This window comes from Uloborus diversus, chromosome 3 (genome assembly GCF_026930045.1).
Source record: "Uloborus diversus isolate 005 chromosome 3, Udiv.v.3.1, whole genome shotgun sequence".
In the NCBI taxonomy this organism is placed as follows: Eukaryota; Metazoa; Arthropoda; class Arachnida; order Araneae; family Uloboridae; genus Uloborus; species Uloborus diversus.
In genome coordinates this window covers 154,622,532-154,694,620 of record NC_072733.1, presented here as the reverse complement: position 1 = coordinate 154,694,620, position 72,089 = coordinate 154,622,532, and the positions used below count along the sequence as shown (strand labels likewise).

The 72,089-nt window shown below is 30.8% G+C and overlaps 1 protein-coding gene across 1 annotated transcript; it reads right to left on the bottom strand.

Annotated features, from left to right (window-relative positions):
- Window positions 1-31,606: 31,606 nt before the first annotated feature.
- LOC129219003 (CUB and sushi domain-containing protein 1-like) lies at window positions 31,607-43,858 on the bottom strand. The gene is made up of 2 exons (XM_054853322.1): window positions 42,356-43,858; window positions 31,607-31,993 (listed from the first exon to the last, which is right to left on the bottom strand). Exons 1-2 carry the CDS (start codon window positions 43,856-43,858, stop codon window positions 31,607-31,609), a joined length of 1,890 nt encoding a protein of 629 aa, XP_054709297.1.
- Between the last annotated feature and the right edge of the window lie 28,231 nt (window positions 43,859-72,089).

The following is a 72,089-nucleotide window of genomic DNA, read 5'->3' as shown; positions in this document are numbered from 1 at the left end:
TTCGTTTTAGTCTTCATCGTGAAATTAGTGGAGCAAAGCTCCATTTCCGGTTACAAGACTCTCAGTTCGATAACTTTTATTGTAAACAATCGAAAAATATTACTGTTTGTAACTACCACTAAGTAATTGACCTGTCATTGAAAAAGTGCTGTAAGATAAAAATGGATACGTATCAGTGTTATAGAAGCAACTCCGTTCACAGTGGAGAGATAAGGTAAAACAATTTGTATCTCACGTATATCCGCTAATCGCAATACATCATTCTTTAAACTTCAAGAAATTAAAATCTCCAGTGAGACTTAAGTTCTGTATCACGATCAATAAGTCAGAAGGGCAGGCAGTTAAGTACTTTAAATGCATGTGAAATTTATCTATTTCCCATATAGATAATTTTATGTTGCATGCTTAAGGTTGGGTTCATTCAAAAATGTATTTCATTTTGCTGCTGGAAGGGGGACTAAGAATTGATTTAGGAGCAAGATTTGAGTCAAATTTAAGAATGAGAAAATTTTGAATAATTTAACTTTTTAGTACTTGGATTACGTTTCTAAACGTGGAAATACATTTCCTTCGTTTTGAAGCTGCGGATATGGGGAACACAATGTGCAACAAGCTTTTGTAAAACATAAACAAAAGAATTGTCTATTATACAGTTGTAAGTAGAAACAAGACGTTTTTTTTCTTTCTTTTAATTTCTTGGCCTGCAAATAATTATATATAAAAAAAAAACTGACGGAATAGTGACCAAAATGTGCACGCCTATTTCTTTTTCTATAAGGCAGTTCAATTGACGGGTTTTATATAGTTCGTTCCATAAGTTCGCGTCCACGTACTCTATTTTAAAGGCTTTATGTATCTTAAAATAATAAGTGTAACTGTTTCTATGGCAACTATTATTCAGTGGAACCATTCCTACCCCTAATGACGACTGTGCATCTGCAAATTTAAATTTCGATATTCTCAGAGGAATACTTTAGAGCAGAAAACTTAAAAAAAGTGCTCTTACTACCTGCATCAGTTTGAGTTATCCTGTACAACATTTACAGCAAGTGTGAGGTTTTAAATATTTGAAATAAAATTTTAATCTAGACAAATTTTGAATCGTTGCAAGACACCAATATTAATATCTAACTGTCATTTTTACTTACGAAAATAGAAATTTGACAAAAATATAGGAAATAAAATGTAGTTGACGTACGTCTTTTTATGCAATTTACACTTATCTAATATTACTCCATGGCATGCTACTAAATCGCCACGGAAAGGGCAAACAGAGACATTTTGTGAAGTTATTTATACTAAGTGAACGTTTTCTACGGAATGTGCTTACATTCCTGAACACTTACAAAAAATTATAAAATGAATCTATCTAACACGTGAAACCTTGAAAGTAAAAACACCGCCAATTATCCGTAAAACGAAATGTTAACGTTATTATTAACAATAATAAACTACATATAACTATAATAATTAATAACAATTATAATTAATTAATTATAATTCATTAATAACAATGACCGATTCCTTATTTTCTGTACGGTGGACTATCTGTTTAGCTTTTGGGCCATTGAGGATGATTTTCATATCTGAAAATATTGTAACGGTGGCATATTTTGCATATATTTGTAACTGATAAAAGCCATTAAATTTATTAACGACTTTTTCTAGGAAAACACTCCAATATTTTTTTTTCGAGAATAAAATGTATGTGAAGAGTACTATAGCATGCTTTAATGTCTTGAGGTATACAAAACCGTCAAAGGCAGCACAACGGTTTTCATATTCGAAGCACCACGCAAAAGGTTGTCCCACAAGATATGCAAGACAATCATTTGTCTCTGCATTAAGACATTGGATGTACCGCCCGTCTGATTCAACCGCAGACAACGTGCCAGTGGACACGGCAGAACCAAAGAATATCGTTGACAGAACCCCGATAACATGTTTCATTGCTTTTTCGTTTTTACTTGATGCTATTTTTCCTGCAAATGCTCAACTTTCTGTGCTATTTACAGTCTTTTGAAAATTTGAGCCTAGAGTGGTGTGAATGCAGTTTTTTACTGTCATTTAGATAGAATTCATCCATTTAATTATCTAAATGATATGTTGCATTGAGAAGCACCCGGGCAACGCCGGGTAATAAGCTAGTTTAAAATATATGAATTGACATACACAACATTTACTTACCTCACTCATTTGATTTTTATTTCAGCTTTTAATTAAATTTAATTATTTGTATTAAAGCATATTGCAAAAATTAGAATTAATCTATATGGTTGAATCTTCGATTGTGTCTTTTGTCAAACTGTACTTTATTCTCAAGTTGCTGTAAGGGCAACTTTGCTGTGTTAAAACCCTTACGCTGTACAACTTGTTAGCTTAAGTGACTCGCCACATACCATAAATTAAAAATAATTTTGGTGATTTGGCGAGGCTAGAAATAATTTCACTTCACTCATCAACAACAAATTTTCTGCTTGAAGCCAAGTATCATCCTTCTAGAAAAAGCTTCAGAAAGCTCGAAAATAAAGGTGAAGCAAGTGGCTGACGAATGTCAAATGTGCAGTTCGGTTTCTGTGATATATGATTGCTTGAGTTTCCTTTAAGAAAACACATTCTCCACTTTTTCCTGTCTTGATTGAACACGAATTGGATGATGTGTAAAAAACGTCAGCCTAAACTACCTCACTAGACTTTATAACAATATTCAGGTCCGAAACTTAAAAGGATTTATACGTTCACTTCCGGGTCTTCGACCATCTACAGAATTTCGATCAAAAACCAAGCTGAAACCCGCTATGACACTGAAGACTCCTCATTTATTAAAAATCAGTTTTCTGTTTTTCATGCATATACTATGTAAATTTCATCTATACAAAATTATTCTTACTGGCAGTTTTTTTTTTTTTTTTTTTTTTTTTTTAATTTTCCGCAGTATACATGTGGACTTCTCAAAATACGCATCCTGAACTTCCAGAGATACTCTAAGTAATTTTTTAAAGTAAAATACAATATTTTCTTTCAAAATTGAAGGAGAGTATGTCGTATAAATAATATGGAGAAGTGTTCATGATCCAATTATCTTCTCTGTAACCTATAATAACAGTGCGTCGTTGGTTTCTAATTTAGATCCAATGTATATCCAGTTCTTCTTGCAGATCCAATATCTGTAGTAGGTTCGCAACGATTTGATCATCCAACTGAGAGAAACGATTTATGGTGCCTCATCTAATAAGCTCATTTCGCTAAATGGAAAACGATCATGTCACCATATATTTGTGTTTTGTTCATCAGTTATGTATTCAGAATTCGCTGCGATTGTGTACTGGTTCAAGGACAAAGAGAGTTGTTTCAAATTTATAGCATAATATTTTACAGAAAAGAGCATCGTTACTGATAAATACTTTAACAAGTAATATTTTCTCAATACAGTCGTACTCGCTTATAGCGAACCCTGTTTTAACGAAAACTCTGATTGAGCGAGGAAAAAAAAAAATGGTTGATACAATGCTAAGTCTATGGGAACAAATTCGCATTTAACGAGAAAACCCCGCTTAAAGCGAGCAATATTTTTGTAATTCATAAAATGTCTGCTGATTTCCTCCTCAGAAAAGATTCTTCTATTTTTGAAAAAAAAATCCGATAACAGTTTGGAATGGAACAACCGAAAGTAAGAGATAATATATAAATCATGAGCACATGTGATGACACGATCTTTTTTTTTTTTGATTTCGTGGAGTGGAGGAGTATTTAAAAACTATATATTTGTTGAAGAGTATGTTATCATTTCTGAGATACATTTCCAAGGATATTGTAGCTAAAAGTCAAGAGAGAGATGGAAAAAATGAAAATGGTTAGCATAACGATAAATGAAGAATTTGAAGTTGAATATCCCTCGGCATGCTTGGCTTCTAAAGTGCTGAAAAACTTGAAACTATTTTGAAGCCACGGTTGCAAATGACGATGTTTTTCGGACCCTACGTTCCTCGAAAACAATAACAAGAAAGAGTCAATAAGACTGTTCAAATCAAAGAAACAACTTCTTTAGTACGGTACGGAAATATAAAAATAGCAAAGTAAGTATATATAAATGTTTATGATTTTTTTCCGTGAACCCGTTTTTTACGAGAACTGTCTTATAACGAGCGAATATCGCGATCCCTTTGCGTTCGTTATAAGCGAGTTCGACTGTACAAAGAAAAGCCTCCAACTAAACACTTTGAACAAATGAATAAAGTTTTGTATCAGATGTATGATTTTACAAATTAACTTAAGCAGTTGGAGGGACATTTTCATAAGAGTATTTTTAGGTATTTTCGGTGCATTATTGCACATAAAATATATTAAATTGCTGATAGACCTAATACCTAATAAAATATCTAAATAATGTGCTGAAAACTAAAAATATATTTAATGCTAATTTTTTATTACTAAGAGGAGAGAAAAGTTGTTACATCCGATCATAAAATGATGGTTCTTTCTAACTTTGCACTGTGAGAAATACATTCTATAAATTATTCACTAAGAAAATACGCACATTAGTTACTTTGGTAGAGTAAATCACATGCCTTTTATCACTTAATAACATAAAGATGGAAAAATCCTTTCAACTAATGTAGATATTATTGGGAAGTTCTTGAAGAATTTTTGTCCTGTACTGTCTTTTTCTCTTCTTTCGCAATTAAGTATTTTAAATATTTTAAGTTTCTATATATATATATATATATATCTTTGAAAAAGCATAATTAAGATATATGCATAATTCTTTTGTTATTTTGATCCTTATCAAGTTTTTTTCACTATTGGTATAAAATTGGCTAATGGAATGTCGGTAGAGTTAACATCGAAAATTGAAAATGGTGTCAATGACAGAAAAAACTCCCAAGGGCGCGAAAAAGTGAGTTTTGAGAGTCAACCTACCAAAACCTTTGATTTCAACACAAATTATCAATATTAATGACAGTTTATATCCATATATGAACTGTTATGACCAAACCCTGCCGCCCCAGAAGATAAATTCTGGCTGAGCTTGTGCCCGGCACGAAGTTGAAATTCGTCTATATCTTCTCAGAACTACGAAAGGTGCACCGTTTTAAGTGAATTAATGTTGTGACAAAAATTGAGATTAGGGTCAAAATAAAAAAAAAGTTATGTTAAATCTGAAGTAGGTTTTTTTTCCCCTTCAATGAGCTTTCTTTATATGCGCAAGATTTTAGTAACACCCTGTACTTCCATCTTTGGTCAAATCTTTTCAGAAATCGAATTTTTGAACTATTTTTTTTCCTTTAATGCTTTAAGCACATTTATATGGGAAGAAACGAATAACTATTCAAAAGGTTGACATTATACTTTTTCCACTTAAAAATATGTCACTCGGACCTACTAAACGTGTCCTAAAACAAATGCTCTAATTCCAGATCTCTGACAGCATTTTTTTCTATGGACTACCTGAAAGACACTATTATTTTCCACGAAATGGCTTTCCATGCATGGGTCAACCAATTTTTCTTTCCTTATGAAAAACAAAAGGTTCGGCAAAAAATTTTCTTCAGTCAAAAAATTTAAAACACCTCAAAATAGCAGTAGTAGTATGTATTTTAAAAATGCTATTTTTATGGATTTATATGCAACTAAATTCAAAAGAAGCAAAAATATGCAATTGCATATACGTATAAGTGGTTGTTTTTAATTACATCCATATCGTTTCCATTAAGTAAGGTATCAGGTCAAATCGCCCAATGCCGTCATGTTTCCGATTTTGTCCATTATTTTTTTTCTACGAACAGATATCTATGAGAAAAGCTCAAATTAATTTTTTTAGATTTTTAAGTAAAAATTATGCTTTGGAGAATTTTTTCAAAAATTCAATTTTTGATCACTTTTCGCAGTCACCATTTTAGCATAAAATTAGAAAATCTCTCTAATTTCGTTATTTTTCAGCCAATTAAACTGAATTTGGTATCAATTTCAAGCTAATACTTTTGTCTCTCAGTGTGAACGACAGAAAGCATTCTGTGAATAGTTGGGTGTTGCCGCTCTTTATCTAAAGTCAGTTTTTATGCTTTTTCATTTGGGAGATTAAATAAGTCATATCTTCAAAGTACATACTATGATCTGCTTCAAATTTTTTTGTAGCATATTTAAATCATTCTCTTGCTATGTAGAAAAAAATTAGAAAAGTGTTTTTTATTTTTTTAAAATAAAAAAATAAAGTTTGTTTTGCAGAAAATACAAGTTTTCTATTACTTCAAATCTCTTTTAAGCTTAAAAAAGCCCAAAAACTTTTAAGAACAATTATTACTGGACTGTCGAAGGATAAAAATTGTTTTATATCAATAGTTAAACGCTAAAAAGTTGTTCACTTTGGAAAAGAATTGTGCAAAAACCTCCGTTTCGGGCTTCACAAAGAAAAGAAAAAAAAAAAGAAAAAAAAAACCTTTTGATTGAAAGTATACGAAATATTAAGAACAATAATTTGAAGAATAGTGTAAAAAAATTAATGACATTTTTCTCCCTTTTTTTGACATTAAAAGATGAAAAAAAAAATGATAATAATTATTACTATTGAAAATTTTTCACAGCATAAACTTCTTTGGATTACGTAACATCTGACAATGCTCATGCAATACGCATCATTTTTCTTTCGCTTTGAAAGTGCATCGACACATAGCTTTCGTCAATTATAAAATGAGAAATAAAAGACATGCTTGTGCGGACTGCGTTTATTTTAACTCATTAACCATTTCTTTTGTATCAAAAGATGAGAAAATCAGAATTTCTATCAATAAGTTTCAAAGGGCTTTTAAAATATACTTCAATCAGCAAAAATAATCCTCTTCAGAGAAATCTAGAGTTGCACTGCAGGAGTAAGTAGGGGAGAAATGGGCATTCACCAACAAGAGGCGGTGGCGGTGGTAACACCTCCTCCCACTCCCCCTCTGACCTTGGGGTTGCGCCTCCTCCTGATAGCCGCCTCCCAGGGCCGCCGCGAGGACTCCTAGAGGGTTACGGGGGTTTTTCCCGCGTTTTTGAATATTTTCGCGCCTTTTTTGGACTTTGTCGTTTTTCTAGTCATAGAAGACTAGGAGGTTTTTCACTTTTTGAATGGCAACGTCAAAGTTTTTGGTTGTTATGACAACCAGAGTTTTTTAGTTTTCAGTTGGCAACACTTGTTGTTATGCTTTAACTTTTGGATGGAACTTTTAAGAACGTTCGTGGCGTCATCTATTGAGAGGTTGATTTTTATTTCCGGACTTTTGAATATTTCTGCGAATTTAATTATTTTTATTTTTACAGAATGTCGCGGCCGGGAATCGAACACCCAAACTTTGAGTTAGCAAAAACGTATGCTAACCACTATGCTATATTTTTCATTACTCTTTCAGTCTTAATGTGAATCTGTACCATGACAACGAATATTACAATTAAATTAATTTTAAAACCATCAGTTAATTAACTCTTTAGTACTAATCATGGCATATCATTAACTGAATTTCAGCTCATAATTGAAACTATCATCATTATTATTATTTTTCATAATAACAAAGTTTTCACTTAAGTAAAGATTTATTTAAATACAACCCATTCGAGATTTTAGATTTATTTCAATGCTTTGTGGACTTGAAATATATTTTAAACTTTGATTTTCTTTTTCATGCATTTCAAACTTTATCATTTTTATTTTTTCTAACTTGTTAAATTTTCTTAACTAATTTCTTTTTTCTTTGTCAAATTTACAAATAATTTTTCTAACTTGTAAAAATTTCGAAGAAATAATTTTCTTAACTAATTTTTTTTTTTACTTTCATACAACAAAATATTTTTTCTTATTTGTTAAATTTTCTAAGAAATAATTAACTTAAATATTCTTTCATACATTTTGAACTTTAAAGTTTTTTTCCTGTCATTTAGCACTTTGATTATTTTTTTTTCACTATTTTAGCGTTTTTCAATTATTTTCAGTCATTAACTATTTTCTTAGCTTTTTAGTCTTTAACTAATTTCAAGCATTTCAGACTTAAATTATTTTTTCATGATTTCGATTTTTTTTTTTTTTTTAGTATATTTTAGAGTTTGATCATTTCCTCGCTTGTTTTTACTTTATCGGTTTTTTTTTCCGATATTTTTAAACTTAGAAATTTTTCGCAATTAGTGACTGGAATTGAAACCTCAAATTTTTCGAAACATTATCAGGTCTACAATTTTCATCCAACTAATTTAATTTAAAAACTTGCAATCAATTTACTCTTAGTAGTAATTAACACTTATCATTAACAAATTTTTACGGATTTTAAAAAATCAACTTAATTAATTTTTTCCAGTAAGCAAATTTCGCACTCAAGATACATTCCATCACTGCATATACGTTTCAAGAGTTTCATTGAATTTATCACATACCATTTAATTAACTCTAATAATTACTTTTTCATTAATACTTAACTTAATCATTTTATCATACATTTATTCCAGTTACAAAATTATGCTTAAAAGTTATTTATTTTTCTTAGCACAAGAGATTTTAACATGTTCCTACTAAAATGCTTTTCACTCTAGTTTGAGTTTACTAAAATAGCAACTCATTTACGATTTAGATTCATTTAATCGTCTTTGATTCTTTTTCATTATTATTATTTTACATTATCACATACGTTATTATTTTTATACATTTATCCATTTAATTTTCCAAAATCTACAATCAATTTACTCTTCGTATTAATTAACACTTATCACTATCAAATATTTTCATGAATTTTAAAAATTATCTTCTTAAATAATTTTTTACTGTAACCAAATTTCCCACTCAAGTTATATTTTATCACTATTACATATGCTTTTCATGAGTTTCATTTAATTTATCGAATTTCATTTAATTAACTCTAATAATTATTTTTTATCATCGATATTTAAGTTAATCATATTTTCCTTTCTTTATTTTTTTTTTCATGCAAACACTCTTGATGGAATAAAACAAAATTTTCAACTTTCATGAATTAAATCCCCTCTGACTATTTCATTTTACTCTACCATACTTTACTATTTTACTTACTGCGTTTTACTATTTATCATTCATTACAGCTTTTCCAAAATATTACTTTACAACCAACTAATTTCATTAACAGAATTTTCATTACAATTTATAAATTTCACTTTTATTTAATTATTTTTACCTACGGTAAAATAAAACACATCACATAAAAAAGTTAAACATCAATGAAGAACCCAAGAAATGTTAAAATTATAAGTCGAGTATCAAAACTTCATGTCAGCAAATTTTAAAAATAGACTTACCGAAAAATAACTTCTACTGAAATTCATTTCAAAACTTGGAATCAATTTACTCTTAGCATTAATAAACACTTATCATTAAGAAATTTTCATGGATTTTAAAAAATCAACTTATTTAATTTTTTTCCAGTAAGCAAATTTCGCACTCAAGTTACATTTTATCACTACATATGCTTTTCAAGAGTTTTATTGAATTTATCACATTTTATTTAATTATTTTTTTGATTAGTATTAAACTTAGTCATTTTATCGCTTAGTATTTAACTTAATCATTTTCTTGCTTGTTTTTACTTTATCGTTTTTTTTCCCCGTTATTTTTAAACTTAGAAATTTTTCACAATTAGTAACAGGAATCGAACCCACAAATTTTTCGAAACATTATCAGGTCTACAATTTTCATCCAACTAATTTAATTTAAAAACTTGCAATCAATTTACTCTTAGTAGTAATTAACACTTATCATTAACAAATTTTCACGATTTTAAAAAAATCAACTTATTTAATTTTTTTCCAGTAAGCAAATTTCGCACTCAAGTTACATTTCATCACTTTATATGCTTTTCAAGAGTTTCATTTAATTTATCACATTTTATTTAATCAACTCTATTAATTATTTTTTGATTAGTATTTAACTTAGTCATTTTATCGCATAGTGTTTTACTTTATTATTATTTTTTTTTCATACAAGCACTCTTGTTAGAATAAAACAAAATTTTCAACCTTCATGAATTAGAATCAATTTGACTATTTCATTTTCCCAATAATATTTTACTTTAACAACTAATTTCTTTAACAAAATCGATATCATTTATTTTAGTCTTTATCCTTTTCGAACGATACATTCAAATGGACAGCTATACGTTAAATTAAGAAACTTAATCTAAAATTTGACAAATTAAGTTATAGCTAAATACTGACTAAAATTAAGTACAAAAGACTAACCTTTTTGGGGTGAAATCCCTCAAGTACCAGCTATCGCGAAGTTATTTAAAAACAGTGAATGAAATTGTAATAAGTGGATTGTTAATTATAACTCAATCTCACAAATTACAACTACACGCATGTTTTATGTGAAATCGCTGCATACGGCTGTTTGCCCATCGTCGATTTGCAGAAGGCATGCCGTGAAATCGCAAATCAACTCGGCTGTTGAAAAAAACTACCGTAATCCTACAGCACTTCGGATCGTCCACACACACCGATGCGAAATGAGTAAATGACTTTATCAATATTTCTATCTACCCTTTACCGATAACAGATAACAAACCTTACGTGCGAGTATGATTCACCCCTTAGCAAGCACATCTTGTAAGTGATGTCACTGTTTCTGACCAATTAAAATTAGTTCATGTTTCTCAAATATCAAGCACATCGAATGCCGATGATGTTTTCGCATCTCATGCAAATTGACATGATCAATTACACGTGATTGACCATGTCATGCGCGAGATGCGAAACCGTCATCGGCATTCGGTGTGATGTGAAAACCTGCTACCATCTTAAAATTACTCGTAGTAGGTCAGGATGAAGTTGGAAGTCAAAGTGTTGGCATTTTCTAAAAATCTGAATACTGTGGAAAACAACTCAATTCTGCTCAAAAGTTCGTGTGATATTCTATGACGTCAGTAGCAAGAGATTTATGTACACTTCTCATTGGTTAAAGTGAATATTCATTGGTTTATAGTGGATGTTTGGAGAATCATTTTCAGAGTGATTCTGAGCTTTGAAAGACGTCGTGAAATTTCATTCTATGTACTTAGGATTTTTCTTCACCCGCTAGTGTTAAAACCTAGTTTGATTTATTTTTTAAGTTCACAGGAAGTTGTTTTAGTATTGTGACTCTTAATCCTATGAGAGTTAAGAATGACTAACGATGGTGAAAATCATTCTGAAACTTTGAAGCCTGAAGATGAACAGATGGGATGCAACGAACATGAAAATGAACACTGAGGCTTCTCCACAGCCTGATGATATGATACACTTGGGTGATTGTATTTTCACTTTAGGTGAATACTTTTCGGAAACGTACACGCGTGCATATTAGAAGATATACGTGTGGGAAAGATGGTATTCTTCGACCAACTAAGGATGGTGTTTCCATAGAACCAGATGTGTGGAGATCACTTATTTCAAGCCTACGTAAAAATATAAATCAAAAATTAATCGAAGACCGTGATTTCGCTTTTGTTATAAAAAAGGAGAGTCGAGTGCGAATGGTAACATCTGTGTTAGTGTGCAAAGATTTTTCAAACTGAAACGAGAAGTGTTCCAGTTGATGCCTGATAGAGTTCTACTTTTGGAAAGCCAGATTGACAAATTGTGCTACGCGTCCCCTTGTATCTCACGTAGTGTCAAAGACAAACTTATGACTTATACTCTAAAAGAGTACATCCTTTCGGAAATTGAGAAAAAATATCCCTGTGATTGTCGATGTGATAAAATCAGCACATATACATCACAAGAAGTTGGTAAACTGGCTGATTCTCTACGTAAGTGACTATTTGATGAGTTCATATGCAACATAAACTACCTTTCTAAAAAAGAATGTGTGGATTGTAAAAATGGATTCATTTTTTACATGAGAGTGCATGAATGTGAATCATTAACAAGGGGTCGAAAGTTCGACACTTTTTTCGAACAGGCTCTTTTTAATGTTAATTGGGAAAACTTGACTCGTGACTTCGTTACTTTGAATGTTGATAGTCCATGTTTAAAATGTCATGTGTCTGATTTATTTGATGCAATCGATGTTTAAAATACGATTGAAAGTTTTGAAGAGTTTTACTTAAAGATGTAAGATTTTTTAATTGTCTTTTACTGTGTGTGTGAATAAATTGTGTTTATCATTTTAAAAGAGACTTGTGTTTTTATTGAGTTGTTGAATATGGTTGATGGATTATACTTTGAAATCACTCTTACATATATTTTTTATATGCACTTTATTGTAAGTAATCTTTATACTATCGGTGTTGTCTTCATGTTATTGTATGGTTTTGTAATTAAGACTGAATGAAAATATAATTTTTGTGATATTTATATAGTTTAATACATGCGAAGGACTTCGACTAATGCTAAGTGGAAAGTCAAAATTAGAACCGTAAAGCTTAAACATGTCAATGGTTTGAAAACAATACACAGTTATATTCACATACACAAACTCGTACGTATGAATACACTTACATTAAAGAGAAATATTAAAGACTTATAAATTCTCATATGAGATAAGGACGCTCTTTCTTAACTTAGTTGGTCACATGATCGATAAAAGATCCTCACCTATTTGTGATTTGTCATGAAATAATATACATCGATAGATATGTTACTAAGTGTGTAATAGTTTTTATTTTTCTTAAATTCAAAGTTAAAACCAATTTGTCAATTGTAGGATTATATTAAGTGCTAAAAATGTGATATTTTCGCTTATAATTTCGGTTGATGAGTAAAGTTTTCTTACAAGTTCCCTCACATGAATGAGCAATAACATGCTAGATGGATATTTGAAAGCTTGAGTGGATGATTTGTAAGTATCTTAAACATTATTATTATTATTTATAATGCATGTGTGTTAATTAATACTTAGAGTGCGAAGAGTAAATGGTTAAGTGCTATTGGTTATTAATACTAAGAGTAAAGTGATATTGAGTTTTAAATTTAATTAAATCATTTCGTTTAAAGATTCAGTTGAAAAAATTTTATTTTGTAAGTTTGAAAATTTTTGAAAAAAAAAATAGTTTTGCGAAAAAAAAAAAAAAGATTGAAAAGAAAAAAAAAATAATATGTTACAAACATATTATTATTATTATTATTTTGATTTGAAAAAAATATTTTTGCGGAAAAATTTATTGTTGTAAGATTAAAAATTTATTTTTATATGATTGAAAAAAAAATTGATTTTTTTTTTAATTAGTGGAAAAATATTACAAGTTTGAGAAATTATTTTTTAAAAACATTTTATATGATTAAAGAAAACAAAAACATTTCATTTTCTAAGTAGAAAAATATTACAAGTTTGAAAAAATACTGTTTTGAATCAAAAATCTGTTTTTGAAAGAAATATTCTTACAAGCTGGAAATTTTTTTTATAAGTTTGAAATGAAAAAGAAATTAATTCGAAACTACGAATTAAAATCTAAAATTTTGTTTGGAAAACCTGACATCAGGCTATTGTCGATCTATGTGCTTGATATTTGAGAAACGTGAACTAATTTTAATTGGTCAGAAACAGTGACATCACTTACAAGACGTGCTTGCTAAGGGGTGAATCATACTCGCACGTGAGGTTTGTTATCTGTTATCGGTAAAGGGTAGATAGAAATATTGATAAAGTCATTTACTCATTTCGCATCGGTGTGTGTGGACGATCCGAAGTGCTGTAGGATTACGGTAGTTTTTTTCAACAGCCGAGTTGATTTGCGATTTCACGGCATGCCTTCTGCAAATCGACGATGGGCAAACAGCCGTATGCAGCGATTTCAAATAAAACATGCGTGTAGTTGTAATTTGTGAGATTGAGTTATAATTAACAATCCACTTATTACAATTTCATTCACTGTTTTTAAATAACTTCGCGATAGCTGGTACTTGAGGGATTTCACCCCAAAAAGGTTAGTCTTTTGTACTTAATTTTAGTCAGTATTTAGCTATAACTTAATTTGTCAAATTTTAGATTAAGTTTTTTAATTTAACGTATAGCTGTCGATTTGAATGTATCGTTCGAAAAGGATAAAGACTAAAATAAATGATATCGATTTTGTTAAAGAAATTAGTTGTTAAAGTAAAATATTATTGGGAAAATGAAATAGTCAAAGTGATTCTAATTCATGAAGGTTGAAAATTTTGTTTTATTCTAACAAGAGTGCTTGTATGAAAAAAAAATAATAATAAAGTAAAACACTATGCGATAAAATGACTAAGTTAAATACTAATCAAAAAATAATTAATAGAGTTGATAAATAAAATGTGATAAATTAAATGAAACTCTTGAAAAGCATATAAAGTGATGAAATGTAACTTGAGTGCGAAATTTGCTTACTGTAAAAAAAATTAAATAAGTTGATTTTTTTAAAATCGTGAAAATTTGTTAATGATAAGTGTTAATTACTACTAAGAGTAAATTGATTGCAAGTTTTTAAATTAAATTAGTTGGATGAAAATTGTAGACCTGATAATGCTTCGAAAAATTTGTGGGTTCGATTCCTGTTACTAATTGTGAAAAATTTCTAAGTTTAAAAATAACGGGAAAAAAAAAAGCGATAAAGTAAAAACAAGCAAGAAAATGATTAAGTTAAATACTAAGCGATAAAATGACTAAGTTTAATACTAATCAAAAAAATAATTAAATAAAATGTGATAAATTCAATAAAACTCTTGAAAAGCATATGTAGTGATAAAATGTAACTTGAGTGCGAAATTTGCTTACTGGAAAAAAATTAAATAAGTTGATTTTTTAAAATCCATGAAAATTTCTTAATGATAAGTGTTTATTAATGCTAAGAGTAAATTGATTCCAAGTTTTGAAATGAATTTCAGTAGAAGTTATTTTTCGGTAAGTCTATTTTTAAAATTTGCTGACATGAAGTTTTGATACTCGACTTATAATTTTAACATTTCTTGGGTTCTTCATTGATGTTTAACTTTTTTATGTGATGTGTTTTATTTTACCGTAGGTAAAAATAATTAAATAAAAGTGAAATTTATAAATTGTAATGAAAATTCTGTTAATGAAATTAGTTGGTTGTAAAGTAATATTTTGGAAAAGCTGTAATGAATGATAAATAGTAAAACGCGGTAAGTAAAATAGTAAAGTATGGTAAAGTAAAATAAAATTGTCAGAGGGGATTTAATTCATGAAAGTTGAAAATTTTGTTTTATTCCATCAAGAGTGTTTGCATGAAAAAAAAATAAAGAAAGGAAAATATGATTAACTTAAATATCGATGATAAAAAATAATTATTAGAGTTAATTAAATGAAATGCGATAAATTAAATGAAACTCATGAAAAGCATATGTAGTGATAAAATATAACTTGAGTGGGAAATTTGGTTACAGTAAAAAATTATTTAAGAAGATGTGATAATGTAAAATAATAATAATGAAAAAGAATCAAAGATGATTAAATGAATTGCTGTTTTAGTAAACTCAAACTAGAGTGAAAAGCATTTTAGTAGGAACATGTTAAAATCTCTTGTGCTAAGAAAAATAAATAACTTTTAAGCATAATTTTGTAACTGGAATAAATGTACTATGATAAAATGATTAAGTTAAGTATTAATGAAAAAGTAATTATTAGAGTTAATTAAATGGTATGTGATAAATTCAATGAAACTCTTGAAACGTATATGCAGTGTTGGAATGTAACTTGAGTGCGAAATTTGCTTACTGGAAAAAATTAAGTTGATTTTTTAAAATCCGTAAAAATTTGTTAATGATAAGTGTTAATTACTACTAAGAGTAAATTGATTGCAAGTTTTTAAATTAAATTAGTTGGATGAAAATTGTAGACCTGATAATGTTTCGAAAAATTTGAGGTTTCAATTCCAGTCACTAATTGCGAAAAATTTCTAAGTTTAAAAATATCGGAAAAAAAACGATAAAGTAAAAACAAGCGAGGAAATGATCAAACTCTAAAATATACTAAAAAAAAAAAAAATCGAAATCACGAAAAAATAATTTAAGTCTGAAATGCTTGAAATTAGTTAAAGACTAAAAAGCTAAGAAAATAGTTAATGACTGAAAATAATTGAAAAACGCTAAAATAGTGAAAAAAAAAATAATCAAAGTGCTAAATGACAGGAAAAAAACTATGAAAGAATATTTAAGTTAATTATTTCTTAGAAAATTTAACAAATAAGAAAAAATATTTTGTTGTATGAAAGTAAAAAAAAAAAAAATTAGTTAAGAAAATTATTTCTTCGAAATTTTTACAAGTTAGAAAAATTATTTGTAAATTTGACAAAGAAAAAAGAAATTAGTTAAGAAAATTTAACAAGTTAGAAAAAATAAAAATGATAAAGTTTGAAATGCATGAAAAAGAAAATCAAAGTTTAAAATATATTTCAAGTCCACAAAGCATTGAAATAAATCTAAAATCTCGAATGGGTTGTATTTAAATAAATCTTTACTTAAGTGAAAACTTTGTTATTATGAAAAATAATAATAATGATGATAGTTTCAATTATGAGCTGAAATTCAGTTAATGATATGCCATGATTAGTACTAAAGAGTTAATTAACTGATGGTTTTAAAATTAATTTAATTGTAATATTCGTTGTCATGGTACAGATTCACATTAAGACTGAAAGAGTAATGAAAAATATAGCATAGTGGTTAGCATACGTTTTTGCTAACTCAAAGTTTGGGTGTTCGATTCCCGGCCGTGACATTCTGTAAAAATAAAAATAATTAAATTCGCAGAAATATTCAAAAGTCCGGAAATAAAAATCAACCTCTCAATAGATGGCGCCACGAACGTTCTTAAAAGTTGCCATCCAAAAGTTAAAGCATAGCAACAAGTGTTGCCAACTGAAAACTAAAAAACTCTGGTTGTCATAACAACCAAAAACTTTGACGTTGCCATTAAAAAAGTGAAAAACCTCCTAGTCTTCTATGACTAGAAAAACGACAAAGTCCAAAAAAGGCGCGAAAATATTCAAAAACGCTGGAAAAACCCCCGTAACCTTCTAGGAGTCCTCGCGGCGGCCCTGGGAGGCGGCTATCAGGAGGAGGCGCAACCCCAAGGTCAGAGGGGGAGTGGGAGGCGGAGGAGGCGCAACCCTAAGGTCAGAGGGGGAGTGGGAGGCGGTGTTACCACCGCCACCGCCTCTTATTGGTGAATGCCCATTTCTCCCCTACTGGAGTATTGTAAATGTAGAAGATTATTGTCAGGTGTTACGTAATCCGAACAAGTTTAAACTATAAAACTTTTCAACAGTAATTCCTTTTTTTTTTCTTTTTCCATATTTTAAATTCGAAAAAACTGCAAAATAATGCCATTAGAAATATTTTTTACACTATTTTTCAAATTATCATTCTTTATATTTAGTACACTTTCAATCAAATGTGTTTTGTTTTCTTTTTTTTTTTTTTTTTTTTGTGAAGTCTGAAACGGAGGTTTTTGCACAATTCCAAAGTGAACAACTTTTTAGCGATTAACATTTGATACAAATCAATTTTATCCTTTGACAGTTCACTATTACTTGCTTTGAAAAGTTTTTGGGCTTTTTTAAGCTTAAAAGGGATTTAAAGTAATAAAAAATTTGTACTGTCCGCAAAACAAACTTTTTTTTATTTCAAAACAACAAAAAACACCCTTCTAATTTTTTCTACATAGCAAGAAAATGATTTAAATATGCTACAAAACATTTTTGATGCAGATCATAGTAGATACTCCTGAGATATGACTTATTTAATCTCCCAATTGAAAAAGCATTAAAACTGACTTTAGATAAAGAGTGGCAACACCCAACTACTCCCAGAATACTTTCTGCCGTTAACACGGAAAGAAAAAGTATTAGCTTAAAATTGATACCAAATTCAGCTTATTTTGTCGAAAAATAAAGAAATTAGAGAGATTTTCTTAATTCATGTCAAAACTGTGACTCCGAAAAATGATCAAAAATCGAATTTTTGAAAAAATTCTCCAAAGCGTAATTTTCGTTCAAAAAAATAATAATAATAATTTGAGCTTATCTCATAGATATCAATTCGTAAAAAAATAATGGATAAAATCGGAGACATAACGGCACAGCCGACTATTCATTTTAAGCGTTTTGACGTGGAATGATCCTTAATGTGATTTTGATCTTTTTTTTTTCTGCCAAGGATGAATAATATTATCATGGTACTAGTTCTCATTTCTCTTAAATGAATTTTTTTTTTTTTGTAATTTTTAACGTAATTAAAATTACGATAATCCTTGAAAGATTATAAACAAAATAAATATGACTAGTATAACTCATGATTTAGCTTTTTCCAATTGGTAATTCGAACCTGAAAAATTGACTTCCCTTGCAGTTACAATAGGCGTCTCCGAAAATCCATTTCTTCGTACACCACTGGTTTCAACAGCCTAAACTTATTTGGAATGTTGCATAAAATGCTAAACATCATTTATAGTAAAGTCAGACCAAACAACGTAAGTAGAAGCACAAATTTGTAAATTACAGCAGACACGTGTTTCGGCGTTACAGGGAACGCCTTTTTCAATGCAAAAAATAATGAGCTTATGGATGAAAAGACGTCTTTTCATCCATAAGCTCATTATTTTTTGCATTGAAAAAGGCGTTCCCTGTAACGCCGAAACACGTGTCTGCTGTAATTTACAAATTTGTGCTTCTACTTACGTTGTTTGGTCTGACTTTACTATTCAGCACAAAGGTATTTATTTATCTTATCATTTATAGGTATTACTAGAAACAACAGATTGCTCAAAACTTTAAAAATACTATTAAATCCACCGATGTCATATCTTTCCTACTTTTCTAAATCCTAAAAATATCTGTACCAGTTATACCAAAGATAGTAAAAATTCTCTTAATTCGTCTTTACGCATCATCGTAACATTGTCGCCACGCAAATTACACTGGGAAATTTCATTTTCAGTTCTGTAATTTCCGCAGAACTGAAATGAATAACCAAGAACATAATTGTCCTCTCGAAAGGGTGAATATGATTTTACATCTCATTAACATGGCTTGCGCACAATAGTTATGAACTTCTATATCCTGTTATGTACTAATTACTATTTTGCAGTTACTTCAGGATAATTTCTATAAACTCATTTATATTTATGAGCTTTTTATTTCTATAATTACTCTCAAAATAATTAAATCCCATTAGTAAGCGCATTATTTCGGCTGTGAATATTTGAAATAAAGACTTTTCAAGTAAAATTAAGCATACTCTTTCCTACCAAGACAAAAGATGGAAATACTCTTCTGGGAGATTCTGAAGCTCCTTCATTACCAAATAAAATTTCTAGGTAATATTTTATGTCATGGTTCCTTTCAATGTAATGTTAAGCAGCTATTGGCATTATGCCCTTCAATGATCTATTTTGAATTAGATTGGAGTTTAGTTGCGAGCAGTTGTGACGTAAAAACATTAATATTTCATTGGACGCACTTCGTGTTGGGTATGCTTAGCTAAATATAAATGCGCAAGATGGTCGAATTTAGTTTCGAGCAAAGTTCTTAATCTTCTAATTTTAAATATTAATAGAAATTCTTGAGAAAAATCTGTGTGAGTCTGTACCTTGACTCCAACATCTGCTAATTTTACATTCTTAATGGTCCTATAATTATTTTATGATTTATTCCACTTCTTTGAAATAAAATATGGACAGCGCAAACATATCGAGGCAAATTATGGATGTTAAATAAACTTAAATCAAGAGAACTAATGTTTAACATTTGAATGTTTATACCAATTTCGATATTCTGAAAACACCGACGTTGAAGTTGAATTCCTTAATAGCACATATTTCACATCGTTGCAAATATTTATATTACTCCTTCAATATATTCTGCATCTGAAATATTTCAGTTTTTGTATTATTCGGTTTTGAAATGAAATATTTATTGCCTTAATGCTGTTATTAATAATTTGTATTCATATCTGAAAGTTTTTATTTTTAATATTAATGCTATTAGATTCTATTGAGGAAGTAAGGGTGTCGTCAAAATGCTTTTATAAAACTTAATGATATTTATCTAGAGTAGAGTCCCAAATCCTCGGCCTAACGCGGACCGAAAAGTGATCGAGTTTGAAAATGTTGGGCTTTAGGAATGGGTAAATAACAGAGGTCAGCTTGCGGGATTTTTTCGCCTTGCCAGGATGGGACTCGACTGAGTTATTGAATGCCGAGTTTTCGTTACTTTACTAATTTTGATTTCTATAGCAAATGTGTTGTTCTGCTGTTACATAAAAATTTGCTCTAATTAAAAAAACAAAGTTTTCAAACGTAACATTTTAACTTGCCCGAAAAAGTCAAAGAAGCCACATTAAACCACAGAATAAGAAAAGATGTAGTCAAAAATAAAATGTTCCAACTCTGCAACTGAACAATTTTTATCTATTAAAGTAGGAGCGCAATAACATGCATTGGCAGAGATATTTCTAACGCCTCTACAGGAGTATTAAAAAACAGAAATGCGCCTCAAAAGTTTCGTTATGAATATTTTTACTCTCTATTTTTAATTAAAATTTAACATCGAGGAAACTGGAAGAAAAAAAAGTAACTGAAATTTTTAAAATGTCGCATTTGATATTTGAATGCTTCGTTATTTTTTAAATACAAAATGTAAAACATTTTCTTTATCAAAAATCAAAATAGTACACATCTTTCTTTCCCTGTCATCTTATATTTCATCTTTGGAAAGTTAGTTTTTTTTAGTGAAGTTGATCAATATTATAGTCTCTTTACTGTTTTCACTCTTGAGAAATAAATTTCACTACTCTGAAGAATGTAAAGGATTATTCTCTCGCCTTTCAAAAAATCTTAGCAAACATCTCTGGGTCAATGTTAGGATTTTTTTCTTCGATGTATAACACTAAGAATAAAGAAAATAATCAAATTTTTTATCCTAAACTGAAGGTCTGCTGTATGATATAGACGTTAATCATGCAGTATGGCAATATTTATTAGATACAACTCAAAGGTTGGAAAATGTACAATCCGTCTTTGGGGAGGCAGTTCAGTTTGAAAGAAATATATTCATTCAAGCAAAAATGGCTTTAAAAAATTTGCACTAAAAAATTGCGACATTTAGGGAGGAGGATGAAAAATTAAAATAAACTGTGTAGTTCTGATGCTTCAATAACGTTAATTTCATCATTAATTTTTACTACACTACTAAAGTTTTTTTTTTTTTTATATTTCGCATAGAGTAAAGCAGCTGCTCGTAATTAGTTTATGCGGGAAAGCTTGCATTTGAATAAATGTGCTCGGCACTGCTAATTCGTGCTTTTATTGATTCGTGAAATTAAGACACTAAAGAGAATTAATAAATAATTAAGACGAATAAAGCTTTAATTTGTCGGATTTGTTTTAAAGACTTAACTTAATTTCTCATGAAATGGTTATTACTATTTCGTGCAACTACGTATTCTCGAATCGACATACGCTTCTGAACATTCTACTTAAACAGATCCATACCGAAATGAAACTCAACTTCGCGTGAAATGTTTGATAATGTGCTGATTTTTAGTTAAAGAAATGGGAAGGGAAATTTGTGCACACTTGTGTGCGATTAATTTTCACAATTTTATAGTTCAAGACTGCCAAAACTCATCCGGAATTTGTTCATGAGGCTATTTTTAAATAATAATAATAATAAAAAAATAAATAAATAAATAAAAGGAAGACTTAATGGTGGACTGCCATGGGAGGGTAAAGCGCGGTATCTGCAAAATTTTAATTTTTTTGTTTTATTTATTTATTTTGCATTTTTGCCATCTATTGTACTTTTTGCTTTATTTAACAAACCTGCTTATTTGTTTTTCGCTAAAAATAAAGCATGAAGAAAACACTTGACTCCAACATTTCCTTACTGCTAGTATGGAGTTCAGATTACCAGTACCGGAAGTACCAACCCCTAGACCGACTTAGGCGCTGGCCATCTACGCCTGTGAATCCGTCTTCTGACCTGGGGTGGCCAGTCGGTGGATTTTCGAGATGCTGAAAATCAAAGCCCATGTCGTATAATTATGCGGCATGTAAAAGATCCCAAGGATATTCGTTTGGCTTAGAATTCCCTAGGTAAAATTAAAATTCCTAGTGCAATTTCACATCAAAGAGAGCACAGGTGCCTCCATTTAGTTGAAACTGGGCGTCAAAAAAAGAAAAAAAAATTCTTTGTCATGCGTCAGCACCTTAATGGTGACACATGAAATACTGATGCAGTGTAAGGAAGCGCACTAGGTTTGGTTATGGCCCACACTTCAGGTAAGCCTCTTATACAGCCTCATTGAAAAAAAAAAGATATAGAGTCCAAAATGCGTTTCTTCAAAATATCGCTAAAACTCATTTCTGCCGTTGCTGCACTTCCTACGGCAGTATAGATTTGCAACCGGTTTTATGTACTAAATTTCTACTGCAGTCCTTGATCGCGCTAATAAAGTAACATTCTGGCTAAAAAAAAACATTTAAGGTTAATTTGTTTAAAATAAAAATAAATTAGAATAATAGAACTAAAATTAAATGGGTTAATTTGAAAATGTTGCTGAAATGTGATAATTTTATAAAACCCAAACTAGTGGACAGCGGACTAGTTTTTTGTAAACAAAAAATATTTGTGTCAATTTCGAAACTTTGTTTTTTATTTTATAAAACAGATTCTGAATTCAAAAAGGAAAATATAAAATAGGTTAGAAAATAATACATTACTTGTTTATATTAAAATCATAGCTCGTTAAATGCACTGTAAATTATTCTCCAAAAAAATATGATTTTATGTAATATATTTGCCTTGATAAAACTTAAGTAGCTGGTGAGACAAAAGATGCAAACAGTAAAGTTTCATTTTTTTAATATACTTAAACTACAAATATACAGTAACATAACAAAACATACTACAATAAAAACATGCAATAAATTGGGCATGATTTAAATGCATAATTAAACTGTACAACTTCAAACGAACAGTAAATACGTGAGATACACTTTGATTCGAGTATTTTGGCTTTCAGGGAAAAACAAAACAAATATGAGAATATCTGGGCAGTACGAAAAAGGTTGATTAAATGAGTAGAAATAGAAACAGTAGCAATGGACGGTGGCGTAAAGTGCACAAGGGTGACCAAAACATTGCGAGAGAATGTTATGAGCATCGTTTAAATAAAAGCGGATTTAGTTTCTAGTTGAATGTTAATGAAAAGGGAAAAAAAAGTTATACAAAACTGTCAAGTGCTCCTTTTGTAGGTAACATGAAATGAAACATATTTATTATTTAGCATATTTTGCTTCGTTCATGATGTATTTCTGCAGCATTTTACTTACAATGAATAAAGTGTTTGGTCAATGTAATTTTAACCACAAAGATGCTATGGTTAGCAACAGTTTTAAAATCATATTGTCAGAGACTGATAAAAATTGTAAAAATCTTGGGCGACAAGAAAACGTTTTAATTGTCATACAAATTATTTCTCAGAGTAAATAGAAAAATTCAGTGCAAATATGGCTTCTGATAAATTCATGTTTAGAAAGGAATTTGTCGTCAAGGTATATTTTTAGTCACCCGGGCGGCTTGACACTTGGGATTAATTAAAGTCATTTATCGAAAATGAGGTTTATAAAGAAGAAGGAAAAATAAATTACCAGATATCAAAGTGTCAGATACTCTCAGGTAGAAGTAAGCTGAATATTAAACACAGTAAGTAGCATGTGCGAAATTCTTTGGACATTTCTTCGATTATCGAGGAAAGTTTGGCTACAACAGTTACAAAAATCGCAAAGCATTATGAATTATAAGTATATAAGATATCATTAACTTTACTTTAGGAAATGTTATAATAATTTATTTTTGAAAAAAAAGAGAAATTTTTGGAAGAGAAAGATTTTAAATAAAAAAGAAGTGCTAAAAATAAAAGTACATTTCAGTTTCACAAATTAGTTCAAATGATTGTCAATTCAGTTTCTGGTTCTGTGAAAAATTTGTAGTTGCTGTAGCCAAACATATAAATTATATACAGCTCTGATAACACGTTTGAATAAACATGTGTGTCTTGATGCGAATAATAATAAAAAAGATGTGCATTTGGAAAAAATATATGCTTCTTTATATTTGTGTCTGTAAAAGAATGTCAAGTTTCACAATAGGTATCAACAAATACATCAACATTTGAAATAGAAACGGTTTTTTTTTTACAGTAAATGGCAAAATTGTTATGAAAAGATAACATCATAAAATGGCTGAAAGTCTTTAGACAATGCTTCACTTAGTAACACTTCCGAATATTTACAATTATCCCCATAATGTTTTTAATTCGTTAAATTTTCACTTTCAACATAACTCAATGGTCGTCTGTTACTTCTACTTAAAGGAAATAATTTTTATTTTGTTTCACTTATTATTATCATTATTATTTTTGTTTATTCACTTATTTTAAACTTATATGTCATAATAAGATCGTTTGAGAAGAACTAGCCCTTTATTATTGACTTTTTTATGTTTTCAGATAAATTGTACTATACCTCATAATTTCCTCTATGGTACATTACCCTTGCAGTAAGGTGTAAGAGGGGATCGAAATATGTGCTATGTAGAGAATAGGAAACACCTAAAGGCAATTAAAAGTTGATTTATAAACTCTTTACAAAAAAAATATACATTTAGAAGATGTTACTGTATATGGCGACTGTTTTTATTTTTTTCCTTAAGTCTTTCAAAACAGTTTTTTTATTATTATTATTATTATTATTAAAGTTGAGGAATAGATTTGTCGGACTATTGACTTATTCAGTTATTTGCTTGGTTTGTCTTTATGATTGATGATATTTACACGTAGGAAGATGATAAGCGTTAGGCTTTCAACCAAACGGCACAGGAATCGAGTCCCTATTCGGGCGGCCTACCTTCATAGCATTGTTAAATAAAGCATTTTTCGTATAAGGCCTAAGACATTAAAAGTAATGCAGCCTTCAATGTTCTTCGCTTTTATAAATCAAGCCCTTTGTGTTACACTAAGTGTGCATGTTGCACACACAGTGTCACATGCATGTTCCTTTGTGTTACATGTTGTGGGCCACTTGATGCGTAAACGTAATGCAGTAATATTGCTTTCCTCTCAGGAAAAAAAAAATATTAGTGCAAAAAGAGAAGCGTTTAATAAATTCACCTTTAAAAAGTCAGAGTTAAAGAGGCTCTTCCAATAGAATTTCTTCAAATGTGTTCCCTTAATGTTCAGTATAAATAAAAGTTTTATGCTATTTTAAATATAAATAATGTCTTGACCTAACAAACGCGTAAGTGTGTAGTAAAACTAAAGACGGCGTAAAAATTTATAAAATGATGATTATATAACGAATTTTTTTCTAATATTATCGAGTTTCACAATTTGGTCTTTATAATCGTTATTCCCCGGAAGATACCCATACGCAACCAATTTCTATTTTGACTCCTTGACGCAGGCTACAGTTTTTGTTCAGTTGAATTGACTATTAATATTACTTTTTATAAAACGTTTTGGCAGAACTTCCCGCAAGGCCGGATAGCTCAGTCGGTACAGGGTTAGGCTTTTAACCTAACGGTTCAGGGTTTGAGTACCTGCTCGCGCGGTCTACTTGTATAACATGCTTAATGCAAGCATTTTGAGTGCATCACCTTAGGCGTTCAAATTAATGCAGCAGGAATGCTCCCTGCTAAAGAAAACTAAGTGTAATGTAAGCATAAAAAAGACTATCGCTTGTAAAAATTCAGACTTTAAGGGAATCCTCTATGTATTGGGAAATGATTTTCCTTTGGGATCTGCGATGCAGATTTTCGTCATATTTGTGTGTTTGACCTTTATTAGAAAATAAATAGTACTACTCCAAATAGAAAGTATGTTTCTTACCCAGTATATCTATGAGTATTTATTAAAAACATAATGAAAACATTATGACTACCTTATAATAAACGCACATTTTTGAAATAAACATGGCTCTCAGAATCTCTTTTTTTTTCGCAAAAATTATCGGTATAGATATGCAAACAAATTTTCTTTGACCTATATCCTACAGTTGTTATTGTGTTTAAAACACTGATAATTAAGAAGCATTTCTTTCATTAATTAGATTGCTTTAATGTTTTGAATCGAGCTTGAAGGTGCCCGGAAAGCTCAGTCGGTAGAGTGTTAAGTTTTTAACCTAACAGTCCTGGGTTTCATTCCATATTTGGGTGCAATGCTTTCGGAAAATTTATAAATATATGCGTTTCTTTTAAGATTAATACCTTAAAAATGCACAGTTAGTACGCAGATCTACTATCCTCTCATGAAAACCACTTTTGATGCTAGAATAATAGGAAGCATTTGTATTATTTATCTTTGTAAGTTTATAATTAAAGAGTACAACTTGGTATCAGCTTTCTTAATTATTGTGTGCCTTACATTTAGTGTACATTAAAAATTTAACAATCTAAATCAAGTTTTCCAATGTGTGCTTTAGCGTAAATAAAAGCACAGGATAAGATAATTTATAACAAATTATTTTTCAGCGTGAAGTTGGATAACAACATCGACTGTCAGAACATGCTTTTTGCAATTCAATTGTCCCAAGGAATCATATAAAGTATTTCTCGAGAGTTTTAATGGGTACGCCATAACTTGCTTAATACTGTGCAGTTTTCAATTTAAATAGAAACTGTTAATATGATAATTCACTCACTAAACTTTAAAACTCTCAGAGTACTTTTTTTGTATTCTGGACTACTTACCACATTTACATTAATGACGCATTTTTTCCAAGTACACACAGCGTATTTGGCGTAAATGTGCTTGGAGTGCGTCAAGCGAGAATGCTTCGCACGGGTCAGCTAGTGTTGCATAAAAGTAATGTTGAAAAATAACATTGAACAATTTATGCAACCGAACATCAAACACAGATCTAGGACGCGAATACAAGAACATAACGTGAGATTCATATCACGAAAGTCTTAAATGTAAAGGCGCATTAAGTTAGGCTCATTTAAAAATAAAAATTACACATAAGTAATTAATGCAGAGGGAAGTTAAAAAGGCTAAATTATGTCACTATAAAACAAAACTCACGATATACAAATTTCTTAAATGCTGAGACAAGTAAGTAAATGAAATTAATTATAATTAAATGATGCATTGCACAGACTTAGTATGCAGATCAGCCATTAGAAGGCAACATTATCAATTAAATATCAACTACAAAATGTTATGCTGGACAAAAGAATTGTTTCTCGTAAAAAATGCTTGATTGATAATGCACGACGTTTCATAAAAATATAAGTTCTTGTTAATGTTTCATATATTTCACATAATTTTAGAAATACAAAAAGGATGTAACTAACGATAGATACAAGTTTTATAGCAACAAGGATGAAAAATTTTTTAGAGTAAATGTACATTGTATAGTAGTATACGATGGCAAAATTTAAGCAAAAACGTCAACAACATTAAGCAGCAATAAACATACATGAGAAAGAAACATATAAAACCATGTCTTATTGCAATAGAGTTGTATAAAGTGAATTTACAATTTAAAATAAGGATGAATTGTAAAGTAAATAATGTGTAGTGATAAATTAAGACAATAATAAAATTTTAAGTAGAATATATACAAAAGTTATAATGTTCTTTAACATTGCATCCAATCGATGACGAAAAAATAAAAAATAAATAAGAGCTTACGTTAAGTTGAAAAAATTAACTAAAATAACGTCTATTTAAAATTATTAATTTGAAAATAATTAAAAACAAAGACATTTGGTGGATTAAAAACCACTATCAAGCATTAAATAAAACAGAGAACATTTTTTTTAAATGTTACCAGGAACAATTTAAGATACGTAAAATCCTTTTATCACAATAATATCGATTAATAAAAAATCACAAACAAACACTGTTTAAAAAGAAAATAGCATAAAACATTTCTAAAAACTTATTGAACATTTTTGAAGGACATGAAATAACTCTGGACGAAATATTTTCATAAACAAAACTTATGTGTCTTCGAAGGAAGCATAAAAATGCATTTTAAGCAGTCGAAAAAATAACAAGCTCTAGCAATATTAGCGGTTTTATTATTAACCCTTAGGTAGAAAAAATATGTGAAAACGAAGTGAGTGTGGTTATTGTACGTATTGCATTTCATATCAAAGATAAAACAATATGTATAATAATTTGATTTCAACCTTTGATGATATTATATGTGTATAAGCAACGGGATATAAGATAATACCTTTCGAATTTTGTCACATAAATTCCTTTTCAAAACGACCAACTAGTAATAAGTGAGTAAATATTAAAGCAATGATATATATTTAATATAAAATCAAAACTGTGCAACATGGAGACATATATATATTTCAGACTGGTTATGACATACTTGGAGAAAATGAAAAAAAAAAAAAATCTAGAAACAATTTTTGACCTGTCTAGAAATTAGTTTTTTATTGAACAGTTATGGAGACAGTCACGTCAAAGTAACTTCTTATTCAAAACGGTCTTAATAGTTTTTTATGGCATTTCTAAATGATAACTTGACTTTCTGAATGCTAATTGAAGGACTTTTGAAAGTAAAATATATTTTGTGAAAATTGTTCACTGAAAATAATTTTTACAGTCAAAATTTTACAGTTGCAAATACAAAAATAAAGGAAATTCGTTTTGCTATAAAACCTTGGACCCGTGAAAATTATAAAATAAATTTTTGTATTTGACACTCCAAAATTTCAAAATTAATTACCGTATGAGAAAAAAAGAAAACATTTCTTTAGTGTTTAAATGACAGTATATGAATAAGACTAGAAAACGAAAAGATTTTAAATTAAGTACATATTTCATCTCATAAAATAACAACAGGACAGAAATGTTAAGAATGAATTATGCTGCATTCGATAAAAAATTATATTTGGTTAGTAAAAATAAATTCGACTTTAGAACAACGTTCAAAAATGAATATCAACGCCCAACTGGGCGACACTTGGAACATATTTTCTTCAGTCAATATCAATGGCAGGACGTTACATGTAATTGGTGAATGAGATTTTGCATCCGTATTACACACACAAATCGGTATCGAAAAACACTTTTGGCAACTTTTTTTGTCAATAGACGTATGTACATTGCAATAATGTATAAAATAGTTCAAAACATACACGCGAAAATATTTGTTCACGCATTTACACACACATTAAAATACTGATAATCACATTGATGTTACATTTGACCGATTATAAAATAAATTTTTGTGAGCTGTAAAGAATTATGAAATATGTGCTTATGATATTGTTTGATACTTTGCAGCTAAAATCACAATTAATGTTCATCAAAAAGTAATACTGAAAGCTGCTTTAAAGCGCAAGCAGTGATGTACAATTGAGCATGAATTAAGCTGCAATCATTTTCAAAGTTATTGTGGAAGTATTCAAAACGAGGTTCATTGTGTTATCTTTCACTGAAAAAAGTTGTATTTTTCCTGGTTTTTGAAGTATTTGAAATCTTGTTCAGATCTTTCGGACGTTTCAAAAATTATTGATCATCTCCGTACAGTACTTGGATGTAACTGTTTCAGTACAAATTATCCTCTTACAAAACACGTGTAGTTTAAAAATCAGTGCTTAAAATATGAGATGTCAACTAAATAAATACAGTGGCTCCCAAAAGTGTTCGTACACTTTGAAATTTTTTAGTAAAGCCAAAATAACTCGAAACTGAATTCGAATATGAAGTTCAATATTTTTTCACATCATTCCTATGTCATTCTAAATACAACCCATTGGTTTTTTCAAAATATTGACGGATCTTTTTTTCGAAATGGGTCAGAAAACGAAGAGACAGAGAAATAACACGCCACAAAAGTCATCGTACACTCAAATATTTTCGAATAAATTCATGATTAAAGTTATCATATGTCGCTTTATTAATATTTTTGCTCTGTGTTGACCCTTATAAGTCATTTGGCTTTAATTTTTTGTTTATTTATTCCTTAATATTGTGCTTATTACTGTAAAAAAGCTGGTATTCGTAAAAAACAGCAAACACCATTCAAAGTTTCAATTTTTTTCCCACAGTGGTGGTAAATTGGTTTCAAATGTCTCTAAATTAGTTAATTTATTTGGTTGTATAGTAAAGTGCTCGATAAAATGCTTTAAAGAAAGGAATCGGACCGAAAACAAGGTAAGAAGAGGTCAACCGGCAAAGTTGACAAAACGTGGTCGGAGATTTAAAGTTAAAAAAATTATGAAAAATACACATTTGAGTGTTGTAAAAGTTTCTGCAGAGTTAAATGAAACATTTTACATTTAATTTTCACCTAAAATTGTTCGCCAAGTTCTCTGATTAGCTGGAATAAATGGGACCTCTTCCCGCAGAAATTTTCTTGGTCGTGCGTAAAACAGAAAGCTTACGCTTTTCGTCGCAAAATCAATGATAAATAAGCTAAAATCATTTTAGAATCATGTCTTACTTACAGATAAACATTAATTTAACATTTTTGGTTAAATTGTTGTATAATTGTAAGTAGAAGAAAAAATTAGGAACTTAATCTTAAGAACTTATTTGGATCAGTTTATCAGGACGGTGGAGGTGTTATAGCGTGAGGGTGCATATCAGCATCAGGACTTGGTAGTTTGTAATTTTTTGATGAAATAATGAATCATGCTGTTCCTTTAAATATTTTAAAAACCAATTTTGAACTCTTAGCCAAAAATTTGGTTATTGGAAACAACTTCGATTTTTATCAAGATAACGATAAGAAGCACACGGTTTTCAACGTTTGCGTCTAGTGCCTCGAAAATTGTCCTTAAGTTTAGAAAATACTCTCTTAATCTCCAGATTTTAACTTAATGTAACGTATTTAGAGATATCTGGAGGCTAGATTACGAAAATAGGGCTTTAAGACAAAAATAGAGTTAGAAACTGAGATTTGAAGTGTGGTTGAACACTTACTCAGAAATTACGCAAAAAAAAAGAAAGAAAAAGAATGAAATCTATTCCCAGACGTTTAAAAGGTGTTATGAATACTGTATGATATTCTACTAATTAATAACTTAATCAAAAGTTAGATTGTTCAATAATATATAGACATTTTATAAAGTGTACGAAAACTTTTATGAGATAAAATTTCCGGCACTTTTTGGTTTTTGATTTTAAAAAAATTAAGTTTTAATATTTTCTAAAAACTTTTCATGTAGTTTTGTTAAAAATTGATCATAGATTTTATAATTAAATACCTATTCCGAAATATTAATTCTAACCAATGGATTGGGGCCTATTTCGTTGAAAGTCGTAGGTGTACGAAGACTTTTGGGAGCCACTGTATATGAATTTAAAAATATAATTTAAGTAAATGACATAATGTAAAATTAACAATGATTTAATTTTTGAGTTAAACGATAAATTGAACACTGTACATGTCAAACATTATAAAAACAAAACAAGAAAAACAGCTTTCATAGACAATTAAAAACAAACACAAATTTCTTTTTACACGATTTTGGCATTTTCAAACTGAAACCAGTTTCAGATGGGGGAAAATCTAGCTTCTTATGTAAGCTTGGTGCGTTGTCATAAAAGTGCATATAAACATGCAATTAAAAATCAGTCTTTGTTATGAAACTGATATCTTTTTTCACAACATGAATCAAACATTTTATTTTGTTAATCTTTTAAGTTCTCGTGGATGGTGTGCATCTTTGGAGACGTACATGGGATTTTCAAAAGTAGAAAACTTTCGTCCAAATCTCATTCTAACTGGATATTTTTTACGGTATATGACAATAACAACCACTACAATAACGATAATTATCAGCGGAATGCCTACGCCAGCAATAATGTATATCATCAATAAGCTTATCTTAAAACCAGCAATGTCTATCTCTTGTGTATATCCAGTATCGAGGGCTGGTAATAGTTCTCGTGTTTTGTTTACGTTAAGAGACTTCGGTACTACTGCAGGATTAGATATTTCTTTTTCAACAGATTTTTCCACATTTTCCTTCGGAGGTATCACTTGCAGAAGATGAGGCTCGGACTTTGGCTGTAAAATTAAAGTTTACTGTTAGTTGAAATAGTTACAAAGTATAAAAATAGAAAGTGAACTGAGGTAGTGAAAAGCAACGGATGCAAGTAGACTTTTTAAAGTTTTGGGTAAAAAGGGTGCTAAGTTCAAACCCTAGGTAGGTTTTCATTCAAACATTTTTCTAAATCAAGCTGTATATCAGCACCCTGCCAAGAGCTACTAGAATCATCTTTTGTCTCAAAACAGAGAAGAGTTTCTTTTACCATATGTACTGGTAATCTCCAAATTTTAGAATTTTGCCCTTACGCTCCATTGCTGCATGTAGACTTTTTAAAGTTTGGTGTAAAATAGGTGCTAAGTTCAAACCCTAGGTACGTTTTCATTCAAACATTTTTCTAAATCAAGCTGTGTATCAGCACCCTACCAAGAGCTACTAGAACTATCTTTTGTCTAAAACGGAGAAGAGTTTCTCCCACCATTTGTACTGGTTATCTCCAAATTCTTAATTTTTCCTCTTATGCTTTTTTGCTGCTAGGTGTTTAAATTGTAAGCAAATACATTTGACATACGTATTATGCATTGTATTTTTGCATTTTATTACTTTTTTCTTTATTTATTAAGATTTTAATTTTAATGCTTCAATATTTTAATTTAATTTTTAAATTGTTCTTTCGCTAATAATGAACAATATAAATTATAAGTTAGAGAATTATATGGATTGTATGTAAGGTATTGACTTCATTAACTACAGTAAATTCCCGATTAAAATCCGCAAGCGGATTATCCGCGAGTCAATCAACAATCAAGAACATGTTTTTTAGCAATAAAAAGCAAATACCAATGGCTTTTTTTTTTTTTCAAAAAAAAAAAAAAAAAGTAACTATAAATTTTTATTTATTTATTTTGTGTGCTTTCTTCATCGTACACACAGGTCTTTATTGATGTTAAGTTATGTTGTGCAAAAATACAAAACATTTTTACTGTACTGAATATATTTTCACTGCTTGAATAAAATATTATGCAGCAATACAGCTAAGTTTTTGAGAAAGGACAATTTTTTCCTTATTTGTCCCTAATTTTAGCCTTTTTGCGGTTTATCCGCGATTTTTATTATCCGCGGCACTTGTACCACCCAATTCCGCGGATAATCGGAAGTATTCTGTAGATCATTTTCAAAGACATAGTCACCATAGTTTTGAAGCTTTTATTTCATTTTATAATTCATGTCTTTTTTTTTTTTTTTTTTTTCATCCACAACTCTCGAAAGTCATTGTGCGCGAAATAATTCAGACGCCAAGTCTTACGAAAAAAACATGAATAACAATTGAATTTGTTTCCCTAAGCCAGTGAATTTATATACTTTTATGTGTAGGGTAGACCGGGGCACGTTTACGCGGATTTTTTTCAATAAATTTCTTAAATTTTATGTTTTAACTTAGGAAATTTTAGACATTGCGGTTTTATGAAGCAGTAAAAGGAGTGAAAATTGGTATATTCGGTTGTTGCTCAGTTTGTGTTTTTAACCGTTAAAAAAATTATTATTGAGTCCAAGTCGGTTGCGTAAACGTGCCCCGGACACGAGGCACGTTTACGCATATTTATTTTGACACCTAGTGTGGTTTTGTTAGTATTTTGAACCTAATGTCTTATCATCGTTAAAATAAAGCAAATTTATTACAGACTGAATAGTGTATAAAGTAAAAGCTGAACGGGCATGAAGACTTCACTACATGATTGTAAGCTATAAGATACGAATTTGCAACTCAATTAATAATTAAATGGTGATTTTCAAAACTAAATAGCCTGACTAAAGTTTTGAGACAGTTCGGAGCAAAAAAAGCGTCAGGACACGTTTAGAAGTAAGACACAGTAAGAACGTGCGTCAAGTTGCTCAGACGTCAACGCGTAAACTTGCCGCGTCTCGAAGTTTGGATTTACTTTTAACGTGCAAAAATATTTAATAACATTTCAGTTCATACAAATACAATTCTTACAAAAGGATAAAATTCTGCTATTTTTTATATATTTGTTCTTTCTTAACTGAGTATTATTTACTCACAATAAGCTTCAAAACATTCAACTCGAAATTTACTCGACTTGGTAGAAAGCAGATTATTCTTTCTGCATGCTAGACTGAAGCTCGACTGATTATGAAAAACTTGTGGGGATATTTGCTAGGGAGCAGCATCCATCTGTTATGACTGTTAGCTCTCTAGTTATAATTCATTTTGAAAAAAGGGCACTGCGTAAACGTGCCCCGGTCTTCCTTACTATTCGTGTTACACATAATGCTCGGTACATAAATGAAAGAAATTAGAAATGATCACTTAATCTTAGTCACGATAATTTCGATAATGAAGGAAACGTTTTACACAAAATCTTCCACAAAAAAAGCCCCCTTCACATTGATTACAAATAATTCATAAAAATACCTTAAAAAAGTAAATTGCCAAAAATGTTAATAGCCCTAGACGTTTTTAAGATTTATATATAGCAATATTAATAAAAAAGATGGTCTCCTTTCTGTTAATTTATTCATTAAATATTAAGTGCTGAATTGTAACGGTTGAAAAAGTTGCAATAACTGCTGGCAGTTTAAAATAATTCTCATTTTATTTACCCTTCCTTCTCTATTCCGCGTGATATAAATGAATATTACAACATGTTCTAAAGTTTGAAGCCTTTTTTACCTTACGAGCCCATTACGTTCAGCCTATTTTATTTACACACGAAAAGTAAAAACCTGCATCAAAAAGCAAAATATAAAACCAACTAAATAAATGTTTTTAGTAAATGAATAACAACAAAGAAAAAACGGATATAACTAAAATACTTTTTGTATTACAATGAAATCAGTGTATAACAATAATGTCTTTCAGAAAAAACTTGTAAAACGCTATTTTCTCTGGTCCTGGCGAAATCGTTATTTATTCAATAAATTTTCAACCTGCCTATAATGATAATCACATTTTTTATGCCTCTGTCTAAAACTATAATTTGGTTTCTAAAAAGATTTGGTTTAGCTATTTATCACACCTTTTTCTATTTTTAAAAACTACTTCTCGAATAGGAGATAACAAGAGATTGAAGCACAATGCTAAGAAAATTCGAGAAAATTAGCTGTGCGAGCATCCAGTGATCAAGAATTAAAAAGAAAAAAAAATGATGCCGAAAAAAAACTCCCACTCCATAAAAATAAAAAAATTAAAATTTTTTTAAAAAAGCAACAACGTTGGAAATGCAGCTGGAAGCAGTGAAGTGAACACGAAAAAAAACAACTAAAAGGTGATACTAATGACGATATTAAGCAAATTTGTTTTGTTCAGATATGTTCGTAATAATGAAAGTAACGAAAATGTCCTTACCTAGTTTGCATACAAGTTTTCAATTTTTATTTTCATTAATTATAAAAGCTTTACATTGCAAAATGATTTAAGTACTTATAAAATTATTGTTATCTAGGGGAATGTGGGGCAAAGTGAAATAGTGAGGTAAAGTAAAATGGTGAAATATTTACTTTGCTTTTAGCACCACCAATCCGGTAATATTTTAACTATGTAGTAACACATGTAGTCTATATCAGGCAGGGGAAAAATTGCATCTGACGATCAAAGCATATGATAATACAATTAGTTGATTGATGCTCAAGTTGTAATACTTTGTTGTAAGTCAAAAATTATTTTTTTATTATCAAATTATAAAGTTCTTGTTATTAACATTTGAAATATTAAGACCTACTAACATTCGGTGAAGTATTCATTTAGTTAATATTAAGCTTATTTGAACTTTAAATTCCTTGCTCAAGTAGTCAAGTGCATGCGGAGCAAAGTGAAATAGTTCCTTTCGTATATTCATTCCATCATTTACTAAACCACTTACGTATTAATTTATTAAATTGTTTATTTACATTCCTTCATTTAATAATTCATTTATTTATTCATGTATTCACTTTTTTTTCTTATTCATTGCTACTTTATTCACTCACTTAGTTTTCTTCATAAATTATTTATCAGTTTATTTCTTTATTATTTTCTTTTATTCATTCATCCTTTTATTTACTCCTTCATTTGGTCAAAAATATTTTCCACAATCTAATAGAAAATATCTCATTTTTCACTTTGCTCTAAAAAAAAGAAGTGAACATTTTCCGAACATTCTCCACCTTTTTTGAAGGCACAAATTTAGTGCCAAAAATAAAAAATATCGTTTGAATGAAAGTTTCATTATAAAATGCATTGTTCTTTCTTTATGTACTGCAATTTTTAAAACAAATTTCCGATTTGTTCGTTTAGAAAAAGGTAAGTCATGTTAACTATTTTACTTTGCCCCACATTCCTCTACTTTTATTTTTTATATAACTTTTCAATTACTTGGATCTAGTTGCTTTTTTTTAAATAAAACTCAATAGATTATATGAACTGGGTATGTAGGGGAGAAATGTTTGCATAAATAATCAAGTTGTCTATAACGATAACCAAACTATAACAATTTTTTTTATGCTCCCAACAGTATCGATATAGACAAGTTTTATTGTATAATCATATTTCTAGTATATTTAAATTTTTTAATGTTTTATGTAAAAGCTTAAGGTTTACTCTGACAATACATAGCTAAAGCGTAAGAATTAAGACTTTCCGCAATGTCGTGACATTAAAAATACACCCACGACTTCTTTTATCCTCTGACAATCGAAGAAACGATCGAAACTGTCAGAATTCTATTTTCAACCACTTTACGGACAAGAGATTATTTTCCATTGTGAGACTATGACGTAGAATAACCAGTATGTTATGGTTCAATCCTGAAAATAATTTGATTTTCAAAAATATTTTACTTACTCGAAGGTTTCTTTTTTTTTCTTTTGACCATGATAATAATGTTTCTGTTGTATTGGTTCAAAATATTTCCTTTTCAGAGATACGTATCATAATACATGGAAAAACGAAACTAAAACCGGTGAAAAAAAATCAAAGTTTTCTCGTGAATTGGGAAGGAAACAGAAACGCTGAACTCAGAATACGTAACTAAGTGACCTCAAATCTTGTATCAAACATAAAAGGAAAAGTAAAGAAAAGCGAAAAGACGATTACGCAAGAAGAAAACGTTGCTTTTGGCTAGCTTGCGATACGTGTGGAAAGATGTTCTAATGAGCTGAGAAGAAAAAAAAAAGTTGCCTGCAGCTAGAACTCGTAGCAGCAGGTGTGAGAATCATAGTAAAAACGACTGTGGCACGGAATATTCAGAAACTCGAACTTGGATACATTTTGCGTGCTTGTTACGGTGATGATTAAAATATCATCCATCCTATTGAATATCCAAAAAACTACTAAATACGGATCATTTCTGCCTTGTGATACCGTTTTTGAACATTAATAAAAAATTCATTTCAGTATAGTCATGCATACCAACTTTGAACATGCCGGTTAAATCTGCAACACTACAGTTTTTTTTTATATATATATAGAAAATTTGACTTAAAACAAAACAAAAACACACACACGCACATGCGTAGGCACAAAATAATAATAATAATAATAATAATAATTTGAATTTTGTCATCTTGAATTCAAATTATGTTTTTCGCAATCACGAGTGTGTGTGTATATGTAAGCGTGTGTGTTTGTGTGTGGGGGGTATGTGTATGTGTGTGTAGGCATATGTGTTTGTGTCTGTGCAGGCATGAGTGTGTGGGTAGTTGTGTGTATGTGAGTGTGTGTGTGTGTGTGTTTGTGTATGTGTGTAGGTGTATATATGTATATGTGTGTAGGTGCGTGTATGTGTGCGTGTAAGTGTAGGATATTGACGAAACCTAGAGACAGTTTTCGCTAGAGGTGCAGCATCGTGAGGACCCGGTCGACGGTGATGCTGCGGAGGGTGGCGGTGGGAAAAATGATAGGAACGTCAAAAACAGCCAAATGAAAGCAATAAGCAATCGTGATTGCTCAAAAAAAAGAAAGAAAAAGAAAAGGAAAAAAAGAAAGAAAAGAAAAAACTGACAATATTGCACACACCTCATTGCACCATTCATCAATTCTGAAGTTACTGTTTGGAAGCTATTTCTGACGTTGCTGAAATTGCTCTCCTTAAATTGTAGCACTTTATGCCATATCATAAATGATAAAAAAACATATGAAGTTGTAAACTACGAAGTTGAAGTTTTTGAACATTAAGAAATTTTATTTTGCACATTAAAGTTGCACTACTTTTATAAAATAACTTATTTTGAATCCCATTTCTGACGTAGCTCAAGGTTACCTTAAATGGCAGGGTGCTTTGAACCAAGCAAATAACTCATTTAAATGAACTTAGTCATTATTTCTTCCTTTTTGATAACTATACAATAGTTTATGATTGCCTCTTTCGTTTTATACCAAGGACACAATAAAATTATTAAAGTATGAGTGAGACAGTTTAAAGTAAAGATATTGTCACTCAAAATTACCCAGAGCACATTAAAAGTTTTCAAAAATACTACAATTTAACGTATTCTTTCGTTTGCACATTGAACCGTAGTTTTTGAACGACATGCTTCTTGGAATTATTCATCATTCATTGAACATTTATGTACTGCTGCTCCAACTGGCTTGTTCTAAGAGGTGTTTCATTAAAACTATAAGTTTTAATTTCAAAAAATATATTTTTTATGGACCTTAAAAATGTGCATGCAATTAAAACTCACGGCTTAAAACAAAGATGACTTTAATACTGTTACGGAACTAGAATAAAATTCCGCGCGTTATTCACAAAGTAAAAATAAATTGTATTTACACAACAAAAATCATAATCTTTGTTTTTTTATGATTATTAACTTTAAATTCTTTTCAAACATCATGCAATCAATGAGAGTGGTCATTTATAAAACACACTTGATGCAACAGAAAACTTAGTTACATGGAGTCTTTTAGTAACCTAGCCATCCTCCAAATAACAGGGATCGTAAATCATACAGAAAAAGTAGTAGAAAGACTGGAAACTTTCAGTGGTAAACGAAGTGTTTTGAAGAGAAGAAAAAAAGATTCCGATTTCAAATCATACCATTTTGAAGTGCAATCTCCATAATTCTAAGAAAAAAAAAATGATTTCTTGGAGTGCTGCAGCATTTTTTTATTATTATTTCATACCTAGAATCAATAAACAACGAACTTTTGTGTAGTGGGTAATTCATTTTTGTACTATGAGGTTTAAATACGCAAAATAAATTTTCTCACTCTTTAGACACTTCGTCACACTTCAATCGATTTTTCTTTTGCTCTGAAACGCCAGCCTAATCCTCTAACAAAACAAGTGTTTTTGAAAAATGATATGACACGGTATAGAACAAATAAGAAAAGAAAAGAAAAGAAAAGAAAAACCTCTTGGCAATCAGAGACTCATTTCAAGGCTTGAAGAAGAAGATCCGTAAGCCAAGAGCTCAAGAGCTTTAGGTGGTAAGAACAAAAATAAATGTACTGCGGAAAAAAAGCTTCGCTGAAAAGTTTTCATGAACATTAAAATTACTGTAAGAAATATTACTTATTTTTATATCTTACACTTAATTATATCTTACACAGAACCATTAAAAAAGCTGAGTTTGAATTTAAGTTATATATTTACCTGGAGTTTGAAACATTTTCCAATGTTGTAAGATAATTTTTTACTAAGCGTAAAAAAGCAAGATGACTTTAAACGCGATCCATATTTTTATCATTGAATGCATATTTTTTAAAGTGAAAAATAGTTTTGCAATCCAATATGTAACGGAAGCTGTCCTACAAATTTATTTTGTAATAAAAAACCATAAAACTACTTAAAAACAAATTTTTGTGCTCGATCAGTCTTATTTTTTAAATTAAATGCATTTTTTAAAACACATTTTCTAAAATAGTGCCGCCACTAATTTTGAGCTCTGAGAAATCGCTTGTTATCAAATGAAATTTACTGCAAAAGTTTTTGATTATTATTAAAGACATTTTTTTTCTGTTTCCAATAAGAAATTTAAAAAAAAAAAAAAAAACGAATAATGACAAACGAAAGCTCAGCGATGTCATTCGTTTTCATCTAGATGAGAGATCAATGACAAATGAAAAAACGAGAAAAAGAAAACCCAACCGGTCTGTTTTAATATTCTTTCCACACCTATTAGGAGTAGCAATGTATTCAAATTACGATGCCTCACGTTGATGCTTTAATGAGAAATATCTTGAAACTTCGCTGATACAATGATAGATATCATGCTGGGTAAGGTGCATGAAACGGGGTAAAATCAAGTTTTTTTTTTTTTTTCCAGCGAAGACCCTAAAACCTGACTGCTAAATTTATGTTAATGAAACATTTGCTGTATTTTATACTGCTTGAATTCATATAGATTAAACATAAAGCAGTGTATTTTTATTTTTTTGAGTTTTTATTCAGTGATTTATTTAAAATTGCATGTTTTGATTATGGGATAAAAAAGGGGTAGTTCGAAAATTCATACCCAAAATTCAAAAAGTAATCACGCCACTGTGGAATCAAGATGAGGAAGTTCAAAAAAAAAAAGAAAAAAAAATCGTGCATATTAAATCAAAAATACGTAAATAATTGATTTAAAATAAGAATTCAGTGAAATAAATGTGTGGACTATATTTAAGGATACAGTGAGAAAAAAGATTGTTTACGTATAGGTAAATTAAGGGAATAATTTCAACGATTATACTCGTGGGAGGGAAAATAATGGAAATTTCTAAACAATCTTTTTTTTAGGCTGGAAACGTAGCAAAATGTCTCATTTTCCGACTTCTCGCTTCATTTGGCACTAAAAATGATGTCTACATGGTGACGCCTTGTGAATTTCTCCCCAAGCTCATCGACTCCTATATTTAATTCTGTTAAGCATGAAAAATAACATAAAAGTAAAGCTTCAAAAACAAATAAAAATTAACGGAATAAGCGCCAAATTTTTTAAAAGATTACACCTAATTAAGCGCATAAAAATAACATCTATGTAATAAAATGTATAACAGCATGATACAACATGTAGATAAGCTAAATCAACAACTCAGAAAGCACCCAAATAATAAATAGAAATATTGAATTATTGATTTCTGTACCTCAGAGCCAGACGAACGTAAGTCACAATATCGCAACTCTACAAGAGAGTGGGGAAACGGTCGCTTGGTGCATACAAATGATTGTGCTCGCGCTCTTTTAACACTTAAATTCCAGTCGGATCCCGACTTACGCGAGTGATGCGTTCCAAGACCCCACGCGCAAGTCGAAATTTCGCGTTGTGGAACAACGCATATTTAGATAATTTTTATAAGCATACCCAATTATTTCAAACATGTGTTAACACCCTTCAAATTGTTTCAAACCATTTCTTAACTATATATTATCGTACCTTTTATAAAGAACTGACTTTTTACTGCATTTTAGAAAAAGCGTTACTATTTAATATGATTACTATTATAAAGCACAAAATCTATGATCAATAAGATACATGTACTTAAACAGTAGGGTACTTGCATTAAGTACATTACTGCAGTATAATAGCACTGAACAGTAGATATCGTAATTTTAATTATAATTTTTAAAATTATGAAGATGACGGTTTATGCAGTGTGGAAACACCCCTGTTTCTGGCCTCGCTTCCATTTTCATGATGTTTGTATTTTGCTCAGGGACTCCTCTGCGAACTTCACTATTTAAGATGAAAGTGCTCGTTTGGGAGCCATTCTGTTTCATCAACGCTCATATGTAGAAGGAAAAAAACGTTAAAAGAATTGGAGCGGTTATTTGTATAAAACTAAAGCAAAGCGTTGTTTATACTAATAGTGTGTGAACTTCCGCTTTCCCTTTCAATGATGCTAAATTAATAAAAGTCCATTAACGAATCCAATATATAGTGTCAAAGAACCCCATTCTAACGCTTCGCCGCTCCTTTCAAAAAAAAAAAAAAAAAAAATCATGTTGCAAGCGAGCAATTTGCGTCAGTAATAAAAAATTCATTACTCATGAAAAACTCGCGTTATAGCCATTTCGCGCAAGTCGGATCGCGTTGTAGCGGGATCCGACTGTATTACGAATATATATATATATATATATATATATATATATATATATATATATATATATATATTATATATATATATATATATATATATATATATATATATATATATATTATATATATATATATATATATTATATATATATATATATATATATATATATATATATATATATATATATATATATAAAGTATTACGTTCATATGGCTTGATGCGGAATAGGATTCTTTATGTAATGCACTAAAAAACGGAAAATCGCAATGTTTTGGCTTACGTTAGTCTGGCTCTCAAGTATAGATATTATTCTTCACTTCTATGTAGACCAACTAAACAAAAACTGAAAAATACTTACCCCATGTCCATTTTCTTTCTCTAGACTTTTCCCAGATTTAATATCACTACCTTTTCCACTTTCTGTTGGCGAAGGAGAAAGCTGATTTTCTTTTGGCACACTAAGCTTCTCTTTCACCTCCGTAAAATTGAGCTCATTTTCTTCAGACATTACTTCTCCATTTTTCTTCTTCCCGTTCTTACTTATCTTCGGAATTTCAGGTTGAAGAGGAATATCAGCAAGTTTAGCTGTTACAGTATCGCTGTCATTTGAAGCATATAAAAAAGAGGGAAGGTTGATATTTATAGGTTCACAAGTTGGCGTTGGATGGCTCCACTGACCGTTAAACAAGCATTCAGCATGTAGTTCTCCTACCAGCACAAAGCCTTGATTACATCGATAAGCAACCGTGGACCCTAAGTCATTGCTGTAAGCAATAACTTCTCCATTTTCAGGAGACTTCGGTTTAGGACATGAACTTGATATTGTAGAATAATCTATGTAAACTCCTATTTCTTCCTTTTTCTTAGGATCATCATTCACAATAAACTCAACTGTCAATTTATTCGTCAACGTTGTGTAATTTAATGGTCCATTAATCAAAGATTCAGTCAAATTTACAATATAATTATAGTCTCCATCCAGCAAGGATAACCTAGAAGTGTTGTCCGAAAACGAATTATCTACCCTCTTAGGGAATTTCAAGTAAGTTATACTTACTTTTATTTGTTGATTTGGTTGAGCAACAATTTCCCAAATGCATGGCACAATAAATTGAGAAACATAACTTGGATAACCTGGACTCGCAATTGCACCGGACATTCCACGTTTGGTGATTGGTTCACCAGTACAATCTTGAACAACACATTTTGGTGCGTTATTGCTCCAATCTGGGACAGGTGTTTCAGAAGTTACGACGCACTGAAGTTCTGAATCGCCTATTAAATCATAAGGAGGATAACAATGATAAAAAATACTCTGTCCAACTTTTCTACCTTTGCTGGTTAGATAACCATTTTCTATTTGTTCTGGCTTTCCACAGCGATGTGGATCGAAAGCTTTGTAGCGTACTTGAAATGAACCAATCCCCTCGTTTAATGACGCTACCTCACTAGCATTTAAAGCATGATAGTCTGAAAACGGGGCAACAGTTGAAGTAAATATAACATTCAAAACCTTCCCTCCGACCATTTCCCTGAGGCACTTAACACAGTTCCTTGGTATGTCGTAAAATGTGTCATCAATGTACAATTGAAATTGAGATGTACGCAACTCTAAAGGAGGTAGATGCACGCTGTCTACTTTAACTAACAGTTTTCTGCCAACTGGGGCAGTGTAAGTCCAGGAACAATTTAAATCACGTATGCTTTCACCCGAGAAATCGGGTAGACGAATAAGACCATTCTCTACATCATGCTGGATATCTCCGCAGTCTTCAGGGGTTATCTGGAATGCCGTGGAGAACATGCCACTGCTGGCTAATGCAACAGCCAACAGCATACATGATTTCACAACGGGAATCATTCCGTTCAGCAAACATATATAGCTAAAGAAACTGCATATGGCTCATATTAATCTTAAGCCCTTCTAGGAGCCAGTACATACGCCTATAAAAAGAGAAAAAAGAAACATTAATGAAAAGAAAAAGGAAATTAAAAAAAAATTACTCCGTTTTTTGGACATTTTAATGAAATGCAACATACATTTTGGTAAGAATAAAATGAATAAATATGAAAATTGATCAATTATTCTTTGCCCTAAAATCTGAGTAAAATGAATTAACAAAATAAATAAAGCCCACATCATTAAGAAACATGACTATTGAAGATTATGGGTTGAAGTTTCTTAACGATGTGGACTTATTACTTAAATTCATTTTACTCAAATTTTAGCCCAAGGAATATTTGATCAACTTTCATACATGCACTGTAGTATTTCAACATTGTTAAAAAAATTCATTTCTTTATTGCATATCTGACTTTTTCTTCACTTCACTTATTTTTCAACCGATATGATAATTTTTTCTCAAAAATACTATGTTAATTATAATTTGTTTTAAAATAATAGTCAGAATACAACAAACCTTTATTTTGGATTGAAAATACTACAGTGGTAGCAATGTATAGCAGCTTATAAATTATTCTATTAATAACAGCATGACTTGGCCAAACTTTCAGAAAATAACATCCATTTTAGACATAATTCTATACAAAGTCTATAATTTAAAGAGGTAAAACATTATCAAATACGGAACTTGTACACTGTTCCTAGCTGAAAGATTTCTCACATCAATAAATCAGAAGCTGTAAAAAAGTTTATGTTCAAAAACTCTTCATGAATTTCCTGAGAACGAGATTATATTCGTTGCACAAGCTCGAATACTTACAGAATGTATTATTATGTGAGGCATTTAGTAAAAAAATCAACTCCATTCCTTTTTTTAAATTTTACAAGGGAGAAGAAAAACCGACATTTTAGGCTCTACCCAATTATTTTTTCCAGATAAATTAATTTTTGCTTGAATAACTGTTGGTGTACGCCCTTATTTTGTTTTCTATTTTAAACTAGCAGTATTGCCTATTTACGTATAGATAAAAAATATTTTGGATTGAGATATTTTTTAATAAATCGTCCTTTTTTCATTGTCATTCAAACTTCATTTGAATTCATGAGTTTTTTTAATGTTATTCCATTTATTAGCCTGTAAAAATCAAAATGTTAATTCATTAAGCAAACTTACTGTAATAATGTTGTGGATACAACCTGTGAGTTTTCACAGTGGCCGTTCAGTAGAGGCAGGGCTTGTATTGGTTTTAAAATAAAACCGGTTTTTTCTGCGGTTTTCGACTTGAGAGGTTTTGCTACAAATCACTTTATAGTGTGATAGTATCAACCATTGAGAAGAGATAAAATTGAGGGAGTGAAGACTTTCATTCGTGAAACAAAGATCCCAAGTCACGTGATAGATTTTAAAGTAAAGCAATGGAAGAAATCAGGAATCTATCGCTAGTTTCACGCAAAACGTGTCAACCATTCGTCGTTGTTGAGTCACGTGACTTGATATCTTTGCCCAAGCTTTTGCTTAGCCAATGATTAGACATGCTTCCTCCATTTACTGATTCTTGATCTAAGGTATCAACCCAGAAGTATTGAATTACAAGAAAATTTTTTTGGAAGTTTCGTGAATTGAGGTTACATTACTTAGGTCTAGTGCGATCATGTGAAAAAGTTGAAAATAAAGCGCAATAAAGATATTCGTACATCTTAAAATTTAAAAAATACACAATATACCATCAACTTCATATACAGTATTCATAAGAACAAGGAAAGGGAAAAAAAAAGAAAGAAAAAAGAAAATTCACTTAAAAATTGAGCACTTTTTTTCCGACTCTGTTTACATTACTATATTTTCCGTATCGACAAGGGAATTTTCTTCATGAAGAAATGTCAGAGAAACTTCTACTAAAGGAGCAAACGTTGATTAACTTCATTAATTGGCCAACAACATTTAGCATTTGATGAGAGGTTAGTTAAAGCACAAATCAAGGCATAAATTGTAAAACTAAAAATGAGTGCCTAAACAGAAACGCAATGTACGATTAGCTCAATGAATTAAATAAATAACGAAATTTAATACATCTTGTAGTCCTTACAATTCATAATGTATATACATATAGTTTAAGCTGTCAAATAATATTTTAGATACGAAGTTTTTCGACATGACCCTACGTTCTTTAACCTTAAACTTTTTCCAACATAAACTCTATCTAGAAGACGACTTTTTTGCAAGAGTAACAGCTTGACTGACATATTAAACATTTCCTCCCATTTCCTATTTTCTCACAGAATTTTTTTTTCCCTTTGGGCAAAGCAGAAAATGCAACTTTCAAAAAATTTCTTCAAAGGAAAACAGTAAAGACTTCCGCTTAAAAGGTTTATTTCCCACTTTGAAATCTTCAGGAAACACGAAGAGTATAGGTAACTTGATCATTCTAGGGGAACTTTAAGTGCTCTGTAGCTTCAACAGAAAAAAAAAGTTTTATAGCGAGAGTATAACATACCTTTAAGTGATTTAGCTCACGGTAGTTTTCAAAAAAACAATCGGAAGGTGCGTTTAATAATTTTAATTTGATGATTTAGTTAATTCAGTTAGACTCAAAAATAAATTTACATGGAAGAAAAATCAAAGAACTGTCTAATTTAATAGCACGAAGCACTAGCGCAGCCAGAAATACCTTCTGGGGCGGGGGGTAATCATAAATACATTTTGGAGAGGGTTTTGATGAAAAATACCTTCTGAAGGAGATTTTTTGATCACAAATACCTTCTGAAGGGAGTTTCTTGATCGAAACTGCCCTTTCATATGCATAAACTACTGTAATAGAATTTGCATTTATTCTAAAACCAATGGCTCAGAAGGGGAGGAGGGGTTCACTCCCCATCCCACCCCCACCTTCGCTGCGCCACTGCCACAGAGTCATAACTGTTTATAAAGTACTGACTGAAACACTTTCGGTTAACGGAAATTTACACGGAAAAACTTAAAAACCAGGAAGTTCCTGTCATTATAAACATTTGAAACTCGGAAGCACGAAAATAGTTAGTTATTGAACTTGAATTTTAACCGGATGATTTTCCTAAGTTCAGCAGTTCGGTATAATCAGTGACATCTTTGGGAAAGTTGTTTCCGAAAATTGAGTCTCTTTGGTTCTAGAACAGTCGATTTGGTTCTAATCGGAGGCGATAATTTTTATCTTTATCGAAAGGTGTCAGGTTAAAATTGTTACTCGTAAAAATAATGTATTAGTATGAAATAAAGTCAGGCTTTGCTCTACACTGGGTATAACTTACGAAAGTTCTAGCATTATAAATAAAGCAGATACAGTGGCTGAAGATAATCGTTGTATCACGCGTGTCAGGAGACGAAAAGAATAATAATAATAATTATAAACGCGATATATACGAAACCGTGATATAACCGTGGTAGTGAAACATGCGTACTTTTCCGTTAATCTTAGAAATACAGCGTGTAGCTGCAAAAGTATGAATGTCAAATTCCATTTTTTTTAGCGAATGCCTTTTTTTTTCAGTTTTTTCATTGCGATTCTTAGGTTGGCCAACGTGAAAGGCAGAATGTAAATAATGAATGAAACGGCTACAAAGATCAAAATCAAATCAAAAGTAAAAATAATACAAAATGCATTTACCTTGTTTACAAACAATAGAAATAATTTTATACGATCAAATTTGAAAACGAAAATACGATTGAAAGTTGGGATCATACGATCGATGCTAATAAAAATAAAATTGTAATAAAAAGGATTTTGCCGAGTTACAAAATTGATAACTTTCAGGAAAAACTAAGTAAAAGTCATTTTCAATAAAGTTATAAGGGAAAAATAAAACTTTATTCCGTTACCATTATGCACTATCAAACTAGAAAATATGAACATAACACTAAAATAAAGAAGATAAGGTCTTTAAATTACTGCAGACTAAGAACCTAAAATGAAAAAAATAAAATAAAAGGAGAGATTTAAATTCGCATTGTTTTAGGTGTCATTACAACAAGTTGTGTGAATTGTGGCGCAAATCACTCCAATACTGGAAATGGGATTCTATCTGAATGTTGTAGTTGTGGTAGAATTTCACTGAGCTTTCAGCTTTCAAAGTACACAAAAAAGACCCAAGTTAGTAAGTTAAATTTCCATTGAAAAATCCCTCCGGTCACAACCATAAATATTCCCTCAAGTTTAAGCCTCTCTCTTACAATGTTCCTACGCAAAAAAAGTGAGAGTTCTAAATATGCATGCTACAATTGTTAAATTAACTACGCTGTAATTTATTTAAACAAGTTCCAGATCATTGATATACAAAAAACAAGATGTTCAGACTGGAGCGGGTCACTCAAGTAAAGAGTGATAAATCGAAGGACATTTCATCTCAGTGTTGCAGTTTTGCTGGAAATCACTCAAATTGAGAGCTTAACTTCCCGTTATCATTCGTTCAAGCTTCAGTGATCAAATCTGGTGTTTAGAATGGACTCTGCAGCTCTGTCATACGCTCGTTCAAGCATCCTGCGTAGTTGTACGCCTTTTCTTACATTTTCATGCAATCAATCACCTGGCGGAGGAATTGTCCCACTGACCTGAGAAAAATATATTCGGTCGCTTACCATTTCAAAAATTTACTTTAGAAATGTAGTACCAGTTCCTGGCGGATATAACTACCATAAAATAAAAATTCAGCAAATTCCGGCTTGGATACGATTTCAATCAATCTTATTGATCTAATTTAAGAATCTAAATAAAAACTAGTTTTTTCTTTGAGATGAGGGTGAGTTATAAGTTTTGAAAAACTTGAAATATGTAAATATGTCAATGAATAGGCATGTGCGGTAAGTGCGGAAGACAACCAATAAAAAAAGCTAGCATTTTAGACTTGCATAGTGCACGTTACTGTTGAGCATTGATAGGAAGCATGTTAGTGTAAATACTACTTTTCGTACTTGGCATATCTTGCAGAAAAAGTTATAATTATAAAATGTTAATAAGAAAAATAAAAATGAGCTTGATTGGCTCAATCAAAGAAACCGATCGCCTCCATTGGGCCGGGAAGTTTTTATAAATAGGCCGCTAGCTTTTTTATTTATTTATTTATTTTTTTGAATTAGTGTCGCCTCAATACAAGTCAGTAAATTATTTAAAAGTGTTTTTAGCATGATTCCTGTACATAAAATGCTGATTAGAAACCAACGCAAACCACAGAAAATATGCAGAAACATATTAATGTTAGTTTCGCATTAGATAGTAGTCAGTAAATGCTATTGTAAACATATGAATAAGATTTTTGTTTTTTCCTTCGTAACCATGAACTAAAATGATAATCTACGAAATAACATTGAATTTTGTCTATTAAAGACACTTTAATGGCAATGCAAATTTAGAAATACATAACTCATAGTTAAGCTAGTATATTTAAAAAAAAAAGCATGATTTGAAAACATTCAAATTATACCGTACAATCATTAGAAAAAATTAATTAGGACATTCTGATTTTCATTAAAATTAAATTAGTAAAGTTATTTTTATAGGAAAGAAAATGAGATCATTATTTTGTTATAGATATAATTTATCCTGGTAGGTGTTACTGAATCAGTTACAACGAAATTTTACAGTGCAGCTCAAAAAAAAAACAACAAGAAATTAACTTTGGTATGGCTTTCAGGATTACCCATTCAACTGAACTGAGGTCGGCTGATTGCATGCAACTAGCAGACGTTTCTTTGGTCATAAAAAATCAAACAAACATTGTTAATACGGCTAAATAATACTGATTTAATAGTTTTAAAGAATATTAGTAGCAATTGAAGCACTATTAACGTTTCACTAATATCTATATTGATTCAGAGTGAAAAATTAGGAGAAAAGTACAAAAACAGTACCTTCGGGCAGTGGCGCTGGGTTTTGAAAATCATTGGGGGGTGCTCAAACACTGAGTTCAAAAAGAGGGAAGGGGAGTGCAAATACAAATGTATAAATGCATTTCTTTTCATTTTTTTTTTTAAAGAGATACTTAACGGAACATAACTTTTACTTCACAAGTTCACGAAAAAAAAAAGAAAAAGAAAAAAGAGCGATAAATATTAAAGCAATATTTTACCAGAAAAATTTTAGAGGGACTCATAAGTCATAGAAACACAATAGTGAAATTTGTTCTTTTTGTTACGCTTAACTAAATATTTAAATATGCGTAATGAACATGTAAATTCAAACAAAGACTAATATTTTTGACTAAAACACAAAATGAAATGTTTTACATATTGAGTAAAAAGATTAATATTTTTGGAGAGCACAAAAAAAAAAAAAAAAAAGACTTTGAATATCTTTAAAACAATATAAAGTATTTACAGAAATGCAGAAAAAATATCGAATTAAATTTGTTATTCATCTCATACTGCACAAAAGAATCATTAAGATCCGTAGAGAACTTACGAATGAGCGAATGCACGTTTGAACTGACATTTATTCTTTTTCTACCACAGGGTCGTGCATGTTGCACAATTGAGGTTGGTCCAAGATTCTTTATTTTTTATTTTGATAATACTTCTTTCCCCTTCCCCATGACCGTAAATAATGCTAACCAAAAGAAAAATCGGCTCAATTGAATTGTAGAACAAAAGGTTTAAAAAAAAAAAAAACTTTTTTCTTTGGTTTCGAATGTTTCGCTCTCGCTTAAAAATGTCTTGATTGCTAAAGAGCAATGAATAATAACGGTCAAACAATTCATAAACTTACAAGCAAAAAAGTAATATAGTGTGTGAGAACAAAAATTTCTTGGGAATTCCAGGACATTTTTCTAAAATCAGTTTTTTGATTAAATATCAAATGAATTGTACTTAGAAAGTTTTCACATACACCGAAAAAAATACATAAAATACAAACACATATAAATGAGCCAAAAAAAAAAAAAAAAAAACTTTTTATGTGTGTATAAGTGCGGGTAAATTTCAGGAAAGGTGAGGAATTTAGGCTTTAGTGCCATTACAGCGAAAAAAAATACTACAAGCAGCTTTATGTTGCCGCAGATCTTTAATTCTGAAAGTCATCTTCATTTAGGAAATAGATTTTCCCCTATCATTGTATTCTCTCTTTTCTTCTGCTTACTGGCGGTGGGGGTATCCGGCACACCCACAGATATATTTTTGGGGAGGGGGGTGCTTGAACACCGCAGCACCCCGGAGTAGGTGCCCCTGCGTTCGAGTACAGGAATGTTGTTTAAACTAGGATCAACACACCGTCAATTTAGCAGCTTTCAAGTTCCGCGCAGAACACTAAAGAAGCAACAAATAGTTACAGAATAGTTTTGGTGGCTCAATGAAGGAACCGGCCCAATGATACCAACCTCACCCTAATTGGAGAACTTCTACTTTATTGAAATTAGGCCATAACGCAGCTGAGGTAAAGTGAAACTTATGATGTGCTAAAGGTGAAGATTCAGTCGACCACAGCGCAACAAAACGGTTATGGAATCATTTGTATTAATAATTATGATAGTTATGATTATAATAATAATTATTACAAAATATTATTATCACTATGGTATCGGCAAACTGGTTGATAGACGGAAAAACGTAATGGGCCTATAGCTAGGTTTCTAAAATGAACAATGTCTTGCTACAGAAATAAAGTAAGTAATTTATTGCAAAACTTATGACTCACCCAAGTTAATCACCCTAGATTAGAGAACTTTTACTTTATTAGTTCGAGTTAGGCCATAATGCAACAGAGGTAACGTGAAACATATGCAGTACTAAAGGTGAAGAATCGGTAGACCACAACGAAGCAACAAGACGGTTATTATTACATATATATTAATAATTATGATGGTTATAAGTATCATAATAATCATAATAAAATATTATTATCGCCATGGTATCCACAAACTGGTTGAAAGCTGACATAAGATGGAAAAACAAAATGGCCGAAGGCTAGGTTTCTAAAATTAACAATGCATTGCTTCAGAAACAAAGTAATTTATTGCAAAACTTATGACCCTCCCTAGTATACTAATTAATTGACATGTTCAACATTTTCGCAGCAACAAATACGTGCAACCCGAAAGAAGCCTTTTAAGTAGCTCACAGTTTCTAATGCATTAGGTAATATTGATTTATCTTTTCCTGGCTTTCAATTAGGAAGTTCTTGGGTAAGCAGAGAAACCATCTAATGCTTTACGGAGTACACAAAGAGTGTCAGACAGGAAACCTTACCCTTACACAGGGGAGAAATCAATTACACGCGAAGAAGTAACAGGATCGTTTATTTGCATCCCATTTGCTTTGCTCAACTTGAATTTTGAAATTAATCTTTAAAAGGGAAACAAATGTTCGACTTCATTAACAACTGCGTGAAAAGTAATGAAGCACTGAATAATAAATCGTAGTAAAACTTTATTCCTTTATTCACGACGGCAACTGCAATCCATAAGTAAGATTTAAAACCAATATTTAAAAAAATGTAGCTTAGATAGGAGATACTGGCAATTTGAATTGAGCGTTACAAATTGAACTTGCGTGACATCACTTTAGGGCCATTCCACGAAAAAGTCAACCCTTTGTCCCGCATGTTACGGCTCATATTATTTCATTAAAAAGTAATAATTTTAAAGGGTAATGACGAAAGTTTTTGCTTAAGAACTCACAAATAAGTTTGTAACTTGTTAAATAAAAAAAAATTTGTTCATTAATATTTTAAAGTATTATTTTCAATGAAATATGTGAGGCTTTACGTGCGGGACAAAATGACCGTTTCAACGCCCTTTAACGTCTTCAATATCATATTTAAAACATGAAGTCGAAAAGCTATACACTTGAAGTTGCTTATAACGAGCAGTAATTTAACGAAAACCCCGATTGACCAAGGAAATCAGAAATATTTGGTTGGTACAATGTTAAGTTTATGGAATCAAAACTCGCTTGACTCGAGCAAACCTCGCTTAAACGAGCATTATTTTTGTTATTCTTAAAACGTCTTTTGACTTTTACTTCAGCTTATCTTTCCTGGAAAAATTTCTTTAACGTTCTACAGCCAACCGAAAGTTAGTGATGAAGCATAAATGATGAGATCAGCTGATGACGGAACTTTTTTTCTTTTAATGTGTCGAGTAGAGAAGCATTTGAAAATTATATTATTGTTGACCGAAAAGGACCCCGAAAGGTCCTTGCATTTATAAATTACTCGAATTCATTGCGAAAGTGAAAAGCAGGGTGGAGAAAAGAAAAAAACAAACAGCTCCTCACCTCTAAAGACTTCTAAAGATCAGTATGAGTCAGTAACTTTTTGTGATAGTGAAAAATTAATTTAAAAACCAACATATGGGGACCAAGTCATAAAATATTTGGTCATACTGACGAAATTTTTTAAAGTTATTTATAAAGGAACCTGAGTTCGAAACGTTTTCGTGAAATCACGAAAAATCAAATGCACGTTTTGGCCGTTATATTCTTTGCATTACTGTCAACAAGGTATATTTTTGTACTAAATCGATGGTGTCCTACAACTTTGTAAATCACTCTTTCCCCCTATCTCGAACCGTTTTTGAGACAAGAATTCTGACTCCGCAGTTTTTCTGCATGTGGCGCCACAAGTGATTTTATTCAGTAGCGCATGGATACTATACTATACCTAAACACCACTTTTATAAATATAGCAACAGCCGTTCTGATGTTAAGAGTATATATATATATATATATATATATATATATATATATAATATATATAATTTCAAAATTTCTCTTAAAATCAAAAAACAAACAAAAAATGTCTTCAAATAATGTTATTTTCAGAGAAAACGAAATTATTATTGTCGCATAAAATTGTGTATTCTAATAATCTTATACGATATTGATTACATTTTTATACTATAGTGATTGATATGTAATTTAAAACCAATTGATATAAAGTTTTAATTTTGTTGTTTAACCTTCATACATGAATGGATAGGCAAGCGTGACAATAGCTAAATAAATGCATTTTCACAAGAGATAACAAAATTGGTTCTAAATTCTTTTCTTTATGACTAAGAACACTGCGTCTGGCAAGAATTTTAAAAGCTCTTTTATACCCGGAAGACATTTGAATTCTATGAATATGTAATGAAGTACATAAAAAAATCGTTTTTTAGCTCTCAAAGATTCTAGCGCATTAATATTCAAGGCAGGCCTGCCTGGAATCACAGAGCATTCTCGTCATTCAAAAATAACGGAAAACAGAATTTAAAAAAAAAAAGTTTTTTTCCTGCTTTAAATTGTGTAAAGACTGAAACAAACATTCGTTCTATGTAGATATAGTGAATTAATATCCTTTTTTTTTTTTTACAAATTTTCAAAAAGATACTTTTTCTTCCCGTATACAAATGTAGACGTTAGTGGTAAAAACTTACAAATAGTGCTGTGGAAAAATACAATAGGGAAGTTGCAACCTATTAAATGTTCATATTTTGGCTATTGGATATTGTTAATTGACCCTCAAAACTAAAAAATTCACCATCGCCAAATTTTAAAACACCGTGGTTAATTTTTAATGAATTTTTAAAAATCCACGCGCAAAAGTGCGCGCTTCTGAAACGTCACAAGCCTACGTCACAGGGCGCGAATGGGCAGCCTTCCACCGAAGATCCCTTGTTTTCGCTAGGAACATTTTGAGCGCGCTGATATTTTTATTTTCTAGAAATTCAATAACCCTTTTGAACACACTATGGAGGCCGGATTCGTTAAAGCACAATCTAAATAATCTTCCTCAACTAATATCAACGATGATATTCGAGTATTTTCGAGAGGATGAGAGGTTTAATGTTCCAGAAACGCGAGGAATTAAATGCGAGGAGATAAGCCTTTTACGTTTCGTCTTCGAAGTCGAATGCGTGACCTTCGACTTCTCCCCTATCGGAAGTGGGCATGACGTCACTTCCTATGCCATTTGACGTCACAAGCGCTTGAACTTAAAAAATTAATTAAAAAAAAACTACTTATCGTATCGCAAAATTTTTTTCACGTATGATGTTCATACATGTTACTCTATCATATAAAAATAAAATTGAAAAATCGAAAACTTCCCTATTCAGTGCAAGTTATTTTTAATGAGTTGTTCTTTTAATGAGTTGAATTATTTTTTTATTTATTTACTTTTGGAAAAATGTACAATAGCACAACAGTTTTGCATATTTTTTAAAGTTTTTAAGAAAGTATTTGAGGTACAGAATTAGTGAAGAACAGTAATCTGTTCAACAGTTATTTGAAGACTTAGTATTTTTCACAAACATGCCATTTTTTCTAGACGTTAGCGAAAAAAAAATCTCATTTTTAATAAGCGAAATTGACTTTCTGCTTTAATTTTCCCGCAAGATCAACATATTAAAAACACAATATACCTTCTTTAAATCAGTTATCTTGATGTTTCTTTTTCAAAAGAGCATACGTTTTTCAACTCCTCCTAGTGCTCCTAACTATAGACATTGGTGTTTCTATTTCAAATTTGTTTACGTATTAAGGTTGATCTTTAAACATGCAGTACGATTTGTCCAACCAGTGGTCCTGATATTCTCATTTATGATATGTTCAAATTATAATATAGGGGAAAGTTGCCGTCAATGAACCACATAACAGTTTTCGATGTTTTTAGAAAGGAAATCCAACTCTAATTTCACGTTAATTATAGGAACAATTTCTCAGTATATTTCTCGTTTAAAAATAACATTCACTTTCATGGTAGATATACACGATCAAGAATGAAAATTAAAAATAAATATTTTAGCATGTGGTCCATTCATGGCTACCGGTTGCTCTGGATGGACCATCGAGTTTCCATCGATGGACCAAATTCTCAAATTAAAAAATCAATGCGCAACTTACAAATATTTATAACAGGCGACAAATATTTATAACAGGCAGTAAGACAATGGTAGAAATCTTTTCTGACCGATTAACAATATGATTAAATAATTTCATCTGCTTGGTGATTCTGCAGTAGATTGTTTTCAGACAAAAGAAGGTACTAAAACTGATTACGCGTCTGTACAAACTCTGGTACGGGAAATATCTTCGCGGTCTAGTCATGGAACCGGTTCATTGACAGCAACCTTCCCCTACAACTAGCTGTACCCGCATAAAAATTAAAATTAGATATTTGAGCATAATTTTTTGAAAAAAAAAATTAGAAATTGACGAAGAATATTTTCAGTTTTAGCGATTTAAATAGATGTTGAATCAGTACAGAAAATTTCGAAACTCTTAACTGCTTAATATTTTTTTTTTCAAAGGTGTTCCTGACCCCTTAAGGTTCTGCCAAAATACAACTTCAGTTCAGATCTTCGTGTATTTAAATTTAAAAAATCTTTAAATCTGCAGACATAAATAAAAACTTCAAAAAATTTATATCATTTTCAAGCATTTAAGTACTTTTCAGACCAATAATTTACAAACTCAACATTACTCCCGATTCCAAAGGAATAAGACAAACTCGCTTTGAGTTCACAATTAGTGTCTTTTCTCCCTAAAATCCGATTCATTTACTTCAAGCACACTCTCCCACAAAACGCTCTCAAAACGGCCAGCTGATCCTTCTATTTTCCCAATACAGAATACAACATCGCGAAGAATCCGGAATTTCAAGTATGCTTTATCATATCGTTATCCCCCGGAGAACATCAGAAGGCATGCGAATGTTGAAATCGATGAATATAGAGAGGTTTCTCTGGCGGCCTCTAAAATATTCAGATTATTGGGTGCAGCGGAGAGAACTGAAATATATATTATTTTGATGTCAAGAAAGGACGCGCATTTGCTTCAACAAATTATAGGCAGAAATAAAAAATTTTTGAAAGATCTTCAATTCTCACGCGAATGGAATCCAAGGTTGATTCAACTGGAAGGATACATGACAAAATGTTCATGTCAATTGAACAAGATGAACGGTTTTAGTTCAGATGTATCTTCACACAGAAAGTATTTTCTATTTTTCAAAATAAAAAAAGCATATTTTAAAGAATTTTGTTTAAAATATGTTATTTTGTAAAAAAAGTATAATGATAACAAAGATGAGATCTAAGCCAGGGCTAAGGCCCCCCGCCCCCAGAACTACATGCAATATACCAGACAGCCAGGTTATCACATCCTGAGACTGCAGTTTTGTTCTTATTGGAACTCTTCAGTCAGGAATAGTGAATAACCGAGCTGGAGGCAGATGTTTCCTCTTTGAAACTGAGAGTGCCAACAAACGAGTTCGAATAAAAACGAAACTGCAGTCTCAAGATGTGATAACCGGGCTGTCTGGTATATTGTAGGTAATCTCAAATCTTTGCCTGAAAGAATAAAAAATAAAAAACAAAATAAAGTTGTTGAAATATTTCCAGAAATGTAGCAAAGTTTAACAAATGTGGCATTTAATAAGGTTTCTTCCATTTTTCCTTTTCTTATAAATAACATTCTTACTTCAGTTCCATCGAAATATGAAATAACAATTTGTTAACAGGTGGATTTTCTTCGAACAAAATTCGTTGAAAAGAGCATGTGCGAAAAATAACTTTTTGAGAAGGCAATTTAAAGTTATTTTTTTAAAAAATATAAGATTTTGAACATAACCACTATTGGGAGAAAGCGAGACATTCCCTCGGAAAATATGCTCGCTTAATTCTAGACGCACTTCTTGTTATCTACTGAGGCCTCGGGGGTTTATGGTTGATTCGGAGGGAGATATGCACAACAGGCAACAAAGGAAGGAGGAATAGCCTTTTCTTTCTTTCTTTTTTCCCTCTCTTTTGTTGAGTCACTTCAGAGGATTTAATGTTTACTTTACGTTTTAACCGTTTTCAAGCCCTTTGAAATATACATAACAACAAATACATATATGAAGCAGGAAAAGGGATGTAAGTGGACAATTTCTAGTTTTGAGTAAAACGCGTATAAAGATAGGTAGGCTTTGATTGATTTCTTTTCCTAAATGATGCTGTACAGCAGCACCTACCATGGCTACTGGTATTATCTCTTGCCCCAAGACAGAGAAGAGGTTCCCCTATTCCCCTACTATTTGTTCCGGTTATCTCCATTTTTTAAATTTTGCCACTTACATCCCTTTGCTTCTCACTGCCTCATATAATCTAAGTTTTTCATATATTAACATCAAATTTATAGTAATAAAGTATAAAAGTTAATGGTTGTGAAAAGGGCATCCAAACTCTGGCCCACGGACCAAAAAAGGACCGCGAGTTCTAAAATCTGGCCCGCTGCATCGGACTAGATTTTAGTTGCATGAATTCTTATGCATTTATATTTTGTGAGTTTCTAAATGCACATATTAGAATAATTCAATTCTAGTAGTTAAAATAGTCAATATTATCATGAATATCCTCCCTATATGCTCCTGTACTAAATTCACTATAATTTTTTGTGCTTTGCTTTATTAGAAATCCATCAAAAATGATAATTAAAAAAAATAATAAAACAAATAGGTACTAGGAAAAGATATTGGAGAATATTTTTAAGTTAATAAGGGACTTAATAAGTTCATATAAAATGTTTAAAACGGGTAATGAATAGATTTTTTCGCGAATAATAACTAATGATATTAAGGAAATTTAAATGCCTAGGAGTTGGTAGCTACTGAAATTAACCAATTTGGAATCAAATTACTTTGATTGATGAATGTTTTAACTCAGAGATTAATGAATGTTAGTTCTGATGCTAAAGACAGGAAATTGTTTTACTTCCCGTGTTGATTAATGCGACATCTGGCGGATGAGAACTGGAGATTTAATGTAAAATCGTGTTATTAAATTCTAGGAATGACCGTAACAACACTTAATTAAGAATATAAAATTATAACATATGCCAACTAATCCAAATACAACACTTTTCCCAGGATTTTAAACTTTCTTTAGTGCGAAGAACTATCTGTATCTGGTTATTGGCAAGCGAGTCTCGAAAAATTGTTAAAAATGGCTTTTTAGCGAAAAAAATATAGAAACCTCTGACATAGAAAACTTGTAAAAATTATTTATTCCAATATTTACTTTTTTTCTAAGGTATACATTCAGAAAACACATTAACTAAACACTAAAGAAAACAGTAAAAAATAATCCATCGAAGTCTATAAATACACCCTGAATCTTAGATTACGCCAACCTAATGATAAAAAGTATTAGCTTGGCATATTTTATCATTCAATCTACGTCTTTCTTTCACATATACTTATGCATTAGTTTTTTTTTTACAACCTTTCTGTGTCATAGAAATAATACTTAATAACTTGTTCAAATACATTTCCCGATGCCTAAAATATTTTTAAAAGGTACCGAAACATAGTTTTGATCTGAAATGTGATCGTTTAAGACAAGTTTTTTTTTTTTTTGAAAAATTATAAAGAGTATTTTGCTGAAAGGAAAAGAAATCGAGGAACCATTAACGGCGTGGAATTTAAAGTAGTTCAGTCTTTTGATATACAGTCTATTCTATTTAACCTCAGTGTCTAGGAAATGGTCCATTATGCTATCCATCATTCATCCGATACAAAAAGAAGAGAGAAAAATTGAAATCCCAAGTTTCTACAATCGATCAAGTATTATAAGAAAATAAAACGCTAAGATATAGCAATATTTTCGATAAGACTACGATTTTCAGCTCAATAATAGCTGAAAATAGTTTAAAGTATATAGTAGATATCATAATTTGACTAATTTAAGTTACAAATTTAATTTTTCTGAGCTAAATACTAACGATTAGTAAAACTTTTTCCAACAGTTTCAACTTCGACGATTTTTAATTATTGGTCCAACAGTTTTTGTGAAATTATTGTGTAAATTTGTGTGAAAAAATAGGTTTTATTTTTAAATTATAAAACAGTTCAGTAGTAGCACAACCGCTGTGCCACTTTTTTGGAATTACAAAAGAAAAAACTCATGCTTTTTTTTTTCAATTTCACAATATGTAACAAAAGTAATTAAATACATCGTTACAATCTCGCCAAAGATATGAAACAGCATGTTTGGCAAATCTTGCATTAGTGTATTGTTCATATTGCATATCACTCATCTACACAAGTTGTTCCCAAGCATTTTTTCCCATGAGAATCCACTTCCAAACTCCGAAAGAAATTGCCAAATAACTTGCAGAGTGGTAGCAGGCAAGAAAGCAACAAAATTTTGGAAAACATTTGCACCCCATATTTCTCATTATTTCATAACGGAAAACTAAAAAAAAACCAGCTAAATATCAAAGTGAAAAAAAATGATGCAACTAAAATGATAACCGCAAAAAATGAATACAACATTACTTGAACAAACCAACTGATTATTTCTTAAAGAACATATTTAGCTCTGAAAAAAATCTCAATGGAACATTTGTTGAACGAAGAAAATTTGACTCAATAGTTGATGATTTCCGTTTTACATTATATGTTTTGCATTTAATCTACTGTTGCTTTTTTTAGGTAGGTGTATGCTAAAGAGTTTTCGCATGAAAATAAAATTTAAAAAAACTTTTTGCAACACAATAATCTAATAATGTGTAACACAAAAACAGAAGTCGATTAAAGAATCCTGTTAACGTAATCTTTTAGAGATTTCTTAACGCATAATGGGAGGATTAAAAACCACCACTGTAAAGTAGCAGATTGAATTTATTCGATTTACAAAATATGTCTGCAACGTACGCAAATATTTGCATCCAATGAATATCGAATAAACCAGAGGACAAACGAAATGCAAGCTGCATAAAAAATGATTGTACTTCAGATATCATATTTACTGAAACAAGCACAAAACAGAGTATTCGGGGAAGTCCCATTTCCTCTGAGTGTAGTAAAGAAACGTGAAAGTTTTCAGCGTTGTCACAAAGTACATAGAATACATGACAGTTTGCAGCTAGCAATTGTATAAAAATTCACAACTTTCGCAATATCAATTAAAATATACTAGATATCTCTGCAGGAATATGCTTAAATGAATACAACGATGAGTGCATTCGTTTGTGTTCTTTACCAGCACGAAAAATGAAAATATATCTAATTTAAGGAAGAAATACTGCAGTGTTTTCTACACCGGTTGATTATAAGTAATTTAATTAATTCGTGAAGCACCCGTTTTTTGTTCTTTTTCTTTTTTGAAGTTCCCTTTCGCCAAATCATTAATACTACGCTCCAGGCTGCACTGTATTCTTTGATAAAAGAATCAGGTTAATTTTCTTACTCGCCTGTTCTCATACATTGAGCGGTATCTTTTTGCGCTTGGTCCAATTACTTTCTGTCATTGTTTTATGTAACTGCTCAAATCTTGCTAATATATGACTTACTCGAAATGTTCCTAAAGAGCCATTTTGTTATTAATTATTCAAGGCTGACAGGAAAAGTCAAAACTGAATTTTTAAATTCCATAGTACATGAACATTTAGTTAGGTATTACAGTAGACCACCAAAATGTGGTCCATTTCTTCAGAACAGATGCTACTGGACAGTATTATGAAACAAAAAAAAATCCAATTTATTGTATATTTCGATTGTTTTGACAAGCATATTGTTCTCGCTTAGCTCTTGCTTAGTGTTGCCGGATAAGGGATACATAAACGAGTTTTTTTTTTTTTTTTTTTAAAAGGCTGTATGTTAAAATGAAAAAATGGGGCAAAAATTTTTGTGAAAAAAAATTTTTTTTTTCCAGAAAAGCGCCGCCTAAACGATGCTCTAGTGTTCCTGCAACAGTGCCAGTAGCGTAACTATGGGGTCTAGCGCACCTGGCGAACTAAAGAAATTGCCCCCCCCCCCCCCCAAGGTCGTTCACATGGGAAGTCACCGGAAGTGATTGTGACATACAATTTTTTTTTTAACATTTTGATTAATTGATTCGACAAATAAGGGGCAGCATTGTAATTTTTTTTTCTTATTTTCTTTTTTAGGATTGTTTTCAATGATACCCAATGTTCCTTCTCAGTAGATGTTATGTATGTGCATATATATATATGTACCCCTTTTAGTTATTTTTCTTACAAGTTTTTTTTTTTTTTTTTAAATTTTTTAAAAACATTTTTCAAATTCTATGATAAAAAAAAAACTCTTAAAAAGAATTTTTTTAATCAGTCGAAATGCCGCCCCCATGGCTGCTGCGCCCCTGACGAGAGCCACTCCTGCTAACCCTTAGTTACGCTACTGAGCACTGCACTCCTGTCCTTTAATTTTCACCTCCTAATATTCTCTTAAAATACTCAATGATTTTATTTTTGTGCGTGGGATGTTTTGTTAAAAAGTGTTTACGGAAACGTAAAAGCTTTCAATTGCTGTTGACAAGAGCTTCGCTGCATATTAAACAAACAATTGAATTTCTAACGCTTCCCCAGTAAACTGTGGAAGCGTATGAGTACCTCTCCCAGTAACTTAAAAACCTGTTTGTAAATAGCCACTACGATGTTTTAATTTTTTCCCTTATTTCCAAGCATCTTAATCCATTTTTAGATTTGATGTTATTTAAGTGAGAGGGTAGTTTATAATAGCTTTCAGCATCATCACCTTGTGTTGTTTTGAAATCAAGCTTTTTACGGTGAAAGATGAACAGTTGACTGCTCAACTAAATGAACCGTTTTAACTAGCGATTCATAGTAAAGCAGAAATTCTTAAAATTTTTTCAGGCGTGGTTAATTTCTGTAAACAAAGCTACGTCATATATAACTAACACAGAACTAAATTTTCAAAAGGTTTTCGCGTCACTTCACAAAATATGTTTGCCTATGAATTGTATGTGTATGTTACGAACAAAAGATAAACGTAATACTCTAAATGAATGTAAGAGATGCGCAAACTTTTCTCATTAAATTTACAATATTTTCAGCTTTTAAATGGAAATTTATACAAACTTTGAGAAAAAGTAGTAATTAAAACTACAAAAAGCGACAATTAAGATATGACAGTAAATAGTATCTGTTAAGATATAACTCATTTTTGAAAAACTTTGAATAGGTACCTTTGTTTTTTCTTTTTCACACTGCGCAACAGAAAGAGTATAAACTTCAGCCACAAATCACTCTAGCAACTCAACTTAAATACAAGCATTATGATTCAATCGGAATATATATATATAGGGAGTGAAGTAAAGAGCTATTACTAAAGCATAATTCGGAATCCGTTCTTTGCTGAAGAAAGATCGATTTATTCAACCAAATTATCTACTTATTTAACTGCCAGATTATGCAGCTCTATGGATTACGTCATCCCAATCTTGTGGTATAATTGCATTAAATCCTCGTGCTGCATTGTTCAAACGATGGTATTTGAAAATGCTACAAATTATCTACTCATTTAACTACCAGATTATGCAGTCATATCCGATGTATTTATTACGTCATCACAATCTTATCCTTTGTGGTATCTTTGCAATAAATCCTGCTTCTTTATTGTTCAAACGTTGGTAGTTGAAAATGTTACGCTTAAAATTTTAAACCAAACGGTCTCACCAAGTTACATTTATACCAAAAACTCTTTTTAAGTCTAAACAACTGTTCAACTGCAGCGGGGAGAGTCGTTTGTTCGATGGAAAGCGGATTAGTAGAATGGCTTGCCAAAAGTGTAAATGGATAAAATGAAATAAGAACTCTCTCAGTTCAAGCAACGAAAGATTTTTCTGCCCTTGAAAAGGATACTTGCTTCGTGCTGGTTTTGCTTTACAATTCGATAAACTGTTTTTCTTTTGAAAACATAGCATTTCTCTCCGCCCCGTCTTTAAAGCAAACGAATTTGTCCTTCAACCAAAGTAATAGCTTAATAATTTTCTCTGACAATACTGAAACCAAAATATCTTTGAAAAAAGTCTTAAGTTAATTTCTTGTTCATTACATTTTGATGTATGATTAGCTAAGAAATAATGCGAAAACCAATACCATGTGTGTATTACGTGAGAGTAACATATATATATATATATATATATATATATATATATATATATTTTTTTTTTTTTTTGAAAAAAGTATTCTACGTCCTTTTTTTCCTTTAATTGTTTTTTTTTTTTTTTAATTTTAGATACATCTCTCCCCGAAACAAATTTAGAGGTTCGCTTTAGATCAAAAACCATACAACTTATTTATTTTACCTCATTTTTCTGAATTGTGTGTATACAAACAGTGAAAACTCTTTTCCAAATGATCGAAACTTGTATTCATTAAAATCGGCAGATCAAAGCATTTTCTCAGGTGGAAAAGAAACTCGAATAATTCATTCATATCCATTAGCAAGACCTTTCAAGTTTCAAGAGGATGTTACTAGATTTCTGGTCATGACGAAAACCGCAGCATACTATCTTTGTGTTTCTGATAATAAAGGAGCGGTTTTCTCATGAAATGGTTAAAATTAGAGACAACGCCAGTAGAAGGGGTAGGTGATCATCAAGAAGTGGCGCCGTGCACGGTAGACGAATACGCCCACGTATCTCAAGAAATTTTACTTAATCGCTTTTCTTACTTTTGCTTTCGAATTCGTGGGAGGTAGGAGTTGAAAGTAAATCTTTTGGGGTGAAAGGAATGTGTTTCATTTTAATTGTGATTTCAATTTAACACCAATTCTTATCTTTTATCTCTCTCTCTCTCTCTCTCTCTCTCTCTCTCTATATATATATATATATATATATATATATATATATATATATATATATATATATATATATATATATATATATATATATATATATATATATACAGTAAAACCTGTGAAGTTGACCACTTGTCTAAGTTGACTGCATTTTCAGGCACGGAATTAGCCCTTATCATATGAATCAACGTTTGTAAGTTGACCACTTAAGTAGTGCACCGCAAGTGGTAAACTTACACAGGTTTCACTGTATAATGTGTGTGTGTGCTAAACTTTTCTAACGGGCATCCCTCTTATGCGGACAGTTTTTAATTTCCTGACGGACAGGCAATGAGCCAATATTACAAACATCTCTGGCACGGACACCCTCAAACACGGCAACGGACACTGCTTTAAGCGTCAATTACATTGATACATCCTAAATTGAGTACATTATTTTAAAGTTCAGAATTAAAAAGCTAACCCTTGGAAAGTCTACATTTTTTTATTTATTTATTTATTTTATTTTCTCTTATACTCTTAATATTAAAATAATAACAATAAGACTATAAACTGGACAGACAAAGCACATTTGAAATGGAAACCAGTATGAAAAGCTACTTTTCCTTTTGACTCATCTAACACATTCTCAGGTTTGGTTGTTATATTTTATCTTAATTTTGATGCGAAAGAACGAAAAATATTTTAGCACTCATGTTTATTGGCCTCTTAGTTAAACTTTACGCACTACGGTCGCTGAAATATCAAACTACACTCACAAACTAAAAAATTATTTCTGAAGAAGGACGAAACTATTTTTTATTGAGTAATTTCGTTGATACCTCTTGAAGTAATGAAAGAATGTTTCCGTAATTTATGGAATCTGATTTGTCGGGTCAAATTACCAGACATTAAATAGTACTTAGTTTAGAAAGTACTTAAGAGCACATTAGCTAAAATCCAGTAATTTTGTAGATAGCGTTTGTCATGAAACCGACGTAATATGATTGTTAAAATGTAATGCTCACTCAGACAATTTTTTTAGCGGTAAATATCATAGTTTAATTATAACCCATTTGTCTACTTTGTAAATTACTTTATTACTTAAATTGATTATTTAAATCCTTTACTAGATTGCAATATTTTGTACAGTCCTTGGACTGCGTTCAGAAATATTTCTAGGACTTTATTTCTAGGACCAGGCGTGCTTATATTCCTTGACACTTATTAGAGTAGAAAGCAAATCCTTTTGGAGGAATGAAATATACGATAACTGAAACGACCACAAAAGTAACCAATTCCAATTTCTTAAAATAATAATAAAAATAATACTGTCGTGTGCAGGTAAACGGCAGTAACTGCAGAAACGAGTTTTCGAGATATTTGAAGAAAAGCGTTTTGGATTCAATACTAACAATAAGGAAATGTTGAAATTAGACGTCTTTTTCGCGCCTTTTTTTCAGCGGAAACCAAATAAGCGAGCTTGTACAATATATATAAGATACAGTAGATGTCAAAAATTCAAAAAAATGAAAAATGAAAAATTTGCAGTTACTGCCCTTTACCTGCACACGGCAGAATAATAATAAAACATTTTTCAAAAATATATATTTCTAAGGATGAAATGGAAGAGAGCAGAAAAGAAGAGATGTGCACTATTTGAATTTTAGCATTTAAAATGTTCGATATTTTGCAAAACATAGCGAAACAATCAAGTCTAGTATTTATTCGTTCCATTTTTCCCCTCCATTTCACAGGATGCTAATTTTTTATTTAAAATGCAAACCATGAAAATGCGGTTTACTAAATTTTTGAGAAGTATTTCTGATTTTCAATGAGCGAAGTACAATTGCAGATGAATTAAAAATGTCTGTGGTTGTGTTAATAACGTTAAGCAGAGGACACCTTTCAAAAGAACCGTTCATAGCTTCTTCGTATTTTCTGAATTCCTATATGGTTACAAAACGCGAATAAAAAAGAAACCCTCTATGAAAGGATGTTTTTAGACACTCTCTCTCTCCCTCTTGAGTCAAACGAAATCGCTGAAAAGCTACAGGGGTGTGACGCGAGGCTCTAGCTGAGTCAATTCAAAAACTGCACCCAATAAATAAATACGAAGGGATAAGGAGCCCCTCGTGACTACGGAACTTTGTTTAGTGACTCAGAACCGACAGAAAGATAGAATGTGACGATCTGTGAATAAAGTTAGTGTGCGCCTGGGAGGATAAGTGTCAACGCGAAATTTGAAATTATGATTTCTTGAAAACGGAATAAGATACCACCTTTCAGAGTTGGTTTTGCAAAGGGGAAAAAAATCTGAAGTGTGTATGACAATCATTATCATGTAAGAGCGTTCTGAAATGGTTGTTATTTTTAAGGCGAAACGTAAGACGGTTTTCTTACAGTATTTCACGGATTTTTTTTTTTTTTTTTCTTGACTTTTTATGTATAAAAGTGCTGAGAAAAGTTGACGGATATGAGCTTAATGGCGAACGTTTACTGTCAGAAACTAGAACATTTGATGGTTTAAATATCCCGTCACCCAGTAAAAACATGAAAACCTACAACCGGAACGTTCTCAACATTTCGTGGGGAAAAAGGATAAAAATGATACAAGCACTAGTACATTAGCACTTGTAGAAAAAATAGTCATTTTTCCATGTCATTTAAAAACTCCATACAGCAGAGATAACGTGGGCTCATTTATAACTATTAGTTTTGTTACATTAAAAAAAATGCATGCATTTTCTTCCTATAAAGTTTTCCCAATAAAAATTCATTTTAGTATGAAACACAAGAGCTCTAATCACTGTAAACGAACAATTAGCTATGTTTACATTAATAATCGTAGGTATTTGTTTGGTTTTGTGCTTAAAAAAATAGGTGGTTCTTGGAGAATCTTGCAAACGGAAGAAAAAGGCTTTTTATTAGATAACATAACTTATCTGGAGAAACTAATGAATTTCGTTCAAAAATCTTTAACTTTAGAGATACTAAATCTATTGTACAAATCAAAAATATTTTTTTCAATAAAATACATTAATAATTGTTTCACAAAAATTACTCCGTTCGTTGAAAGTGAGAAAAACGTTTAGAAATAAACGAAATTTTGCAAAATTTGTTAAAATTGCTATAGCTATATTCAAAAATACTTCAACAGCAATATCACGAATGTTGATTCGGTTTCTTAATATCGACGTGATTTCGTTCAATATTATTATTATTATAGCAATTTCTTGGAATCAAGTATATTCCAAAATAGCTGTAAAACTTAAAACATAACATAAGTTTCAAATACGTAACTCGTAGAAGCAGCGGGATCAATATTATGAAGAATAACATCGTTTTCAGATTTGCAGCAAATATAGGGGTTTTAAGGTTCAAAACATTTGTAAACATTTTACTGCAAGATATAACACCGCATTCGGAATCTATGAACCATTCTAAATTTTAAAGAGTATTACAAGAAGCACGTTTTTCTGAAATCCATAAATATTTCAAAAAAATTAGGAAGAGACACAACATATTTAAAGACTCAAAATGCAATTCGCTCCAAGAGCAGTAAGGTCGACAGAGAGCCGCAGTAGAAACTAAAGTAGATAATTTTGCTCCAGCTTTCACAGACAAACTAACCGTTTTAAGTTTTTGGCAGTTTTCTGAGCTGTAATGAGATTACTGTCTAGGGCTGCCTAGATATATAGCCCCTAAACAGAGGAGAGCTTCACCTATTATTTGTACTGGTAATTTCCACAAATCCTTTTGCTTATCACTGCCTCAAATGTAGGTACTGTATTTCATTTGCTAGTTTTTTGAAAACACTAAAATTCAAACAAACACTCTCACATTCACATAAGTACCAGATGGTGTTTCTAGGCAAAAAAAACTTAAACATATTTGTGTTTTAGTAAATTCATGGGAAATTAATTTAAAAAATTTTACTCATTCTGGAAAAGTTACTGAAGAAGCTAATTAATAAAAGCTTTCAATTCTTTTTCTTTTTCTTATGACACTCATACCATTAGTTGGCGATAGTAATCACAGCTGAATTTACTTAATTTGGTCTACTTGGCAACAAGATAAGCGCCACAAATTCATTGTTAATATTATCCAGAATTGATTACGCCGAATCAAAGGGGCAAAGTAAGAGCCTAATTCGTATTATTGCTCGCATCTGATGCAGCATAAAGGAAATAATTCTAGAAAGTGACAAAAGCAGTGTGATAAGTTTTGAAATAACAGCTGTAGCTGTTTCTTATGTAATGATTCAAAAGAACAGTAAACTGAAAGACTTCTTGAAAATAAAAGAAAAAGGCAGTTCAAGAAACTGCGCATGCAACGGAATCTTATGGTGAATCACGGATTATCAGTTTCCGTACGAAAATTGTTTCCTGGACAAGGAATACAGTAGCAAGGACTTTCATACTACAACTGTTTATACAAAAAACAAATATTCGAGATTAAAAATGATTCAAATTAAGACTCTGCTAGATATTTTGCTAAGAAATAAGAAGCACACTTTAAGGAACGTTACTCGGATATTTACTACACGGCAACAAAAGCTATCACGTCATTTTGGTATGTTCGAAAGACTTGCGACATAAAATCAAGAACTACCATATTAAATCAAAGGGAATGTGTAGCAGTGTTGTTGAAATTTATTTTAAAAAAACATTAGCGGATACAGTCGAGTCCCGACTTACGCGAAGGATGCGTTCCAAGACTCCTCGCGTAAGTTGAAATTTCGCGTTGTGGAAAAATATCTGCATAAAATTTTTTAAAGCATACCAAATTCTTTTAGGCACTTATAAACACCCCTCAAACTGCTCTAAAGTATTCCTTAACCATTACAGTTTCTTCCATAAAGAACTGAACTTTTACTGTATTTAAAAAACAAAAAAATGTTATTCAACATGAAATACTTAAGATGCACAAAATGAATGACCAATGGGAATAAAAGATATAAAATAAAACAACACGGTACGCACTGCATGCAGTAAAATTAAAATGATGCACAAAATAGTACTGTACACTAGATACAGTGGCAATATTTACGAGTTAAAAAATGAGGATACTAGTGATGATTTATGCTCCAAGATCAGATCATTATTCTTATCTAATACAGTTTGAAATACGCTTCACCTTTTATTTAAAACGTTTCAATTTGTGGCAACATCTCCTCTACCTGATCTTTTTATTAATCCACAATGCAAGAGCGCGCGTAGCTTCCATTTTCATAATTTTTACTTTGCTAGACTGCTCTGGAAGCTTAAATTCTAAACTTTTACGGATATCTTTTTGTTTTGACTTTTAATTGTACATATGGAAGATTCACTCATACTTATTGTCGCGCTACCTTCGACGTTTTGTAATTCTTCAAGCATATCGAGAATCTTAGAGTTTTTAAACTTTTTTATCAGAAACTTTCTTTTTCTTCACATTTTCAAACTTTAGATGAAGGTGACACTAAGGTGCCATTATTTTTATTTGATGCACTAGACTAGTTTGGCGTGAGAACTTTGGCTGTCAGTGATGCTCAAAGGGACGTAACAACATTCACGAAATCAATATTTAGTAGCCAATAACGAAGCTGATACTTCCTTCCAAACAAATTCATGTTGTGGGCAAAAAATTCGCGATAGCTCTAAAATTCGTTACTCGTGAAAAATTCGCGTTATAGCCATTTCGTGTAAATCGGATCGCGTTTTAGTGGGAGTCGACTGTATTATTATTTTTTTCTTTGAACTTTGAATATTTGATAAATTTGAGAATTTTTTTTAAATCTAAAGTCAGTCTTTGAAACTTTATTTCTGAATTTATTGCATCAATCATTGTTTAATGTTTGTAGAAAACTATGTAAACAAATTCTGAATGCACACATATAAAAAGAACGAAATCAAAAATAAATGTGCCTGAATAAAGAAAAACATTGTTTACTTTTGCTTACACAGTTTTGTTAGACAAATATGCCAGGAAAAAATCTTTTTCTCCAGAAAATTCCAAAATCTAACAAAAAAAATCTGCATTTAAAAATCTAGAATAATAACTCTAAAACTCAAATTTACATTTTTGCCAGTTAAAAACATTATGAGGATAGAGAAATGGGTACATTGTTCCAAGCTTCGATGACTTTCCCTTTTTTCCTATACATGTCGGAAGAGGTACACAAAAATATACAAAACATTTATTTCTTAACATTTCCATTACTTGATACGGATGAATTAGTTTCACGAGAACTCAAAAAAGCTTTGTGTGGAATACACTATTCATTTTCAGCTGAAAATAAATTGCTTTTCTACATCGATATCTTTAATCTACTGATCTATAAAATATGACATCTTGATCTATAAAACAGAAATATAGATGTAAAATTCCAGAAAATATATAGTTCAAAAGTTCAAATTTTCTTTAATCGTTTTCTTGCAATTAATTTTCGTTAGATTAAAAGCAAGCCTTCAAAAAATAGTTCAAAAAATCAGAAATGGATTTCGGTGAGTTTTTGAAAAATTGAATGTTTTCTGTTAAAATTGTCTGTAGATTTTTATTTTTTGACTGGCCCAATAAGTAACACATTGTGTTGCTAAGTGGAAATACATGTTCGATGTGTCACGCTTTAGATTCTGGCAACAACTATTTCAAGACTTGTGTAAGTAATTCAATTCGGATACAAAATCAGTTCAAATTTTCAAAGCTCGAAACCCACTACGTAGCTATATTAAGCTGTAAAAGGTCTAGCTTGTAAGATAATTTAAATTCATAAAAAAAAAACAGTAAAGTGTAGTATGATTCATCAATTTCATACAAATATTTTTAAAAAACCTGCAAAAAATGTGTGAATAACTGACAGAAATTTAAATAACTTAGGTTATTAGATGAGGTAAAACTGTAATGTCGATTTAAACTCCCAAAAATAAGTCAGGTGCTATGATTACCATAAAAAGAAAGATAGATGAATAAGGTTCACAAGATTAAAATCTTAAAATACTCTTCCAGTGTATCAGGCAACCGTTCCATAGATTATCAAAACATAAGAACTAGTGATCCATAGATAAAAAAACATAGTAAAAAGACTTGCTATCATGCATGATACAGAACAAAAACTAATATAACTATCACGAACTAACAATTAACTATGCTACTAAGTAAAGAAGCCAAACTATGCCCACTTGATTATATTGACTCAAGTCAGCTTAGAGCTATCTTTATCTGAAAGAAAGCTTAAAAGACGTAAGCGGTACTTAAAGACATGAGTAAAGTTAAATTAACAGAAGCATGATCATTATTTAAATAATTTTACAACCTTACTTGGACAGAACAAGTTCCAGGAAATTAGCATAAAGGAAATATGCTTCAAAAGGATAATTTTTTTTCTTGAAAATGTCGCTGAGTGAATAATTAAGTGACGATGCTTTTAATGATGGATGCGTCATTAAACAATCTTGGGATCATTAGCGTTGAAAGAAACACCGCGGTGATTTGCTTTTGAGAAGCCAAATATTTCACGCTTGCAAGTGTAAAAAAATACAAAAGTAAAACTTTTTCAAACAATAAAAAAATTAGATACTTAAAAGTAGAGCTAACGAAGTATAGTTTTTCTCGGATGGAGATAATATGTAGGAAAAAATGTACAGGCATAATCACACATTTATTCATAAAAAGTAGCTAAA

Coding starts and splice junctions, on each gene's coding strand:
- LOC129219003 (XM_054853322.1), bottom strand. CDS start 43,858: ATGATTCCCGTTGTGAAATCATGTATGCTGTTGGCTGTTGCATTAGCC. Junction 31,994..42,355: donor AGAAAGAAAATGGACATGGG/GTAAGTATTTTT, acceptor TTAATTTTACAG/CCAAAGTCCGAGCCTCATCT.